Genomic DNA, 72089 nt, shown 5'->3' with positions numbered 1-72089 from the left:
GATGTGAGAGGGGGGATCTGCTGCTTGGGTCACAGTCTATCCTCCATATTAATCTATCCAGGCCGTGCTCTGGAGAGGATACTCCAGCATTATCTCCTTCCAGAGCATGATACCATAGTCTTTTGAGACTAAAGGATGCCAATGCCAAAACCACTTGTAAATTAAGAAGCAGTACATAAGTCTAAGTGCTACTGCTACTACTATTTGTTGCTTTTATAATAAATTACTATTTTTTTTTCTTTCATTGTACATTAAAGCTTATGTTAGGTTTTGTGTCATCTTTTAGTTTGGGGTAATTTTTTAAAATCTCATATAGTTTCTGTTTGCTAATGAATAACAGAATAACAGAGTTTAAAGGGACCTTGGAGATCATCTAGTCCAACCCCCTGTACAAGGAGGAGCCCTATTCCATTCTCGACAAATGGCTGTCCAATCCCCTATCATTAATCTTGAAGAAAACAACAACTGCCCACCAAAATAAGGACACTGAAGTATTGCCAGTTTGCCACTGAATTTATCTGAACCTAAACTGCCTTATGAGTATTTACAGACATGTATTTCTTCTGGCAAGTCTTCCACCACCAAATGTGACAAACAGAGGTGGGTACCTACTGGTTTTGCCTAGTTCGGCTGAGTAGGTAGTAACTTGGCTTGCCACGCCCCCGAACCAGTTTTATCAGTGGCAGCGCCATCTTGATTTTCAGTTCTGCGCATGCGCAGAACAAATTTCATTGCAAAAAATTATTTTTTGTCCTTTTCTAAAATTGTGCACATGCGCAGACCTTTTTAGCTGCAAATGCACATGCGCGCGGGGCGAAACTGCCGGTTCAGGACACAAATTTTTTGTGTGTGCTGAAACCAGCAGTAATGTTGGTAGCAACCCATATTCAACTAGCAATGACTTTTTTTTTTGGGCTCATTGGAGTTATTATTTTAAATAAAATCTGTGACAAAAATTAACTATAGAAGATGAATGTATGTATTTATTTCATTGTTTTATTACAGTGTCTCATTCTGGATGGACTCAGTATCTGTATTCATTATAATAAGCTATAGATTAAATCTTAGGGACTGAAAATCTTTATTATAAATTTATAATTTGTTCCTTGTAATTTGATATCTTGCATTCTATATTTCCCATATACATTTTTAAATTTGTACCCTCTCCTGTAACTATGAAGTGATGCTTAATGTCCTAAAATGATGACTTAATCATTAAGAGACACAACATTTTGAGATGTGTTGGTGGGATTGGAAGACAGAATGGATTTTGTGTTTCTAGGAAAACATTTTCAGTCTTAGGAACAGAAGGTCTCATTCCTATCCTTAATCTTGGAAAAAAGCAGCAATTACCCCCCAAACTTAGGTCACTGAAGTATTGAAAGTTTGCCACTGAATTTCCGTGACCCTAAACTGCCTATTCCTTCATCCTTCATCAAGAGAGGCACCTTGCCAGTTTTCTATTACTTTTATATTCCAATTTGGAACATTGCCATGAAATGATGTGTTACAAATTCTGAGAAGAAAGCCAATGCCCACCATGTATACATTATATATTTGCAAATTAAATACCCATATAGAAGTATACCATTATGGATTTAAAGGTAAACGTAAAGGTTGCCCTTGTACATATGTGCTAGTCATTCCAGACTCTAGGGACGGTGTTCATTCCATTTCAAAGCCGAAGAGCCAGCGCTTTCCGAAGATGTCTCTGTGGTCATATGGCTGGCATGACTCAACACTGAAGGCACTTGGAACGCTGTTACCTTCCCACCAAAGGTGTCCCTATTTTTCTACTTGCATTTTACTTGCTTTCAAACTGCTAGGTTGGCAGAAGCTGGGACAAGTAACGGGAGCTCACTCCATTATGCGGTGCTAGAGATTCGAACCGCTCTGATCGACAAGCTCAGCGTCTTAGCCATTGAGCCACCGTCTCCATCGTGTATGGGTTTACTTTGTAACAAGTTACACCAATCCATTCTAGGATATAGCATTTTTTTTTAAATTTAAACAAGAAATTAAAACTAACACAAACTAATATAAACTAAGGAAGAAAGAAATGAAAATGAAACAAAAATTGCGAGAAAAGAAAATAAGTTGAAGAAAAATAGAGAAGGAAGAAAAAATATATAAAGAAATGTCTTGAAATATTTAATCTCTCTCTCGAAAGTTACATCATTTTACTTTTCTTTATAATCTATCGTATCTAATCCTCAAAATCATAAATCACAAGTTCACTTTTTTTATTTTTATGCAAAAAGTCTCCATTGTAGGATGTCGCTGATCTGATAAGAGAAAATAATTATAATTTGAAGATGTTATGATGCCATTACCCTTGAAGATAATTTTCTTAATTTATATTTGCTACTGATCAGCCAAGGTCAGTGATGGCAAAACTTTTCTGGACTGAGTGCCCAAAACGAGGCCGAACCCCCCAAATGCAATGTGCATGCCCCCCCAAGTATGCATCCCATGCATGTGTGTGCTGCCCAGATGTGCCCCTCTCCCCTGTCCATGCACACAGCCCCTGTATGCACCTCATCCCCTCATGCATGCATGTCTGGAACATCGCACCTACCCCTTATTGGGAGTATACTCCTAGTGTTGGGTAGGATAAGAAGGAGTCAAGAGAGCTCACTCTCTCTCTCTCTGCTTGTCCTATGCTTGATGACTGGATGTGAACTGCGACTGTAAGCTATTGTTTGTTCTTTGAATTGTGTTTGGACTAATATCTACTATCTACTATCACTGCTTGAGAAGCAATTATCAGTAGTAAAGCTACTTGTTTTTACTAGCAGTGTCTGAAACTCTATTCATGTGTTTCTACTAGCAACATTCTTTCTCTCTATCTGCACATTCTGCTGCACTACTTTCTGTCTCCCAATGGAGATACCCCTAACACCCCTCCCCCCACACATGCATGTCAGAGACCCAAAGATCAACTGGCCTGTGGGAGGTACACACACATGTGCAGTGAAGCTGGACCGGGCCGATGGCTCACAAGCCCATAGAGAGGGCACTGCGTGCCACCTGTGGCACATGTGCCATAGGTGCGGCATCAGGGATCTAGGTTTTCACAGATAGAACAGGATAATAAAATGTCTTGTATTTTAATCCTGACAGAAGAAAACACGGCTATGTTGTTGCACTTGGATTCTGAATTGAATGTTTCTGGAGATTCTGATTTTATTTTTTCTCATTTTCCTTTCCTTTTCCAAATCTTCTATTTTCCAATTAATTACTTTTATTTTGTATTTTGCTATTGCTTTTTTTCATGAAGACTTCCTTAATTTCACCTTCCAGTTTTATTGGACTTCTGACTCTTAAGCATTTGGGTGTCTCTTTTAAAAGGCAACTGTTTTCATACTATACTGCCATCTGCAATAAATTGAATTAGTAAACTTAATAAAACATCATTTCCTCTACAAGTCCTGTTCCTTCATAAGACGTTATTGATTGAAGGAATTTCTTCACAGTGGGCTGCACTGCTTTATTGTTGGCTGAATGCATTGCAGCTACATTCCTCAGCTTCATATTTAAATGCAACCTACCTATTTTATGCTTCCCAAGCCAAAATGCATAGATATGCTGAAATAGGAGCTTTCCACAATTTTTTGGTGCAATTTGCCTCTCAAAAAAGGCAAGTAGAGATTAATATATGAGGAAGAATGCACAGAGAATGGGCACAGGCATAAATGTCACTGCATACAAAGTGAAAGCTGACCCAGATGAAGTTTGAAGCAGACTTTTCACAAATGAAAAAGAAAATAAAGAAAAGCGGAACAAGCTTTAGGTTGAAAAATGTAAGAAAGTTGCTTTGGCAATTGTGACTAACCCAGCTGTAAAACTATATTTGTAATTTGTCTTGATAAATTTTTTAATTAACATATAAAGGTAAAGGTTCCCACGCATATGCATGGTAGTCTACCCGACTCTAGGGGGCGGTGCTCATCTCCATTTCTAAGCCAAAGAGCCAGCACTGTCTGAAGACATCTCCGTGGTCATGTGGCCAGCATGACTCAATGCTGAAGGCACACAGAAAGCTGTTATCTTCCCACCAAAGGTGGTCCCCATTTTTCTACTTGCATTTTTACATGCTTTCAAACTGCTAGTTTGGCAGAAGCTGGGACAAGTGACGAAAGCTCACTCCATTATGCGGCGCTAGGGATTCAAACTGCTGAACTGCCAACCTTCTGATCAACAAGCTCAGTGTCTTAGCTACTGAGCCACCATGTCTCCCTCAATTAGCATATAAATAGAGATTAAAGAAAGCAGCATAGGGAATCTATCTATCTATCTATCTATCTATCTATCTATCTATCTATCTATCTATCTATCTATCATCTATCTATCTAAATGGCTGTGTGTGTGTGTGTGTGTGTGTGTGTGTGTGTGTGTGTGTGTTCCAGCATAACTCTGGAACGCCTTGAGCAATTTCAACCAACCTTAGTACATAGACGACTTACTCTCTGGAAACAAATACTGTGGGGGTAAGACGTCCCTAAAACCCCTCAGTGTGTTTGTTCTGTTAAGATACAGCCTTTTGTGCCATAATATGGATTCTACTATACAGCGCAGTGGAGTTGCAATAGTAACAGCTTCACAGTACTCCACAAGGGGGCTCCCTCTGGTAAGGGGGAAAATCCAACATTAGAAATCACTTTTGGTCAAGATATTTTCCCCCTATAAATAAATACCAGGGCAATGCCGGGTTATTGGCTAGTAATAATATAAAGTAGAGGTTGGCAATTCAAGTCCCTGCTCAGTCAATTATTGGGAGAGGATGGCACGCAGCATTTTCATGCTTTAAATTTATTTACAAAACCACAGCTTCTGAGATGCAAGCTGCCCTTTAACAGAATAAGATCTGTTTGTTCTTGTGCCTTGAATTTTCAGGATAAAAAGGAGCAATTGTTCTGCATCTACATTTCAGGCAAGTGTTTGTTGGTTCTGCCACACCAGGGGAAACTTTTGCTTCATTCCCCTAAAGAAAGGAATCCTAAAAGGGAAAGAAGAATTACATTTTATTATTCATAAAGCTTCCAAGAGATGAATATTACTTGGGCTGATACAGTCAACATCAGTGTTTTTAAGACCTAAATAAGTACTTAGGAACATATAAACATAGCTCAAGAAGAAAATGGATCAATTTTCTTCATTTTTATATTTAGTGATCTACTTGTGAAAGCAGGAGATAAAACAATGGGAGTGGTAGATGCTTTTTATTATAGACCTGTGAGGGTGAACATATGGCACATGTGCCCAAAGTGGCATGCAAAGCCATGTCACCTGGCATGCACACTGTTTGACTTCTGGGTTTCTGGCATGCAGGCAAGCACAACAATCAGCTGTTCTTCGCATGTGCAGCGGTGCCAAAAACCAGTGAGTGCATGCGAGCTGGTTGTTGTGTGTGCATGCGTGCCAGAACCGGGAAGTTCTGCTTTTATGAAGCTCGATCCCTTTGTGCGCGCAGCAGTGCCGAAAATTGGCCTGCACATGGATGCCAGTCAGCTGATTGTTGGGCATGTATGGACACTAGAACTCAGAAGTTTGGCTTTTCCAGAGGGTGGCTGTGACAAGCACACCCATGTGCAATGTTTCTGGGCAACCTTTTTGGCACTTGGTGCTGAAAAGCTTCACCATCACTGTTATAGACATACTTTTTTTCTTTTTAAAATTGTTCTATTAAATCTCATCTTCTGAATTCAATGCACTGTAAAGTTTATGCACCAGCAATAATATTGTGGTGTGTGCTTTTTTTAAAAAAAATCAATAACATTGATAAATGTTATTGAGTTTATCAAACTCCAATAACAATTAAAATATAATAATCATACACACCTTAAGATAAACAATATAGTGAAATATAAATTGTGTAACGTATCAAAAAAAGTAGGTAGAAATGAGAGGGAACAAAAGTTTACAAATGTTAAGAATTGTTAATATGGAAAATAAAGATGTATTAAATACAAATATAGTAAAGGAAAAATTGTAAATAGGCTAATGTAAATAGAAACTTAAAGCTTTCTTTTCTTTACTGTTTTTGGTCACACTACTATAATTCAATTTAAAGACCCTAAAGCTAATCGGGCAGGTTTGTCTGTAAGACAAATGACTGACACTACTATAATTACTGTTGCTGTTGCTGTTATAGTATTGTTATAGTCATTAGTTTGTGTGTTAATATTTATTAGTAACTTTTTGGGGGGCTTTGCTTTATTTGTAATTGTTATCATGACATGGCACTGTCTTTTCAATTAAAATTAAAAAATATATATATCAAACAAAACATATCCAAAATAATTAGTCATCACTTATTGAACTAATGAACTTAACAAAGTGCTCCCCAAGTGATTTCTCAACAAGCAAGGTCTTAATTGATTCTCTAATACCAATATAGTTATTCCTCAAGTTACGACCAGTCACTTAGTGACTGATTGAAGTTATGATGGATCTTAAAAAAATACTTATGATCTGGGTTTGACACAGTGGTAGGATTCTGCCGGTTTAGCAACCAGTTTGGTGAGTGCGTATTTGTACACGGTGCTTAAAGCGCTGCGCTGGTTACCTTCCAAGTCAGCCACGGTAAGTAGAACTGGCGGGGGGAGGGGAGGGTTGAATCGGCTGTGCCGTGTAATTGAGATAAGCTAAAAAGCAGGAAATAAAATTCAGGATAGGGCGGGGGTGGGTGGGCAGGACTAGCTGATCGTTTGAGCTACCGATTCTCCCGAACCAGTTCGAACCGACTAAATAACACCTCTGGTTTGAAGCCACCTGCCAATCACATAAATGAATTTTGGGTGTTCAGCAACTGGTTTGCATTTATGGCCATTTGCAGAATCCTGCAATCCTTGACTGTGACTTACAATGTTATTTGACAGAAACCAGTGTTTATTTCTGGTTTCCAGCAAAAATGTTTAAAAACACTCATCCAGACAGCAAGGAAAACTGGCAGGAGATCAGTCCCAAATCTCTTGTGGCTGCACAATGATTCAAGACTAATCTCCCACTTTCAGTTCTCCTTCCTTCTTGGCAGGCCGTTTCGCAACCAAAAAAAAGGCCTTTGCAAACAATGGATTTGCTTAACAACAAAAGCATTCCCTTAACCATCACAAAAAAGGTCATAAAATTGGGCATGGTTATGTGATGACCCACTTAGTGACCAGCGCAACTCATAACTTTAATTCTGGGCTCAATAATGGTTGTAAGTCAAGGGCTATCTGTAGTGTTGATGCTAACTTGATCTCTCTGTGTTGCAATTTCATAAAAGGGGGTCTGTAATGAAAATAAAATCCCATCTTTATGCCCTCCACCTCTCTCCCCACAGGGCTACCTTCTTTTAGAATAGGAATGCAAACTGCCTGTCATGGTTTCAAGTAATGCTCCAAATCAATTCAAGACTCTGAGTCCTTGGCTTCCTCAAAAATCCTGTTTATTGGGTACACCATATCAGCACAGACAATACTGTCCAATACTGAATACTTCCTGCGTTTTTTGTATAATTAAAGAATAGATACTATCCACCTTTCTTGTGTCACATTAGACTACCAAACAGGTGATGAACTTCTCAATCATTCTCTCCTGCTGTTGCTAGGGCACATTGATCTGGCCTTGGTTCCCAGGAACCTTACCATTGTTATGTCTGGCACATTGGAGGAAAACATTCTACATTCCATAAGAACCCCCACACACCCATAACTATGGCAACCAAGAAAAATATGGCTTCAGCTAGAGTCACTTCGAGAGTTGACACTGCCCTTCTTTTCAGATATTTATGTACATTGTTTATCCTGTGGCAACATTTTAAATGAAAATCTAAAACAGGGGTGGGATTCAGCCGATTCAGACCAGTTCAGGCAAACCTGATGTTAATTTTACATCTGGTTCATTGAACTGGTAGTTCCAAAGACTGACTGGCTCCTCCCACCCCACTCCGCCCCTCCCAGGAGTCTCCACGTGGCCCATTTTGTATGCCAGGTAAGTGCAAGACCCACGCGGAGGCTCCAGGAGAGCAAAAAACTGGCCAAGCAAGTACCTTCCTCCCGGAAGTTACGGAAATCTAGAAACAGGCCTGTTTCTGGCCTCCAGATGGCTTCCTGACCCAGAGGAGGCAGTTTTTGTCCTCCCGAAGGCTCAAGAAACACCTCTGGAGCCTGGGGAGAGTGAAAAACAGGCCTCCTGGAAGTTCTGCAAGTCCAGAAATGCATCTGTTTCCAGCCACCGGAGGGTCTCCGAAGCCTGGGGGAGGCCATTTTCACCCTCCCGGAGGCCCAAGAAAAGCCTCCGGAACCTGGAGAGGGCAAAAATGCCCCCTGTGGTGCAGAAGGCCGAGTAGGCCAGTCAGCTGCTGGAGATGATAGATCAGCAACCTCCTGAAGGCCTCAGGTGCCCCACTGACCATGACTCTAGGAAACAGCCATCTATGCTAAGCCATGAAACCTAGAAAGAAAGAAAAATCAGTAGCCTAGCACAAACCTTCTCAAATCATCTTTTTAATATAAATCAAATCATATTTTATTACAGTCATAGACCAGTATAGTTTTTAATACAGTATATGCAGTGTATGTTTCCTGGGAGAAATGCATGGATTTCATTTTGGTAGGATTAAGTTTGGATTAAGCTTTCTATTCCTTTCACTTAACCAAAACAGAAACTGTGACACAAAATGAAAGTAGAGACATATATTGAAACATTGTCCTGCTAGCTGTCATAGAGAGCAATAGCTCAAATGTACATCTTGAAGCACCTCTGATTTTCATTTCAGAAAAAAAGCAAAGGGCAAATTAGTTTTGAGCAATTTCACGACCTTAATTCAAGCAAGAATTTCACCAGTGGGTATCAGAGGTTGTTTGAATAATATCAGTATTCATCTGCTACAGAGGTGATATTCAGCCAGTTCTGACCGGTTCTGGAGAACCGGTAGTGGAAATTTTGAGTAGTTCCAAGAACTGGCAAATAGGCTGGCCCTGCCCCTGCTGTCTCCCAGTCTCCCAGCTAATCTTCTTTTGTTGCCCTGAACAGGAGAACAGAACTGGCAAGCAGGTTAATGGGGTGGGGAGGGAATGGGGATTTTGCAATAACCTTCCATGCCATGCTCACAAATCCACACCCACAGTACTGGTAGTAAAAAAAAAGAATCCCACCACTGATCTGCTACACAAAATCAATTTGCACTATTAAGTTTGGGCACAAAGCTTAGGTCTAACTAGATGTACCAATTTTAGCTTCCCCTTTTCTGTGTCTTAAGTCTGTTCCATAGCACTTGTGCCTATTTAAAAGTATTATTTTATATATCTTTTCACATTATTTTGTGACCTTTATAAAACAGACCATCTTTTTTGAGCACCTTTATCCTAACATAATAGGAAATATGAATATTGAATGGCATTGAAAAACAAGCATTTAGTAAATTCTCCCTGAAATATAACCCGATTATAAATATTTTCCACCCCTATGGAAGGCAAAAATTAGCCTCCAAAATGAAATGGTTGGAACTGCAGCACTATACATTAAATATGCAGTTGACTATAATGATGCAATGTTTCATAATAGCAATTCTTAGACAGTTTTTATAAGTGGATAAAAATAACACTATTTGTCACAGCCTGAAAATTGCTTATTTAGCAGTTTGTTTCCTGAACCTTATATATTTCAGCCTTAAAGGACAATTCCCTTGTCCTGAATATAATGACAAATATCCATGTTTGTGGGTCAAAATTCTCAAGGAATGCAGTTTTCTTAAAGTTTTGTAATAGGGTTTCCCCCCCTATATTGTTGTAACTCATTTCCTTGTCTCATTCTCACTGCTACCACATTTTGATAGATTTTTGTTTTGCAAAAATGATGAAATCCTAAATTCCCACCAATAGAACAAATGGATGGGATAAATCATCTGAATAAAAATCCTTAATTGTCTATGCTGATTGAGGAGGTGGACACTTAAATCCTGAAAGTAACTACCACACAAAAGAAATATTTTACAAAGCAGATAACTTTGACAATACCACGGCTACTCACAACGGTGGGTTTCATATTTTGTTACCACCTGTTCATGGGTGCACACACCCCTTCCATGCATGTGCCCAGCCTTTGCTTGTGCTTGTGTCTTCCGTGCATGCACATGACCTCAAAAACATATCTAAATAGGGCTTCCGGTTTGAGATTGCTTGCTGACGGGAGCTAATCGTTTCGGCTCCAGAATCTTGGACACGTTTAACTGTCAGATGAGCCATCCATCAGCCATCTGACAGCTTGTTTACCTTTTTCTTCAGGCCAGAAGATAAGGTGAGCTTTCTGCCGAGCATCGTGCCAACCAATTCTCGCAGATTGTTTCTGGGAGGGGGGGAGGTCAGCCGATGGCAGAATTGCCTCCATGCCAGGAATTCCTGCTGCATTAGCAGCACAAAGCAACACTCAAATCCTTAGAACAAAACTTGATTTATTGATTCCAAGATGAGCGGACCCTGTACATGTGAATTTTTAATTGTTTTTATCAATTCTTAGCCTCAGTTTTTGTTTTTACAAGAATTCCTTCTAATATCTTGCTTTCTAAAGAGATACTCAAAATGGCGCCGAGCAGCTTCGTAACACTGCTCGAGTTTTGAATTTCTATGGAGTTTAAAACCTCAAAGGGAAGGAGTGATTTAATACTAAATTAATCAGTAACAGCTGCACAACTGACTAGCACAGACTTATTAATTGGTTGAAGAAGATTAAGACTTGGAATGGCTTTTAAGCAACTCCCCCCCCCCCCCCGGCTTCAAAAGTTCATTTGTCCCTGGCACGAAACCACAGTCTTCACTTCCTTCCCCCCACAGGCGAGCTACTGACTAAAGAATTTTTTCAGAAGGAGCTGGTCGAGGCATTTAAAAATTTTGCAGCTACGATGGAAATAAAACTTAAGGAGGAGATATTGGTTGCACATAAAGATCTGTCTGATAAACTTGAGACTCGGGTTCAGAAGATCAGGGATGATATGCTGGGGGTTGTTAATTTGTTAACAGAATATGTCTCAGAAATTGAAGACAGATTAGAAAATCTTAATGATGCCAAGACTAATATGGTATCGAAAATAGACGTGGTGCAACAAAAAGTTGGAAATGCTGAAAAAGAAATTATTATGCTACAGTATAGACAAATGGAGTTTGCTTTAAGAATAAGAGGTTTGCGTCAAAACAGTCAGGAGAATTTGAAACAGATTCTCTCAGAAGCCTTTGATAATCTGTTGGGAAGGCCAGGGGGAAATTATGATTGGCAAATTGATAAGGTTTATCGTGCTAACTTCTGGCTGGCGAAACAGAAGCAGCTCCCAAGGGACATTGTGATTTACTTTACTACAAGAGACATGAGGAATATGATATTGCAAGAGTCCTATAAAACTAAGCTTCAAATTGGGGGTCAGGAAGTGATTGTTCTGAAAGAGATACCACCTCAAATGCTAAGATCCAGGAACGACTATGTTTTTTTAGTTGAAGAGCTTAAAAATCGTCAGCTACAGTTCAGATGGGAGGCACCAGTTGGGCTATCATTCATCTTTGAGGGGCAAAGATACCATCTTAATTCAGTAGGGGAAGCTCGAGACTTTTACCATAATATCTTGAAGGCCGGACATCCTGCCCCACCTGGACCTAGAGAAAGAGAACAAGAAGGACAAGATAGACAGCAAACTACACAACTATCAACAAGGATGGATCATCTCTCTTCCTCAGAAGTACAAGGCGCCAAGGAACAAAGTCAAAACCGTGTGATTACCAGACAAATGGATCAACAATTAAAAAAACAACAATCAACTAATTACCAATGATTTGTTTTCTAGGGTGAAGAAGATAAAGATATGTGCCAGAGTTTCATCAGTTCATAACCCAGTTTGGATGGAGTTGGGAGGGGTGACGCAATCAAGAAGGGGTTGGGAGATTGAATGAAAATTTATTTAGACATGAGAAATATACTAATGAATGTAAAAATTGTTAGCAGAATACTTTGTTTTTAATATGAATAAGGGTACATCTATGGACTGAATGTACAGCTGTAGAGCTTAATTTGACTTTGCACTTAATAACTTTAGTTAGATTGTCGGTGGCACAATAATGGAAGAAGGAAGACTTGCCTATAATTCAAGAAAGGACACTGAAAGTCACAAATTTAGCCAAGATGGCTAAAATACCTGCATATCTTAAGCACCAATTAAACAAGAGATATAAATGAGACTGGGCAAAATGGATTGATTATATACAAAATAAATATGGATAAACGAGATGGGGAAAAAGGGATTGATTATATTCAAAATAAATACGGGACTAAGAAATTCCAGATAGCTTATGATTAACACCAGGACTGATATAAATTGTTTTAAGTTAGTTTAGCAAGGAGGAGCTAAGCTCAATGTAAAGAAGTTATCAATTTTTTTACTCTTTTTTCCAATATATTTTAGACTGTTTTTGTTAAAGATTTATACTGTGTATGGGTTCTGGGAAGTCGGGAGAGGGAAGGCTGGGGGGGGGGGGGTTGGGGGGGAGGGTAGGAGGGAGGGAGGTTTGATGAGGGGTGTTAGATTTTAATGTAATATGATTGCACATGTATACTGTCTTCTCTTATTTTTTCTTTAAAACTATGATATGTTAAGTATATTGTTATGGAAGTATAAATATTATCAACACAGATTGGAGTTTGCTCAGAAGCGGAAATACACCAATGAGAGGAAGAGTGGGAAACAGAAGGGAGATGGGAAGAGAGGGAGAGGGTAAGGAGGGAAGATGAGGAGGATAAGGAGGAGTGGAATGTAGAGAGAAAGATGGGAAGAGAGGGATAGGAGGGAGGGTAAGGGGGGAAGATGAGGAGGATGAGGATAAGGAGGAGTGGAATGTAGAGAGAGGAGAAGCAGAAGGAGAAGGGAAGGGGAAGTAGAGTAGGAAAGGATGATGGAGGAAGATAGAAAGTACGAGAGAGGTAGAAGAAAGAGGTGTATGGAGAGCAGAAGAGCTAATAATGGGTTTTTATTTTGGGGGGCGTTGATGACAAGAGGAACTGATGTAATCATTATTTATTACTATATGATACTGGCTATGTATAGTATACATGTGATTGTATGTTATAAAATGGAAATAAAAAATATGTTTTAAAAAAATGTGCCTAAATAGGATGACATAGAGCAGGGGGCAGGTCCACCCACGATTTCCGCTACCGGTTCAGGAGAACTGGTCTGAATCAACTGAACATCACCTCTGACTACTCATATACGTGCAGAAAATATTGCAGAAATCATGCATGTTGAGCTTCAGCATCCTGCCCTAAGTTTCATTATGAGAGGAAAAAATAAAAGAAGGAAGCCTTGAGATTTGCTATTTGCCAGTTCTTTTTCCTGGGTCTTACTTAATCCTTACTTAATCTTCAGGATCCATGAGTGGGGAGCATAATGGAGAAGACTTATTAACCTGCCATCCTGCTTGACAATTTCTCAGGGACATTTTGTATGAGGTCTGTAGAATCTATAAATCTATAGAAGATCTATAGACTCCTTCCATCTCTCCTGGCTGTTTCTGAATCATAAGAGAACTTTCACAAGTTCTTGAACAGAATAATGGATTTGGAATTGTTCTTGGAGTTCTTCTAGTCCAACCCCCTGCTCAAGCAGAGACTTTATAACAGTGCTGAAATTCAGTTGTTTTTTTTACTACTGGTTCTGTGGATGTGGCTTGGTGGGTGAGGCAGGGGAAGGATATTACAAAATCTCCATTCCCTCCCCACTCCTGGGGAAGGATATTGCAAAATCTCCATTCCCTCCCCACTCCTGGAGAAGGATATTGCAAAATCTCCATTCCCTCCTCACTCCTGGAGAAGGATATTGCAAAATCTCCATTCCCTCCCCACTCCTGGGGAAGGATATTACAAAATCTCCATTCTCGCCCCACTCCTGGGGAAGGATATTGCAAAATCTCCATTCCCTCCTCACCCCAGGGGAATGATATTACAAAATCTCCATTCCCTGGTGTTGCGTCCTCCTGACGTAGCCGGCAGCCAAGCCATGCCTTGCAGAAAGCCGATTGGTCCTGGAGCGGCTGGCTGCCGGCGGGAGAATTGCGGTTCTCCCATTGGCCGCCTGCCTGACAGCTATTCGGGTCATTTGGCAAACAGCAAAGATCCGGTGTGGACTGGCCGGCCATCTCATATGCTCGAGCCTCATCGACGGCGATCTTCATCAACAGCTCCAAGCGTGACAGGATGCAGCGGTGGAGGTTCAAGTCTTGGAGGCCGTAGATAAATTGCTCCAAGAGCGCATTGTCCAAGTTGAGGAATTCACAGTCCATGGCGGTGGTGCGAAGAGCTGCCACATACTGAGCAATGGACTGGCCCTCCCGCTGGATACAGCGACGGAAATGTTGTCACCTGGCATAGTGGGAGGGAGCCGGTTCATAGTGAACCTTCAGGCGGGACAGAAGAACATCGAAGGGAATGACGTGTGACGGTGAAGGAGCTGAGAGGGCGTGGGCAGTGGCAAACATTTCCACCCTGCAATAGGGGAGGAAGACCCCTCTCTTTCGTCCCTCAGGAAGATCAGTGAGCCCGTGGGCTTGAAGGAAGATTTTGAATCTTTCCAGGAGGGCATCCCAACTCTCTGCCTCAGGACGGAAAGGTGAGAAAGAAGAAGCGGCAGCAATGGCCGGGACGTGCACTGGGTCGACGTCGCTCATCCTTGTCACCAGGTTTTTGATACGAGGAGGCGCTGAGGTAAATGACTGAACTTTATTAACAGAAGCAACTCAAAACAGACAGTTCAGAACACGCGCCCTGGACAGCGCTGCCTGACAGCTATTTATACTATTCCGGACTTTAGTCTTGTCCTCTAAGCAGATACTAGATCCAGCATGATGGTTATTATCAGAGCAACCTGCACACACAACCCTTGGTTATATACATCATGTATCATTACTGGTTGCATGATTAAGTGTTTGGGACACAAAACCTATTTTTTTTCCCTGAGTTCCACAGATCAAAGATGACTGGTACTAATGAGAAACTTTATCAAAGACAACTAAGCTAGTAATACTTACATACAAGAACGATAAAATGACCAAAAAAACCTATTTCCTTAGGTAACACAAGCTGTCATGGGGAGAGAGAAACAAATAATACAACTAGAATTTGTATTAATAAATTACCGCAAATGTTTTTAAATTCATTTTTCTTCAATAATTCATGTGCCATTATTTGATAATGTATCAACAAAGTCTACATATTTCTGGTACTTTAATCACATACTTAAAAAAAAAATCCTCCAAAATTCTAGCTTTATTTTGGAAGGAGATGAAAATCCTGATGTCAGGGTTCCCACCGATCCCCCAATTAAATCATGAGCCTCGAACCCTAGGCCTCATTATGAAGTCATTGAGTAGCAAGCATTTATAGGAATGATGTTCATCTTATATATTATTCCCTGTTCATCTAAATAAATAAAAAACTGGGGGGGGGGGTGTTTGTTGTAAGAAATGTCCATCTGGGTTCAGTTCCAAGTGGGGAGAAAGACACTGGAAACATGGAGGCTGCTTGGAAAGATGGTTTTAATGGTGGACAGGATCACATGGTTTGAGGTCCTGGGGAAAAAGCGGATCACATTCCTTGAAGATCTTGAAGAAAAAAAGGGGAAGAGATGCTGAGAGTTTTATGCCCTCTCTGGGCTATTAAATTTGAGTTTGTATTCTGATTGGTTGTCAGACTCCCCTGGGGCCATGCAGGGACAACTCTGTAGGTTGTCTTTTGAGTCCCAAGCTTGGTTGAGCTGTTGCTGGGTGATGATGTAATGAAAGGGCTTTGGGATTCCTATTATGGCTCTGCCTGAAGGAGATAGATCTTTGTTATGTAGAATAGACTGACTCAGGCCTTAATGGCCCATTGACAAAGCGGGGAGGGGGAGCTGAGTTTCTGCCTCCCTTTTAGGAGAAATATTCTGCTCTTTTAATATTTCCTAAAATATTTCATTTTCTTAGGAGAGGGGTGGGTTTTAACTTTCTACAGGGGGGAGTAGTATTTTTGTGTACTTTTAAAGTTTACACTTTTAGTACCCAGTAATATTTTAGAAGAGGTATTCTATCCTACAGTGTGTGGCTAAATTTGAGTAGATCTCTTAAATAGAATAGCAGCAGAGGTAGTAGCAGCCTCCAACTCTAAAAATATTTTTTTTCTATATTAGTATTCCAAGAAGATGTGAAGCTGCTGGTTATTTCAAAAGCTTAAGGCGGGGTGTCTGTGTGTGTTTAGTTTTGAGGAGAATGGCTACAATATGGGCTACTTTTGTGTATTCCACTGGTACCAGTTTGTTGCCATCATAATTAGCTGTTTTGTCTTTTGTCATTTTGATGTACTGTTTTTAATCCTCTTATTGGAAAGTGTTTTATAAATTGTCTTGAGGACTCTGTGGATTATGCCTATAATCCCTACTAAAGAAATAAATGTATATACTGTACATCTTTCAACAACCCTTTTCTCTAATGAAAAGATAGAGCTAAAGTAATTAGTTAGGAGTAGAGGTAATTATTGGTTGATACTTATGTGTAATAAATAAATAGAAGTGCTTGTGCCTGAAATTATTCACTCATTAGAAGCAATTAATTTCATTTCTTATATTAACATATCCATGTTAGTCTTTTCCAGTTAATTGGTGCTGAGGGATTATGCTTGACCCAAAATTGCTGGTAAGTGCTGGACTTGAATCAGGATCCACCTATTTTAAGCTTGTCAGAATATTCATGAACTGGAATAGGACATAGCAACAGGTCAGCCATTGGAGACTGCTGGAATAGGACATGGTAACAAGGACAACCGATGTATAGGCATGACAATACAGCCAATGTATAGGCATGGGTCAGCCAATGGGAACTATTTGGCAACTGAGAGCCATGCCAACAGGCTCAGAGCCTGGGCGTGGCTTACCTATGTAGCTCTGAGTCTGTGCAAGAGAACTAATCTAGTCTGCTCTCTGAATTGAAACTGAAAACCAATCTCTCCTCTGTCTGTGTTTGGCTGTAACTACTACCACGTTGGAGAATCCACTATTGGTATTGTACATTTACTCATATGTTAATAGGCACATAAAGAAATTAATAAATCATGCTGAATCAGTTATCTGCGTGTGCCTTCTGGATGTGATTTCTGCCACAAGCTCTGACAAAGCTCTAAAACATTTTTTCTCATTTGATTAACATATTACTTAATTAAACTATCCTAAGTGTCTATCATTATTACATTGAATAATCTTCTAGTTGGTGGGTCACACAGACAGTATGTTGGTTTGAAAGGTAATTGCCAGATTACAGATCCATGCCTGTGCAAGGGAGTCTAAGTATGCTTGGAATAAAATTGACCTTTTTTGCACTTGTAATGTACAAGCTAAAAGGTATCAGATTGATGAGAGGTATCTTTATTATTAGCAATGGACGCTGCATGTGCCACGAGATGACTAAGGTTGGTACCTGGTTTGCTTTTCTGTTCTTTTACTAAAAGAGTACATTAAGGCCTTAATTGATCAAAGCCATGGTGGGCTACAGAGGGTAATATTTATAGACCCATTTGCTGATGACCGCAGCATATGGAACATTGCACCTTGGAATGTAAGAGAAAGAAATAATAAACATCACAAATTAATGGCTGATTATTTAAAAGAAAGTCAAGAACATCTATTAATCGAAGTAAAGAACAAAAATCTACTGAAGGCCCAACAGACGAAACAAGAATACAGAAAAGATGTGATAAAATCAAGAATGGAGAGTTGGCAGAACAAAGCACTGCATGGCCAATTTCTGGAAAAAATAAAAGATAAAGTGGACAGTGAACAAACTTGGTTATGGTTAACAACAGGTACATTAAAGAAAGAAACAGAGTCACTAATCCTGGCTGCGCAAGAACAAGCTATCCGCACAAATGCCATTAAGGCCAAAATCAAAAAATCCTCTAATGATGCCAAATGCAGACTTTGCAAAGAAGCTGATGAAACTGTTGATCACATACTCAGCTGCTGTAAAAAAATCGCGCAGACTGATTATAAATTGCGGCACAATTCAGTAGCACAAATGATCCATTGGAATTTGTGCAAAATTTATAATATTAAAACAGCAACAAACTGGTGGGAACATCAGCCTGAAAAAGTCACCGAAAATCAGACGGTCAAGATCTTGTGGAATTTCCGTATACAAACAGACAAAATACTGGCGCATAATACACCAGACATCACACTGGTTGAGAAAAATAAGGTCACAATCATAGACATCGCAATACCAGGTGATAGCAGGGTCGCCGAGAAGGAACATGAAAAAATCGCAAATTACCAGGACTTAAAAATCGAAATTCAACGACTGTGGCACAAACCAGCAGTGGTAATTCCAGTGGTAATTGGCACACTAGGTGCTATTCCAAAAGCACTGGAGTTACATTTAAAACAGTTAAAAATTGACAAAATCACCATCAATCAAATGCAAAAAGCCGCACTGCTTGGATCTGCACGCATATTATGAAAATACGTTACGACGTCCTAGGCCCCTGGGTGGGGCCCGACTAGTAACCAATGCCAAATCCGGCGAAACAACTGGCCGCTGTGATACGATTGTATAATAATAATACCAATACTAGGTGATAGCAGGGTCGCCAAGAAGGAACATGAAAAAATAGCAAAATACCAGGACTTAAAAATCGAAATTCAACGACTATGGCACAAACCAGCAGTGGTAATTCCAGTGGTAATTGGCACACTGGGTGCTATTCCAAAAGCACTGGAATTACATTTAAAACAGTTAAAAATTGACAAAATCACCATCAGTCAAATGCAAAAAGCCGCACTGCTTGGATCTGCACGCATATTACGAAAATACGTTACAACGTCCTAGGGCCCTGGGTGGGGCCCGACTAGTAACCAATGCCAAATCCGGCAAAACAACTGGCCGCTGTGATACAATTGTATAATAATAATAGTAATAATTTATTGGAAAGGATCTGAATGAAGGGTGGGAATTTTGTAGAGTGGAATTAATAACTATATTTAGGAGACAATAGTTGTAAGTTTAATTATGAACAAAATGGCTATAAGGCAGATCAGACAGTATATATTTGTGTCATCTGGATTTTTATTAATTTTTTTCAGAGATATTTGTTTACCTTCTACTACAATGCTTTCCAACTGGATTATGCTAATTAAAACATAGTAGTTAAAACAACATAGTTTTAGAAGCACATAAAAACTAGAAATTCATATATCAATGATAGCTTAATACTGTGATATGCTTCACTGAATGATAATAATCAAGAAATCAGGGATGAGCTCTGGGAAAAAGTACATAACTTTCTGAATGAATGTGATCATGGGGTGAGGGATGAGATGTATTTCCTGTAGGGCAACGGGAATGGATAGATAGGAATAAAATTAAGACATTGCAGAATAAGAACTGCTGAACTATTTGGAAATCCAAGAATGAAAGAAAATGGTAACTGTTTGGTGTACATAACTGTTTGATGACCTTAGGAAAATTTCTGCTTGTTTTGAATATATGCTTAAACCGAAAGATTTATTCATACATGCACATAGAAGAGGAATGAAGCAAAAAAAGCATGTTGGATTTGACAGTTTATATTAACATTACAATTATGATGAACTAGCTGGATACCCATGCTTCATGATGAAACTGTGTGTTTGGGAAATGGAGGAGAAATTTGTTTCACAATCCGTTGGCTCAGTGGTGGTTGGTGATTGAAATACGTAAGAAAATATCGCTCCCACCACCTTGAATCCGGAAGCCGTTCCATAGGTGGAAAGCATAGATATTTTGGTGGGGTATCAACATTAGTACTAACCCAGGACACTCCTGAGTGAATGAGTGGAATGTCTGCCAGTTTAAGGCAGGTAATGAAAGGTAATGAGGTAATGAAATGTGAGGCCACCAGCAGTTGGAACAGACTTCTTTTCAGATGGGGAGGGGGAGTAGAACTCTTTAGCATCAGAGCGTGCTAATTACTGTATATGAAATATTAATGATCTGATGGTCATTTTGAAAAATCCTTTCTTAGCAAGCACCTAGAAGCCAAGAGGAACATACATGCCAAATTTCAAATTTGTAGACTTTACAGTTCTGGAGATTTTATGATGAGTGAGTTGGCATACACACACACGCACACACCCCTACACCTACATACATATATACATATACATATACATATACATATACACATACATACATACATACATACACACATACACACACACAGAGACACACACACACATATTAGTGAAGAACACATGGGGGGGATCAGAGGCTCTGAGCATTGGAGACACCAGTTTTTTGGTAGAGTAAAGAACTGATCTTGGGAAAAGGAGTCATGGAAAAGAAGGAAAGAAATGAATAAAAAAGAAGTAAAAATGGAATGACAAGTATAGGGTGTCATGAATGTTCCAGTATTGGATTATTCTGCTGGAAAGATGTTGGATGATTTCCAGAGTCACTTCCAACTCCTATGTTTTAAGATCTATAGCAATAATTATCCCCTCCAAGATCCTACTCATTTACTAATAGTTGCTGAAGAAACAATGATTTGAGCAAGAATTTTCCACTAAAACTTTTCAATTCAATTCAATTCAATTCAATTTATTACATTTATATGCCGTCCTTTTCCCCCGAAGGGGACTCAGGGCGGCTCACAACTCAAACCAGGGAAGGGGAATACAGACAAAAATGTAAAAAAAACAAAGCATAACAATACATAATTTAAAACACACAACAGTCATACCATTCAAGACAGGGGCAACAGCTCTTTAGCCCCAGGCCTGTCAGAACGGCCAGGTTTTAAGGGCTTTGCGGAAGGCCTGGAGGGTGGTGAGGGTCCAAATCTCCACGGGGAGTTCATTCCAGAGGGTTGGAGCAGCCACAGAGAAGGCTCTCCTCCGAGTGGTCACCAGTCGACACTGTCCGGCGGATGGAATTTGGAGGAGGCCTAATCTGTGGGATCTAATCGGTCTAGTGGAGGTAATTGGCAGCAGGCGGTCTCTCAAGTACCCAGGTCCAATACCATGAAGGGCTTTATAAGTGACGACTAGCGCCTTGAAGCGTATCCGGAGACCAATAGGCAGCCAGTGCAGCTCGCGGAGGATAGGTGTTACGTGGGTGAACCGAGGTACACCCACGATCGCTCGCGCGGCTGCATTCTGGACAAGCTGAAGTCTCCGAATACTCTTCAAGGGCTGCCCCATGTAGAGCACGTTGCAGTAGTCCAGTCTAGAGGTCACAAGGGCGTGAGTGACTGTTGTGAGGGCCTCCCGGTTCAGGTAGGGACGCAACTGGTGCACCAGACTATATCAAAGCAAAAGTTTTCTACCATTACATTTTCCGTTACTTATTGAAGCAAAGCAGACCTTTCTTGTAACTCCTAAAAATAGCTGGTCCAGGACAATTGCACTCGTTTGCAATGAGCTCACATTTTCTACTTAAGTCACTCTCTCTGTGTAATAATGTTCCACTTTCCCTGAAGTTTGGAACCCAGTGCACATTTGTTCAATAAATAAAGTTTCTTCATAGTCAGCCTTGAGCTTCATTCTTCTGCCAGAACAAGATTAATCTCCGAATGAATAAAAGTGGACATTAGGAAAGAAGTTACTGTTGTGGTCTGGTGGTGGCCTGTGGAGCTGGCAGCAGAATCAGACAGTGAGGAGGTTGGGGAGGAACATGGTCAATCCTGGAGTCTGGAAAGGCTTGGACAAGGGCTCTGCGTCAGAGGCAGAGAGGGGGCCAGGGCCATTTGGGAGTTATGTGCTGCCTCCTGAGCCTCCAGAGTCTAGCAAGACAGAGGAACAGGGGGAGCCTGTTTCCAGTGCGTGCATGCACAGAGCTGCCAGAAGGCAAGAACAGTTAAGGCAAAAGGGGCAACTTGGGAGTAAAGCTTGGAGACGATAGGCCCCCTTCCATAAGACATAAAAGAAGAGCAAACAGATGTGAGCCTTTGCAGGAAGCAATTTTGTTCGCTCTGGTCAGTTTAACTCTGAGAAACTCTGTTTGACTCTGTGCTCCATTTGGCCTTGCAAAACTAATTGGCAATTAGGTCTCTGGAAGCATTTCAAGGCAGATAAAGGTGGGTGCTTACCAGCCTTACCCTGAAAGACTGCGGCAGACTTCTGTTGGACTCTTCACAAACTGTTTGTGAATCATTACGGGCTGTGAATGAACATAATTCATGGCTGTTTAAATAAAAAGAGGGTTTGGGGACTAAAAACTGTCTCAGGAAGCCTAGGTCAGAACAGTTATGGAGCTGCCTGAACTGAATAAAATAATTATATAATAGAATTACAAAAATCATAGGGCTGGATGGGACTTCTGAGATCTTCTAGTCTAACCTCCTACTCAAGACAGGAACCTTACACTATCCTAGTCACATGGTTGTCCATTTTTGAAAACCTCCAGTGATGGAGTACCTACAACTCCAGGAAGCGAGCATTGCATTGATTAATGGCTCTCATTATCAGGAAGTTTCTCTGTAGTTCCAAATTGGATCTCTCTTTAACATTAATGTAGGGAGTTATTTGTAGCTCATGTATTGCTCTGATTTAATGCAGTAGCCGGTCCTCAGTTTGAGAAGCTAATTCCCCACATTACCTCCCAGCAGGGTCCCTTCACTCAGCCAATTAAGTATAATCATTCCTCTTGGTAACCTCTAACCAGTGGAGGTATCAAGTCCCAGCCCAGGGCTCGTCATACCTGGGGTGGGGGGAATGCTGTGGGAGCAATGAGCAAGGCGGCAACTCACCAATGGCAGCCCGACAATCTGACAACGCCAAATGGCTGAGGCGTTCCCCTCCGAATCCATGCCGCCCAGCTGATTAGTCCCAACAGCCTTCCACAGTGGCCATGCGCCACCCAATGGGCTGTTCCTAGTGGCAAGGAGACCCACTGCCACCAGATGGGTGTCGACCTAGGCAGCTACTACGATGGCCGGATATGCGCAGCCCCAACTTTGCCTATCACTGGATGGTGGTTACCGGTGGGCGTGGGCAGCTGAATGGACATGGGGTGGGGTCCAGAAACTTGAAAAGATACTGGAAGGCAGATGCTCCCAGCGCTGACTTTACAAGGGACTGTTTCAGTGGTGGGTTTCAAAAATTGTTCGAACCTACTCTGTGGGTGTGGCCTCCTTTGTGGGAGTGGCTTGCTGCCCATGTGACCGGATGGGAGTGGCTTGCCGCCCATGTGACCAGATATGAAGATGCCGACGACACTTGTCAGAACCACCTTAAATTACCTCACACACAGCACTGGCATGCATAAGAATATGATGTAAACTTGTTTTTTAAAAGGCATCTTTGGTTTGCGTTAAAACAACTTCAATACACGCAATGTTCTGATTGCACCACAAATGCAGTAGTCATCCTTACCTTTCGCAGAGGCACTGAGTTTTATAAATATGAGCATGACAGTGTAGAATAATCATATCCAAGGACCAGTGGTGGGTTTCAAAAATTTTTGGAACCTCTTCTGTAGGTGTGGCCTGCTTTCCGGGTCCACTGCTGGAACCTCTTCTAACCGGTTCAGTAGATTTGACGAACCGGTTCTACCGAATAGGTGCGAACTGGTAGGAACCCACCTCTGGACTGTTTCCTACTTGTCATATTCTGAGGCTCCAGCTTCTTTGTGGGGATTAAAGCTGAATTTTGCCGCGTTTGAGTGTGTGTCTTGGCTCCCTTTGTTTCTACCAGGTCTGGCCTAGACTGGCTGAGAGGAGGTGGGCAGTCTCTAAGGGTAGTTTCACTCTGCCCAAGTGTTAATATAAACAGAAGGGCTCCTGTGACAGATTGGAGATTTATGTGCCTAACAGACCTACCCAGTATACCTGTGATAATAACCTAAAGTTGAGAAAGAGAGGGGGGGAACCAGGTAAGTTTAGAGTTGAATTCAAAGTGCAAGAAGAAAACTGGCTAGTAAGAAATGATGGGATGAAGTAGAGGATGCTGAAAGGATATAGGACCAGGTGTTTAATAGCAAGAGCACTTAGACTTATATACTGCTTCATAGTGCTTTTACAGCCCTCTCTAAGTGGTTTACAGAGTCAGCCTCTTGCCCCCAACAATCTGGGAGCATATTTTACCAATCACGGAAAGATAGAAGGCTGAGTCAACCTTGAGCCTGGTAAGATTTGAACTGCTGAACTGCAGCTAGCAGTCAGCTGAAGTAGCCTGTAGTACTGCAGTCTAACTACCCTGCCACCTTGGCTCTTAAATCATCAAGGAGGATGATAATACAGTAAGAAGCCTATCTATCATTTTTTTACTACCGGTTCTATGGGTGTGGCTTGGTGGGCATGGTGTGGCTGGTGGGCGTGGTTTGGTGGGCAAGGCAGGGGAAGGATACTGCAAAATCTCCATTCCCACCCCACCCTGGGGCCAGCCAGAAGTGGCATTTGCAGGTTTTTTTTTTTTTTTTTTTTTTTTTTTTTAGGATTTTATTAAACATTTATATGCCGCCCTTTTCCCTGAGGGGACTCAGGGCGGCTTACAACAATGGAGGGAAGGGAGTGCAAGACAAGACTTAAAAAGAAAAAGAAACGTGAATAAAAGAAATTAACCATAAAAACACACCATTCACTCAACATTCGGGCGGGGTGAGAGTAATCCTATCCCCAGGCCTGACGGGATAGCCAGTTCTTGAGGGCTGTGCGGAAGGCCTGGACGGTGGTGAGGGTACGGATCTCCACGGGGAGGTTGTTCCATAGTGTCGGAGCTGCAACTGAGAAGGCTCTCCTCCGCGTAGTCGCCAGTCGGCACTGACTGGCGGATGGAATTCGGAGGAGGCCTACTCTGTGCGGTAGGTTCTCTGAACTACTCAAAATTTCCACTACTGGTTCTCCAGAACATGTCACAACCTGCTGGATTTAATAGACAGCCCCTGCTGTCTATTAAATACAAATTTATGTTGGGAAAAGAGGAACCAAAGACATTTAAAAAAAATCAAAATTGCACCAGCCACAAGGCATTGCCAGCAAAGTTTTAAATAAAAGTTTTTGATTAACTGGGGAATTCATTCATTTACTAGCTACGTATGCAACAGATCAGGACAGAGACAGTATCATATTAATAGAAACACTGCTGTTCAGGGCAGGGAGATACAGTAATTAACCTCAAAATAGTAAAGCAATCAGGTAATAAAGCAATTTGTTGCAATTCTTTGAAGCCAGCAGCCAAGAGGAATGGCAAGTTGAAGTTTTGTTTGTATGTATTCATTGAACCCAGGTCGCATCATTATCTGATTGAAATAGTCTATCTTGCCTTAATGTTGCCCTATTCTTGATATGCAACAAATATAAAAAGTTTATCTTGTTGACAAAAACATCCTTGACACTCTGTCTAATCTGATATCCTAAAACTTCATGACAGGCCCTCAAAAGGATGCTGTTGTGGCCCACCAGAGCTGGCAGCAGACTCAGACAGTGAGGAGGTTGGGGAGGAACATGGGCCAGTCCTGGAGTCTGGGGAAGGCTTGGACGAGGACGCTGCATCAGAGGCAGAGATGGGACCAAGGCCGTCTGGCAGTTCTCAGCTGCCTTCGGAGCTAGACAGCAGTGAGGCAGAGGAACAGCTGGAGCCTGTTTCCATTTGCATATGCACAGAGCTGCCAGAAAAAAAGAACAGCTAAGAAATCAGGGTTGGCTTGGGAGTAAAGTCACAGGTGGATGTTGAATGATCCCTCCCATAGGAAATAAAACAGGAGAGAAAAGGGAGTAGGCTTTTGCAGGAAACAGTTCATTCATTTCAGGAGTGTGAAGATCTGTCTGTGAATTTCAGAGACTCTGTGCCAAGTCTTTCCTTGCACTGCACTGCGTTTGGAAAATATTGACATGGCAGCTTTCCAAGCTAGATAAGGTCTGTGGTCATAACTTCACCTTTGAAAGGCTGTTTACCAGGCCTTTGCTGAATGTGAATGAGATGAATGCACATTCGTTTAATAAAAGGGGTTTTGTCGGGACCAGGAATCTGCTTCGCGCTTTTTTGGAAGCCTAGGTCAGAACAACTGTTATTTAGAGTCTGACACTAGAAACAGAGGCTAGAGTCTTTTTGTGTCACCTCAAAACTATGAAATCCAAATTCTTCAAGATTATGATGAACACCCATCTATTGATCTATGTCTGTCTGCCTGTCATAAAAAAGCTGCTTTTCTTCATTTTAGCTATGTAAAATAATCTGATGTGGCCTTTTGTTTAATTGTTCATTGTTTTATTTTACACGTTTAGGTAAAAGTTAGTATAAAAATACTAATAGATGATGATAAACCAGCCATGAAGGAAAGGCTGTGTCAGGTGCGCCTCCCTCAGTAACCAAGAAAGAAACCTCTCAGCTCCATTGTTTGTGGAATTAAAAGTACTTTTACTGGTTATGAATAGATAGCAGCGAAGTAAAGCAAGGTCTGAGGCAGAAAAGCGCGAAATCATACATATCAAATATTTGCCCGACCCCCTCCCTCCAACAACCCTCACCCCATTGCCCAATCTGCAACTCCCCTAGGTGTCATCAGGGTTGCATCTCCAAGAAGCATCATCAGGTTGGTATGCAGGACGGTTGGTCTTGACCAGGTCCAAACATCGGCCATCAGCATGCGCAGAAGATGGTGAGAACAAAACTCCCTTTTTGACTAATCCTCCTGTACCAATTATTCACATCCCAAATACCATGCCCTCCCCCCATTTCCATGGCAGCCAAAAACAAGTAAGCGAAGCAGAGGCTGACATCCTGTGTCAGAGTTCCAAATATCCTCCATAATTAATTCAGAGTTCAAGGCAGAACTTTTCTCAAACTTCCAATTTATTAAGAGAGACATGTTGGCACATCAGTGGAAACCCGAACCTGAAAGCTTCCTGGGGTTCCCACCCAGTTGAAAGTTCATGATCTTGCCCCCACACCCACAAGTCCATCACATGGTCCAATCCTCCACTGCCACGCTGGCATTTCCACCCATCTAGTTCCTGTCAGGTGCAGAGGTGCGGAGACAAAGGATGACCTTGGGCTTCTAGAAAGGAATGTTTTATTTTGACAACAGCACATTCTACTCCTTACTATTCCCCCTCCCAATTCCCCACTAATGAAATAGCATAGGAAAATAACAGAGTGTGTGGCAGGCCAGAGATCCTAAAAGGAATCAGCTGCAGGTCTAAAAGGCTGCAGCTACCAGCTAAGACACAGAGTAACTGCAACCATGATGAATTTCTGGCTCCAATGACTATTGAGACCAGAGCACAGGAGAGATTGATATATCACTGTGATGGCGAACCTATGGCACACATTGCCAGAGGTGGCACACAGAACCCTTTCTGTGGGTACCTGTGCCACCGCCAGCTGCTCTTCTGATTCCCAGCCACCTGCTCTGCAAATGGCCCCAAAAACTTTCAAAAAACAGGCATGTGCACGCTGGCCAATTGGTCTTCAGGTTTCAGGTGCTCTGGCATGTGCAAAGACCAGCTGGCCGGCACGCATGCACTCCGGTGCACATCCATGCATGCGCTTTCCCGTTTGGGCACTCAGTGCTGAAAAGGTTCACCATCACTGATATATTATATATCTTGGCTGTTCTGCCAAGTTTTATCTTATCGAGTGAAGAAAATTCACTTAATAAGATAAAATGTTAAGATTTCCAGGATTTTATTTATTTATTTATTTCCACCAGAAATCTTTCAGTGGAATCTAAAAGAATAGTTGAATATTCCGCCACACGATTGTGCTGTGCGAATCAGCTGAGCTAAAAAGAAACAAAGGAATATAGGACAGGGAATGACAGGGGCAGGAGGGTGGGGCCAACCAGAGGTGGTATTTGCCGGTTCTCCGAACTACTCAAAATTTCCACTACCGGTTCTCCAGAACCTGTCAGAACCGGGTGAATACCACCTCTGCTGCACTCGTAGCTATGCGGAGAGACTACACCATAGTGTAGAAGTAATTATTGTGAAGGACAAGTGTAGGAGTAATTATTGTGAAGGACAAGTGTAGAAGTAATTATTGTGAAGGACAAGTATAGAAGTAATTATTGTGAAGGACAAGTGTAGGAGTAATTATTGTGAAGGACAAGTGTAGGAGTAATTATTGTGAAGGACAAGTTTGGGCAGATTGAGCTTGAAGGAGAACATTCTGGAGAGCCATCAGTGTCATCACAACATTTATCTGCAGCTAGCACTTTAAATCCCAATTATTCTAGTTAAACTATTGGCATAACAGGGTAGCATCGAATCTAAATTTTGCTGGGCCGTGACCAACATAAAGAATTGCTATCGCTATTACAGCATTTATCAATGCATAAGCAGACTGAGGATCCGGATCTCAAAGCAGTCAGAGAGAGAAATTTATTCCAACCTTCTTTCTACTTGTTAACTGAAACTCTGTTTTAAAATGCAGGTCTTATCACCAAAGGATTTGCTCTTCCTAATGACACTAGAAGCTTGCTTGATTTAATTGTGGAAGGGCTGATTGTTGTAGATAGCTGCTTCATTTACAGTAAAGCGTCAGTCCTCTCTCAGACTGAATTTCCACTCCAGTGTATGTGAATTTGCTTCTTCTGCTAATCCCCCTTGGAATCCAGTAATTGCCTTACTATTTAAGTCCTAGATATGGAGTCTCAAGAGAGTTATTATCTTTTCCTAACTTGTCACTGAGCTATTGAAAGTAGAGCTGTTCAGTCGTCAAAAGGCTAAAGGTAGGTCCTATTTCCCAGTCCCTCTGCGGCAGCTTTTAGCAGAGAATAGAAAGAAATTGGTCGAGTCATGAGGCATGGGCTTCCCTCAGGGAATGCAGAGAGTTTCAATGCTCTTCAGCTTTGTGGTCCTCAACGCTTAGTGTGCATGAGTTGAAAAGAAATAAAGAGAAAGAGAGCAAGAAAAGCTACTTTCTCTTATTGTTATAAGTAAATTGCAAAAGGAAGAACTATCAGCTCTCTTGAAAGCCACTTTTTTTTTTACTCAGCATAGAGCACTTATTTATTTTTGCATCAATTGGAGTGGGAAAGTATCCAAATCAACAAAAACTCATCCAGGTTTATAATATCCAATAGAGTGACAAAGTTTTGAAGCTAGCCAAGGAACTTCAAGAACTGAATTTTCTCGTGGCTTGACCATTTGAGCAGGTCAGATCTTGCATGTCATTTCATTTGACAAGAATTGGATGACATGTAGAGGCCAAATCCTTCTCTGCAATACCGTACATTTATATTCTATCCAATCATTGGTACAATTCTTGAATAACTACTTTTACTAAAGAACCAATTTGATATAGTGGTTAGAAGCACAGGCAGGCAGGTTAAAAACTGGGAGACCGGGAGTTCCACTTCTACCTTAGGCACTGTTGGAAGAAATGTCTCGGTTCAGTTCCAACTGGGGAAAAAGACACTGGAAACATGGAGGCTGTTTGGAAAGATGGTTTAATGGTGGACAGGATCACATGGCTTGAGCTCCTGAACAGAAAGGGGGGATCACATGCTTCCAGATGTTGGGTGAAGAAGAAAAAAGACAGAGATGTTGAAAGTCCCTGGTTTTATGCCCTCTTTGGCCTTTGATCTTGATCTTGTATTCTGATTGGTTGTCAGACTCCCATGGGGCCATGCAGGAGCAACTCTCTAGGCTGTTTTGAGTCCACGTTTGGTTGAGCATTGCTTCTTCCAGGTGGCCCTGTGGTGAGATGGGTAAAGGGCTAATACTATCATGCCTTAATACCATCACCCTGGAGCTGAAAGGGGGAGATCTTTGTTATGTAGAATAGACTGGCTCAGGCCTTTTAATGGACCATTGACAAAGATGTGAGCTATTAAGAGTGAGTCTGTTTCCTACCTAAGAACATATTTCCCCATTTCTTATTCAGGGAGATATAATATTCTGCCTTTTCAATGTTTCCCAGGATATTTCATTTTTCTAGGAGAGGGGTGGGTGCTGACTTCTTACAGCACAAAGCCAGCTGGGTGAACTTTGACCAGTCACCCTTCCTCAGCCCCGAGAAGCAGGCAATGGCAATCCACTTCTGAAATCTTGCCAAGAAAAGGCTAATCCAGGCAGTTGCCAGGAATCAAAGAATGATTCAAACACCCCCCCCCCCAAAAAAAACCTCCAAACTCAAATCACTTTTACTAAGGCAATATAAGGAAGCACTTTTAATATGTTGTTAATATATACCATGCATTTGGCGTATATGGAAGTAGCAGGTAACAAAAGCATATTCAGAATTTTTATACCTTTTTTTAAAATATCCTTGGGAACACTCAAGTATTAGTGAGGATAACTTCCAGCATTCCATATCACAAATTGAGAGTATCAGGCAGACAAACTTCCATGTATTAGTATTACAGAAGCAAACATTTCTAGTTTTAAAATGTTTATTTTACATAAGCCCATAAAGTCGCAGACAATGATATGATGACAGAAGAGAAAAATGATTTCCTTAGCCCCACACCACACAGGGATTAGTGGGTTAATCAACCAGACTGAGATTGACAAACTGTCAAAGTGGGAATGCAGAGCAGGCAGAATAGAATAGAATTCTTTATTGGCCAATTGTGATTGGATGCACAAGGAATTTGTCTTTGGGGCATATGCTCTCGGTGTACATAGAGAACAAATAAAATATATTCATCAAGAATCATAAGATACAACACTCAGTGATAGTCGTAGGATACTAATAAGCGATCAAATCATACGAGGAAACAAATAAAACAATATAAATTGTAAAGATACAAGCCACATGGTTATAGTCATAAGTGGAAAGAGATAGGTACTAGGAAGGATGAGAAGAATAATAGTAATTCAGTCTTAGTAGATAATTGGACAGTGTTGTGGGAATTAGTTGTTAAGCAGAGTAATGGCATTCGGGGAAACACTGTTATTGTGTCTAGTTGTCTTGGTGTGCAGTGCTCTATAGCGTAGTTTTGAGGGTAGGAGTTGAAACAATTTATATCCAGGATGTGAGGGGTCTGTAGATATTTTCTCAGCCTTCTTTGTGACTCGTGCAGTGTACAGGTCCTCAATGGAAGGCAGGTTGGTAGCAATTGTTTTTTCCTGCAGTTCTAATGATCCATTGAAGTCTGTGTCTGTCTTGCTTGGTTGCAGAGCCAAACCAGACAGTGATGGAGGTGCAGATGACAGACTCAATAATAGAACACAATAATAAATAAATAAATAAATAAATAAATAAATAAATAAATAAATAAATAAATAAATAAATAAATAAATAAATAACAAAACAGAAAGATGTGCAGGGAGGGATTGAAAGAAGTCAGGATGGTGACCGCAACACTGTCATCAATGCCCAGCTCCTTTTTTTTTTTTTGAGTCAGGATGCTTGTTAAAAAGGATGGGCCTCAATATACTGAGCCGAGGTGGGGCAGTGGGTAGAGTGCAGTACTGCAGGCCACTTCAGCTGACTGCTAGTTCAGCAGTTCAGTGGTTCAAATCTCACCGGCTCAGGGTTGACTCAGCCTTCCATCCTTCCGAGGTGGGTAAAATGAGGACCCAGATTGTGGGGGCGATATGCTGACTCTGTAAACCGCTTAGAGAGGGCTGAAAGCCCTATGAAGCGGTATATGTCTAACTGCTATTGCTATTGCTATTAATTGCATGAGTGGGACTGTGAACTTGACTTTTGTAAATCCTTCCCTGCAGATGTCAGGGCATTGGTCAGGGCATCGGACTGCCATCTTGACTTTTTTGACCTCCTCAGGAAATGCATGTTGCTAGTGACCCTCTTTATCATTCATTCTAAACCCCAAACTTTGAAAAAAAAATACTGAATTTTATGAATGAACTATTCTTCCAAATGCTGCTCTTCTAGGAGGACAGGTGGCTTATGTTTGCTTTGATAAACATTAAAATAATGCATCATGGATTTCTTGCTATGGCATTTCTGCTTCCGGGCAGTTACAAATGGGGAATTACTACTTTTTTGTTTAAAAAAAAAACTGGTGCAGTGGTGAGACTAACACAGATTCTAATTTAATATAGCATGCTGTATTTTTTTTACTGTTCAGGGCAGAGGTGGTATTCAGACGGTTCAGATCGGTTCTGGAGAACTGGTAGTGGAAACTTTGAGAACCAGCAAATACCATCTCTGGCTGGCCCCACTGCCAAGGTGGCGCAGTGGTTAAATGCAGCACTGCAGGCTACTGCTAGATCAGCAGGTCAGCGGTTCAAATCTCACCGGCTCAGGGTTGACTCAGCCTTCCATCCTTCCGAGGTGGGTAAAATGAGGACCCAGATTGTTGGGGGCAATATGCTGACTTTCTGTAAACCGCTTAGAGAGGGCTGAAAGCCCTATGAAGCGGTATATAAGTCTACTGCTATTGCTATTGCTATTTGCTGCCTCCCGAGTCCCAGCTGATAGGCTGGATTTTCTTTTGTTGCCCTGCACAGGAGAACAGAGCTGGAAAGCAGGTTGGTGGGGCGGAGAGGGAATGGGGATTTTTCAGTAACCTTCCCCTGGAGTGGGGAGGGAATGGGGATTTGGCAGTATCCTTCCCCCAGAGTGGGGAGGGAATGGGGATTGGCAGTATCCTTCCACTGGTGTGGGGAGGCAATGATGATTTTACAGTATCCTTCCCCCCAGGAGTGGGGGGGTGGTTTATCCTCTGATCCATCCAACATCATAATAAAGTTTGCAGACGACACAGCAGTGCTGGGTCTCATAACTGGAGGGAATGAATCAACATACAGGGAAGAAGTCCAGAAGGTATCCGCATGGTACTCAAGAAACAACTTACATCTAAAATAATAGTAAGACAAAGGAGATGGTGCTAGATTTCCGGAAGCATAGAGAGGAACCTGCCCTACTGGGGTGGCTGTGTGGAGAGATTTTCCTCTTTTAAATTCTTGGGAGTGCTTATTAGTTAAGATCACACCTGGAAAAACAACACATCTCTGGTGATTGGAAAGGCCCAACAGAGACTTCATTTCCTTATACTCCTGCGAAAAAATCAGGTGGAACAATGGCTGATGACATCTTTCTATCGATCCACTATAGAAAATGTCCTCACATACTGCTTTACAGTATGGTATACTGGTTTAACAGTTGCAGACAGGAAGGCACTATAGAGAGTGATCAATTCGGCACAAGAAACCATTGGTTGCCCTCTGACACCAAATCTAAGGAAGATACTCAGAGATGATTCACACCCTGGTCAGTGTCTCTTTGCACTTCTACCATCAGGCAGAAGACATCAAAGTATAGCCAGCTGAACAAACAGGTTTAAAGATAGTTTCTATCCTTGGGCTGTGAGACTTTTAAATACAACCACAATCATTCCATGCACACGCTAGTTTTTTTATCTTTTTTTTTCTTTTTACATTTCTGTTATAATTTTGCACCAGTGAGGTTAAAACCCATTTTGTTGTATTTAAGAACAATGACAATAAAGATTATACTTATACTTATAAAACTTTCAGTTTGATTAATTGCAATTGCTTACCTGCCATCCCTATTTCAAACTCCATTCTTTTCACCAATTCTATGAAATAATAGCCTGAGGTCAGATTACAGGCACTTCAATCTACCAGCCTACTTTATTTATTCACAGGGAACCATGCTCCAGCTGCTTTTCCCCTCCCAACAAAACATTTTTATCAATAGCTTTTTAAAAACACTTTTTATGATTGTATGTATTGTGGATTTTATTTCAAATGTCAAACACCATCTTTTTAATACATAGCGAGATTACACTGATGTCATTATCCTGTAACACTAGGCGTGTGAAATCATTTTATATTCAACCATGGATCTCTACGTAAGTCACTCTTAACAGATTACAACATATTATAGAAGTAGGTTAAAGCAAGTTACAAAACTACATAATAATTTTAAAAGGGCTCTTTTATGTGAAATAAAAAATAATAATCTTTTCTTACGTCTGAGATTTTAAAGCAGTCGGTTTGCATTCATTAAGGAGCTTAAATAAATTCTGTCTTTAATGAGCCAAGATAAGCCAGTTTGGTTTTTTCTTTTATTGTTAAGAAAAAAAGCAAATCAAAAATAGTACAATTTTGGCTGGTGGGATTAAGAACAAGATAAAAATGGAGGGCTTCCTCTTTAATAAGTAAAGCTGGGATTGTTCATGTGAAATTTAAAAGAGTGTTGACTATCTCCCCTGATCCATTACGTTCCATTCATTTTGCATGTTAATCTGTTCCCCTTCCCCCACGCCGCCACCGCATCCCCAAACTGGATTATGGCCCTACAAACCAGTAGCGGAAATTTTGAGTAGTTCGAAGAATTGGCAAATACCACCTCTGGCTGGCCCCACCCCCATCTATTTGCTGCCTCCCGAGTCCCAACTGATCAGCTGGGTTTTCTTTTGTTGCCCTGCACATGAGAATGGAGCTGGAAAGCAGGTTGGTTGGCTGGGGGGGGGGATGGGAATTTTGCAGTATCCTTCCCCCAGGAGTGGGGAAGGTATGGGGATTTTGCAGTATTCTTCCCCTGGAATGGGGTGGAAATAGAGATTTTATTGTGTCCTTCCCCCAGGAGTGGGGAGGTTATGGGGATTTTGCAGTTGTTCATGTTAAAGTTAAAAGAGTGTGTCTGTCTCCCCTGATCCATTATGTTTCATTCATTTTGCAGAAGTTAATCTGTTTCCCTTCCCCCACCCTTCCACTTTACCCCCAAACTGGATTATGGCCCTGCGACATCCAAATTATATTATCAGATTCACATGTATAAAATTCTTGACAGGCAGCTTTCAACCCGCAATTATATGCCATATCTTATCACAGAAAGACTGACCTGGAGTGGATTGAATGATCCAGAAAAGATTGAATTGTATTATTGCTGTATTATTGTTTGGTCAAGTGGCACTCAACTCATCGGCTTGGTTCCCTGGTCTTCTAACCTTCCAGTTCATTCATCTAAATGACTGCAATCATTGGAGTTCTTCTTCTCAAAAGATTCATTGTCATGTTTTGCCAGCTATGGCACAAACCCGATCTGCTAATCATTTTTAGAGGACACGTTTTCATGATGTAGCTCTGCCTTATACCTCGGCCAATGCAGACACATTTATCTTTATTTCCAGTTCACTATGTCCTTTCTCATTTTCTTGCAATGCAAGTCTTCTTGTACAATCTATGACACCTTAGTGATTGTTGTGGCCTGCCAGCGGCCAGCGGAGCTAATGGCAGACTTAGACAGTGAGGAGGTTGGGGAGGAACATAGGCCAGCCCTGGAGTCTGGGGAAGGATGAGTGCTCTGCATCGGAGGCAGAGATGGGACCAGAGCCGTCTGACAGCTATCAGCTGCCTTCGGAGTTGGATATTAGTGGGGCAGAAGAACAGCTGGAGCCTGTTCCCAATGTGTGCATGTGCAGAGCTGCCAGGAGAAGGAAACAGCTAAAGAACAAGGGTTGACTGAGGAGTAAAGCCACATGTGGATGGTGAATGGCCCCTCCCTAGGGAATAAAGAGGAGCTAAAAGAGAGGAGAGTTTGCAGGAGACACTTAGTTCAATTCATTAGGGTGAAGATCTGTTCCTGACTTCTTGCCAATAATTGCTGCTACAGCGTGGCATTTGGAAGATATCAGCCTAGTAACCCTCCAAGCTTGACAAAGGTCTGTAGTTGTGAAATCTCACGAAAGATTATTTGCAGGGACTTTGCTGTAGAGAAATTCCCTTTAACCTAAATAAAGAGGTTTTATCGGGACGAGGAGTCTGTTTTATGATCTTAGCAAGCCTAGGTCAGAACAGTGATGATATTAAGATGAAGCAATCAGAGGGAGATTCTTCTTCTTTTGGCCACTTTCCCCTATGGTAGGCATGGCCCCCTCCCTCTAGTTTGGCTAATATACTTATTTGGCATGTTTTTAATGTCATTTCAGTTTTTACAACACTAGAGTTTTGGGAGTGACCGGGTGATGGCTTCTGCGGAAGCCTTCATATGTGTGATTTCTGGCATGAAATGGGCTTTGTATATAGGTAGATCTAATGTTTACATGGAAGATTCTGAGTGGGTCGGTGCATACATTTGCAAATGCCTTTGAGGCAGTGGTAAGTCCTTGAAATTGCAGGACTTTCAATTGCAGAAAATGCCACTTCAGCAATAGAGTGGTCAATGCCTGGAATGCACTACCTGATTCTGTTGTTACATCCTCAAACCATAGGTGGGTTCCTACTGGTTTGGACTGGTTCAGGCAAACCGATAGTGGTTTGATGGGCTGGGTCACTGGAACCTGCAGCGACCCAGGCCTGCCACGCCCCCAAACTAGTTCTCCTCTGGGGCCGCCATCTTGATTTTTGGTAATGCGTGTATGCACGGAATGAAGCGAGTGTGCACGGGCAAAATTTTTGTGCGCAATGAACCAGCAGTAATGTCGGGAATAACCCACCCCTGCCTCAAACCTCCATAACTTTAACTTTAAACTGTCTACTATTGACCTCACCCCATTCCTCAGTAGGGGCATGCATAAGCGCACCAGCATGCCTAAAGTTCCTGTCCTACTGCCCCCATTTATTTATACCCATTTTCTGTGTTCTTATTGATGTATATTCTTATTCCTGTTATCATATACATGATTGACAAGCAAACTAACTAACTAACTAACTAACTGGATAAATAAAATAAATAAAATAAATAAAATAAATAAAATAAATAAAATAAATAAAATAAATAAAATAAATAAAATAAATAATAAAATAAATAAAATAAATAAAATAAATAAAATAAATAAAATAAATAAAATAAATAAAATAAATAATAAATAAAATAAATAAAATAAATAAAATAAATAAAATAAATAAAATAAATAAAATAAATAATAAATAAAATAAATAAATAAAATAAATAAAATAAATAAAATAAATAAAATAAATAAAATAAATAAAATAAATAAAATAAATAAAATAAATAAAATAAATAAAATAATAATAAAATAATAAAATAATAAAATAAATAAATAAATAAATAAAAATAAATAGCTTGGACAAGTTCTTGCTGTTTTGCTGCAAGATTTCAGGACTTGGCCATGGGCTCCATTCATTTTGATAAAGGCCAGGTGCAAGCTCCAATGGGAGGGAGCTCTGCCCACCTCACTCTTAGCTCACGTGTCAAGCCTGCAAGTCATCTTTTATTTTTTGGACTTCAGGCCTGCCAATGTTTTCTAGTATTCTACTATGCATTTTCTATTGTGGGAAAATGTGTGGGGGGATTATATAGAGTTGGGTGATATGTAGCCATAACAAAATACTTTCTAGAAAGCCAAGGTCATCCTTTGTCTCTGCACCTGGCTGGAACTGAATGGGTGGAAGCTACCAGCTTGGCAGTGGAAGATTGCATCATGGGATGGACTTGTGGGTGTGGGGGCAGGATCATGAACTTTTAACTGGGTGGGAACCCCAGGAAGCTTTCAGATTCGGGATTCCACTGATGTGCCAACATGTCTCTCTTAATAAATTGGAAGTCTGAGGAAAGTTCTGCCTTGAACTCTGTTTTAATTTTTGATGCTATTTGGAACCCTTCACTCCTTTCTCTGCCAGTTGTCCTACCAGTTGAGCTATTTTCCAGAGAAGAGTCTATAATCTTTCAGAAGGCAGGTAGTTCAGAATAGTCCAAGTGGCAAGTTACTTGCACACAACCTCTCCATGTCAATAACCCATCACAGGTTTCTCTATCACAATTATGTAATACTACTAACCATTCCTGGAAGGCAGAAAAGGGCAACATAGATTTCATCTTTTCCCACCATTTTGCAAATGTGATCATTTTGCTCTGTTCCAAGTTGAAAGTAGTGTTTTTTTTCCAGCTTGTGCCAGCAGAAATGTTTCTGCCTGATTTGCCAACTACACGACTTCCTTCTAGTCTACCATCATTTTACCTGGGCACTGTCCAAAGGCAGGGATGTTTCTTAGCTGGGTCACAGGTTGCCATCCTGCAGCTTTCTAATATCTTTTCATAGTGTTTCAATAGTGGATAGCATAATATAATAGCTGACAAACATTGATTCTACAGCTTATAATTTTGATAAGAGCACATTAAGGGTGCAATGCATATAGAAAGTGAAATATCCCTCATAATTCTCCATAGATTAGATTAGATTAGATTAGATTAACAGAATTGGAAGGGACCTTCCGCGCTGCCCTTAAAATCTGGCTGTCCCAGCAGGCCTGGGGCTAATGACTCTAACCCTACCCGAATGGTATGACTGTTGTGCTTTTTTTTTTAATAATGTACTGTCTTCATGTTTGTAACTTGTTTGTCTTCCCCTCCCCTTGAATTGTGAGCCGCCCTGAGTCCCCTCAGGGAAAAGGGCGGCATACAAATAAAGTATAAACTAAACTAAACTAAAACCTTGTAGGTCATGTAGTCCAATCCCTCCCCCAAGCAGGAGACCCTACACCATTTTTGACAAATGGCAGCCTAGTCTCTTCTTGAAAGCCTCCAGTGATGAAGCTCTGACAACTTCCGAAGGCAACTTCTGCTCCATAGGTTGATTGTTCTCCCTGTCAGAAAATTTCTCCTTGTTTCTAGGTTGAATCTCTCCTTGGTCAGTTTCCATCCATTATTCCTTGTCTGGCCTTCGGGGGCTTTGGAAAATAGCTTGATGCCTTCCTCTCGATGGCAGCCCCTCAAATATTGGAACACTGCTATCATGTCTCCCCCAGTCCTTCTCTTCACTAGACTAGTCCTGTAAGATATCCATAATGGATTTTATTTCCATGATATCCATCATACCTCCAGTATCGCCTTCCTGCTCATTATTAAATTTCCATCACAAAATAGAGAAAGTTATATTTTTACGTGTCTATGGACTATGATTTATTTTTACTAACCCTTCACTTCGGCTCTCAATTGTTTTCTCACGGGACTCACCATCTAGATTTTGATATGTTCTCCACTGTTGAATTTTCCAAATAGCATTCTCTATTGCTTACTTAAAAAATCCAGGGCTGATCTCAAGCTTTATTTCTGTTACTCATAACAAAACTCATTTCCCCTGCCTTCATCCCTAAATGGCTTCAGGGAACACTCATATCTGGAGCAAAGCATTTTAAAAGTTCAGACTAATGATATAGGAGTCTGTGGGTGAATGTCAAATTAGATTAGCTCTCCAATGTTTCACTTGTGAAGGCCTGTCAAGCAGACATTTTATTTCTAGTCCAATTTCAGCATGAGGGACCGCTGTGAGGTACAAGATGACTTTTAAAACTGGACTAGTGCAGGTTCGTGTATGTAAAAGTAATCAGGTCTGAGACCAAATTATTAAAAGCTGAACTGCTTCTTACTTCAATAAATCAAGGTAAAAGTAAAGGTTCCCCTCGTATATATGTGTTAGTTGTTCCTGACTCTAGGGGGCAGTGCTCATCTCCATTTCAAAGCCGAAGAGCCAGCGCTGTCTGAAGATTTCTCTGTGGTCATTTGCCCAGTATGACTAAATGCTGAAGGTGCACAGAATGCTGTTGCCATCCCACCAAAGGTGTTTCCTATTTTTCTATTTGCATTTTTTATGTGCTTTCAAACTGCTAGGTTGGCAGAATCTGGGACAAGTAATGGGACCTCACTCCATTATACAGCACTAAGGATCTGAATTACCAAACTGCCAACATTTCTGATTGACAAGCTCAGCGTCTTAGCCACTGAGCCACCACGTCCCCTTTATACACCATACTTAATGTTTAAGGATTTATTGTATTTCAAAAAAAGGTCTCCTTGGTTTCACAATTCTATGAAATGGAAATGGTGCTTACTTATGTCTTTGTGAAATTGAAACACTAACTCAATGTTATATGCAGCTCAGTTAATCTACCCATGAAACAAAATACCCTAGAGAGAATAAAAAGCAAGTTTTGAAAGGTTCTTATTGCCACACCCCTGTGCATCCTCAATATACAACTCAGGCTCTGGGATGCCCAGAAATGAACACAGGGTATTGAGAGAGGTGTCAAACTCAATTTCATTGAGGGATGCATAAAGTTTTGCTTAATCTCAGGGCAGTCGTGTGTGTGTGTGTGTGTGCAGCCAAGATGTTACAGGATTCGAACCGCCAAACTTTCTGATCAACAAGCTCAGAGTCTTAGCCACTGAGCCACCATGTCCCTAATAAATAAAACACTTCCTTTTATTGGTACTATATTTTTTTTAAAAATTGCCTTTTTATCTTTGATAATAATCCCACTCCTTTTCAAGCACATGCACAAGACTATATCATGGCAATCACACTGCATGATGTGGAATCAGGTGCAAACAACTGAAATGGTAACGTCCAAAGTTCAGAAATGGAAGTGTTACTCCACACAACTTTATTTTCTAGCAGCTGCAAATAATAAAGTAGTGTTCTCAGTTTGCAAATTGCATTTGCTTTATCAACCTCAGCAAGTTCTGCAGGGGAGCCAAAAAAACCCGCATCAAGATGACCTGCTGGCCCAGGACCATCATCTTGGGGTTTTCAACTTTTCCAAAAAATGCCCATGGTTGACCTCTGAATGTCAAAATACAGATCAGATTGTTCTCTAAGGGGTATAGTGGCTTATTACACTGGCTATTACAAGTAGTATAAATGATTGCACATGTGTGGTGTGGTGGCCTAGAGCTCCTGCCTCCCAATCAGGAAGCTGTGAGTTTGATCCTAGGTAAAGGCAGATATTTCTCTCTCTGGGCACAATGAAAATATATCTGCTGAACAAAGCTCCACATTGACGTCAGGGAAGGGCATCCGGCCATTAAACACTCTGCTAGCTCCATTCAGTTGCATCAGAGGCAGAGAGGGAGTTAGACAGCAGTGAGGCAGAAGAACAGCTGAAGCCTGTTCTCAGTGTGCGCATGCGCAGAGCTGCCAGAAGACAAGAACAACTAAGAAAGCAGGGTCAACTTAAGAGTAAAGCCACCCCTTGGAGGTGATTGTCCCTTCCATAGGAAACAAAAGAAGAACGAAAGGGGAGTGGGCTTTTACAGGAAACAATTTGTTCATTCGGTTGGTTTGAGAGTGGAAAGTTCTGTTTGTGAATATACAAGACTCTGTGCCAAGTTTGCCTTGCTCTGTGTTTGGAAACTATTGATCTGGCAGTGCTCCAAATGAGATAAAGTGCATGTGGATAGACATTCCTCTGAAAGACTGTTGACCATGTCTTGCTGACTGAGAATGAAAGGAATTCACAGTTGTATAAATAAAAGAAGTTTTGCAGGGACCAAGACTTTACTTCTTGCTTTCTAAGGAAGCCTGGGTCAGAACAGTGCTTTACCCCCCTCCTACTTCTACCCTATTTCCTCAAAAATAAGACCTCCCCAGATAATAAGCCTAATCAGCTTTTGAGTGCATGCTCTAAAATAAGCCCTCCCCCCAAATAAGCCCTCCCCGAAAATATTGCAATGGATCAGCAGCCATGAGCTGACCATGCTTGCCACCTCCTGCACCTCAAAAATAATTAGACCTGCCCAAAAATATTGCAATGCAGTGGTAGCCATGAGGTAACCACACTTGCCACCTCCTGCACCTCAAAAATAATAAGACCTCCCCGAAAATAAGGCAAAATTCTTATTTCGGGGGTCAAAATAAAATAAGACCCCTGTCTTATTTTCAGGGAAACACAGTACTTCTCAAAGCTGTTATGAAGATAACATGAAAAGGCTATGTACATTTCAGCAATATTTCATAAAGGAAAGAAGTGCTGTAATATGCTAACATTTAAGAAAATGGCCATAAAAATAACACTTTGGGTGATGGTGTTTTATTCCAACAGGACATTCCTCCAATGTGACACTAGCCAGAACTGGCTCCGATTAGTCAAGGCAAACTGATTTGATTCATCTTGCAAACACAAACAAGCTCAGGTTTCAAAGGGAGTCAGTATATAATATATGTAAGAATTGTCCCCCTAACTCTGCCAATGACAAGACAGTAGTCCTGGGAAAGAGATCTAATTTATGCACACATGCAATGGAAAAAATGAAGCTTTTCTTTTAAAACCCTTGGGTGAAGCTGGAACGAGAACGGTAGTGCAAAGACTAACTTTTCAACTGCAGGGCAAAACCGCACATTGAACCGAAACAGGAAGCATTTTAAGAGTCAGAAGAAGATTAACATGAAAAAGGATTGGAGGAGGAATTGCTGCACATCACTCCAATTTAGCAAGCGCCTCCAAGTTACATGCTTGTTGCAAGGGTGAGCACCCTTTCCAAAGTGATTAATGAGACACGTTGGAAACCAGAGCAAGAAAGGCACAGTATTAAGCAGATTTTTTTCTCCAAAAAGACAAGCCTTTCTATAACAACTCCAAGACTTTCTAAAAGGTAAGAAAAGATGAACTTAGGTACAGTACAATAAATGTCCGAAATTGGGAATACTAATATTTGCAGAGAATAACGAAACTCCCTTGTCTCACTTTGCAATCAGCATAATGATTATTAAAAATCTACTTCAAGTTCATAGGAAGCAGGACCATCCTTGTTTGGAAACGACTTTCCTGCACTAGAACAGGGGTCTGCAACCTTAAACACTCAAAGAGCCATTTCCCAAAGGAAAAAAAAACACCAGGAGCCACAAAACCTGGGTGGGTGTGGCCAGCTCGACATCACTCACTCCCACCCAGTCACATGACCCACTCAGTCACATGACCCCCCCAGCCACGCCTACCCAGGTTTTATGGCTCCTGATGTTTCTGTGAGAAATGGGTATCTCTCTCTCTCTCTCTCTCTCTCTCTCTCTCTCTCTCTCCCTCCCTCCCTCCCTCCCTCCCTCCCTCCCTCCCTCCCTCCCTCTCTCTCTCTCTCTCTCTCTCTCTCTCTCTCTCTCTCATCTCAGACCAGGCGAAAAGTGACTGGAAGGGGAGGGGCAGGGGCAGGGCTAGCCAGTGGTGGGTTCATCTGACAGGGAGCTACAGAAGGGGGATGAAAGAACCACATGTGGTTCCAGAACCACGGGTTGCCAACACCCGCCCTACAACATCCGGATATCTGGAACAATCAGAGTTGCATTTCCTATGATCCTTGCCCAGCCCTTGCCTATGGTCTACTTAGTTGGCTCAACAGATCTGTTGGAAACCTAATAAGCATTAATATTAATATGGTATTGCAACAGCTTGTCAAATTGGTATTCTTCATCCATGGATTTTTAGTCTGATAGATTGTTGATGGATGTTTGTGGGTCTGTGTGTCTCTTGCTATAATTGGAATGCATCTTTGAAGTCTTGATGAATATGGAAGAAAGCCATAACTTCTATACAGGTCAGGTCCAGACTATCTCATCAACTGGTTGAATCCTAAGACAACAAGGTTGTGTGTTTGTGTGTGTGTGTGTGTGTGTGTGTGAAGTGTGGTTAAAGTCTTGTACAATTGACTCTTCACCCCTTTTTTGTATTCATGTCACAGGGACTTTGACCTAATGGTCCTTTTTTTTGACCCCGCCCTGTAAATCCCTCTGCTTCAATGCTTTGTGTTAATCATTCCCTTCACACCTGCCAAGTAGTTTAATGAATTAAATGCTAATGTCTTTATACTTTTCAAACTCCTCTGAGCGCAGGGCGAATTAGACAAGTGGAACGATTAAAAAGGTGCTTCTGATGACTCAGGCTTGAATGTCAATTAAAGTAGAGAACATTGTAAAACCTGGAGATAAAACATAATATTGTGTTTTTGATTTAAAACCATAGAGAAATTGCTGTAATAATTTGCAGTATGCTGCTGTACACTACTGATAAATTACGTGAAATGTGTAGGAAGAATTGAATTCTGTATCAGAAGCATTAAAAACCTGCAATGAAAAATGAGGTTGCATTGGACCAAGGCAATGGTCCCCAACCTCTCTGGCACCAAGAAACAGTTTTGTGGAAACAATTTTTCTATGGACTGGGGAAGAGATAGGTTTGAGTGCAACCTAGATCCCGCACATGTGCAGATCAGAGGTGGGGTCCTACCAGTATGAACCAGTTTGGCCGAACAGGTAGTAACTCGGCTGAACATGTGACTGTACCAATTTTATCCTGGGTGCCGCCATCTTTATTTTCTCTTCTGCACATGCTCAGAACAATCATTGAAAAAATGTAATCCCCCCCCTTTTTAATGGTATGAACATGCAGAGATCTTTTTAAGTGCAAATGCGCATGCGTGCGGAGCACGGAACCGGTAGTAATGCCAGCAGGAACCAACCCCTGGTGCAGATGAAGCTTCACTCACTTGCCCAACCCTTGCACAGCCCAGTTCTTAACAGGCCACACTGTATCAGTACTGGTCCATGGCCTGGGGTTTGGAGATCCCTGCTCTAAGGGATTTTCTGCAGAGCTGCAACTGGGAGGAATTATGGGGGTGAGCAGGAGAGAAATGGAAAAGAATCTTTTTTTAAGATTTTTTTAAACAAACATATCAATGCATGAACAATGTGGCACTTGGGTGTCATACATTCTAATACAAATAAAACTAATAGCATTAGTCATAGTTATTACTTTCAACCAACATACATTTCTTACAGTAATACATATTTATTGTTGCAATCTGTCATTATTCAATTATTCCACGTTTTCTCTTATTATTGCTCTTATTTTATTATATAAAAGTGTATACACTAATATTCCTCTTTTGTCTTATTTCTATCTCTTATTCTAACTTTTAATCATGTCACCCTTTATTAAAAAACATTTTCTTTCTATCTTACCTAACTCCTAGTTATGTCACTTACCTACAAAAAAAAGAAAGGATTGAGGAAGGGAGGGAGGGAGGGAGAGAGAGGGAAAGAAGAAAAGAATCAAATCAAAACAACAACAAAAAAGGGAAATCATCTATCCATCATCTCTTACCCACGTCAGTACTTAATTGTTAGACTTTTTTTCTTTTTGACTAACTTTCCCTATTCCTCTCTAGGATCTTTATCTCTTTCCCTTTCTATATCTACTTCTTGGCTGGAAATGTAGAAGAATCTTAAATGGCCACCCATTTAAGTTATAACATTTCCTCCCTCCCCCGCCAGTTGGGCACTTGGCAAACAGTCTTCATTTATACACATTTACAATGTCCTGTAGTCACTTAACTGTGATTACATCATATATTTTTTTCCTGGAAACTGGCATTCACTTCCAGTTTCCAGAGGAAAAACACCCCCCATGGTGAACTATGGGCTCACTTGACAACCATGCTGTTGCTTAAGAACAACCTTGTTTGTTTAACAACCATCACAAAAAAACTCTCAAAAATCATATCCTATCAAGGGATGACCTGCTTTATGACCATCATGTCTTATGAATGTAATTGACAGGCTCCATCATGGTCATAAAGACTACTTGTGCTATATTTATTGTATTAGAAGTCCCAGCTATGAAGCTATTCCTGAAGCTTTTTGATCAGTGATGGGATTCAAATTTTTTACTACCAGTTCTGTGGGTGTGGCATGCCTTGGTGGGCATGGCAGGGGAAGGATACTGTAAAATCTCCATTTCCATCCCACTCCAGGGGAAGGAAACTGTAAAATCCCCATTCCCTCCCCACCTCACTAACCAGGGGAAGAAGAAGAAGACCCAGCCGATCAGCTGGTTCTCTGATCAGCTGGGACTCAGGAAGCAATGAATACATGGGGATGAGTCAGCCAGAGGTGGTATTTGCTGGTTCCCCGAACTACTCAACATTTCCACTACTGGTTCGCCAGAAGCGGTCAGAACTGGCTGAATACCACCTCTGTTTCTGATGTAACCGAGGCTAGGTAGGTTGTAAAAAGCTGGGATAAGAAAGAGCATCATCTAAAACCCACGACTATAAGCAACTTGCAAGGATAACTAAAGGAATATTCAGGATGATACCGGAATCTCCTTTCTTGTGCAAGAGGGCAACTCTGCCAAGAATCATTTATCCAAATAGCAGTAGAGAACAGCCCATCATTTCCCCAAATGTTCTCATAGATGCCATTTGGTTCTCGGAGTGATTTGAAACCATTCCCATTTTGGAAAAATGAGTCAGGCAAAACCGTGGGAGACAAATGCCTTGCAGGCAGAATTTGGCTGGAAGGCAAATGGTTCAGGCTCGGTTTCCATAAAGCTTCCCCAAATTGCAGAACTTCAACGGCTCTCGGTGGAGCATTTTGTTGGTTTGTTTTCCTGCTTTACAAATTTGTATTTCTGCCTAGCTATGAAAATAGCCCACTCATTTTCTTGGGACAAAGTGTGGTTCCACATTGCATTTCACTTACAATCCTCACCAAATACCAAGGGAATCCTATAGAATCAACAAACTGTTTTCAAAATTACTCCATAACACAGACAATTGCTCTGCTCACAAAATCCTACCACAGGTTTCTATGGATTTTATTGTTATGTTTTTAGACTTCCTCTACTGTATCTGCTTTCCTTGAAAACTCAAAACAAATGTTCTCCCTCCATTCACTCTTTTGTTCGCTTGACTAAATCTATGTGTAAATAAAAGCCAAATACCACTCACTCATCACGAAATCTCCAGAACCGTAAAGCCTACAAAATGAAATTTGGCATGTATGTTCCTCTTGACTTCCAGGTGCTCGCTAAGAAAGGATTTTTCGAAATGACCATCAGATTATTAGAATTTCTTATACAGTAATTAACATGCTCCGATGCTAACAAGTTCTACTCTCCCTCCCCATCTGAAAAGAACTCTGTTCCAACTGCCAGTTGCCTCACATTCCATTACCTCAGTTCAAACTGGCAGAGGTTCCATTCCTTCACTCAGGAGTGGTCTGGAGCTCCTTAAAGTACTTAACATCAATACCTCACCAAAATGTCTACGCCTTCCACCTGCTTCCAGACTCAAGGCGGCAGGAGCAATATTACCTTATGTGTTTCAATCACTGACCACCATGGAGCCAACGGATTGTGAAGCAAATTTCTCCTGCATAGTCCGATCACATAGTTTCGTTGTGAAGCATGGGTATCCAGTTAGTACAATAACTATACTATAAGAATGCCTAAAGGAATCTATGTTTGGTAAGCTTCCTCTTCTTTCCCTTCTCCGCCTCCTTCCTCTTCCACTTCTCCTTGGGAATGGCTTGGTGTCATCACTTTCAAATTAATTTAATAGCTGTACTAGCTCACTTCTAAACCTAAACTTTATCTTCATTTTCTTTCTTTGCCAGCCATCCAGAAGACTTGAGTCAGCAATGGTCATGGCTGAGCAACTCATGTTGATAGAGCAGATCTTACTCAACTCAAAAAATATAGTTGTCAAAAATGTCACAGTCTGATATTTGAAAAAGTTCTGCCATTCCATACAGGTGGTTCTCTTTTAGCAATTGCCTCACTAAATGACCACCCATAGTTACAGCGGTAATGAAAAAGTAACCTTTTGACCAATGCTTGCATTTATGACTTTTGTGGGTTAGAAAAGCAAATGAGAGCTGAATTAAGATGGTAAACACAGTTGTGATTTCACTTAGTGACAACTTTACTCAATGACCAAGTTGGCAGGCCCAATAGTGGTCACTAAAATAGAATGTCAGCCTAGTCATCCATGATGTCTGAGGCTGCCACATGGGTACGCTGGGTCCCTACCATCATCTGGCTAATCTTCATTGCCCCTGTTGGAACCCCTGGACTGCTGGAGCCTGGAGGTGTGTTAAACTGCCGAAATGAAACTTATCTTTAATGGATGGAGGACTGGACAAGCGGGGAGGGGGTTGCTTGGGAAGTCTTTGACTTTATGCATTCCAATAGGGCACTGGTGATAGGCTCAGGGGGAGGGAAAGTGGAAATGTGGGAGGGATTGGCCACTGGATGCTGGGTGAGGCTCAAGGGATTGGTTTATAAGGTGGAGAGGAGAACGGAGCAGCAGCTCCAACAATTATTCCATTTTTCCAAGAATTTGGTGGTCAGTTAATACCAGTGTGATAAAGAAGCATTTAAACCAGTGGGTTTTTTTTGTTTCATCAGAACCTTGACATAGAATTAAATTAGTGTGATCATACAGTGTTGTATGAGTAAAATGTCCATGCTTCCTTTTCCAGATGGTGAAGATTTGGCAAGACAGAAAGAATTCCCCAGTAAAGACCTGCACTCCTCTTGGAATCATGATTAAGTCAGTTGAGATCTGCATCTGATGAATAAGTGAATGAATGGATAAACAAATGGGCAATTTTACTGAAACTTACATACCAGGTGAGTACTCCACACTTGGTGGCACACATGTTTAATGGGGAAACGAAATAAGGAGAAACTGTTTCACTTGAGTTGATCCTCAGGCCAGAAGATTACAAGAAGATGCCGCTCCACATGAAGGACATGTTCGGCAGACAAAAGGCCCTGGTTCTCTTCCTGTACTAGAAAATTGCTTTAACTTAGGAACTACTGCTATCTATATCTGTATTTGTATTGATTAGTTAGTCAAATGTGTAAAAGATAGCAGGTATAAGTATAAGCATAGATATGAATGAAAGAAATGAATACAAATAAATGGGGACAGTAGGACAGGGACAGTAGGCACACTGATGCGCTTATGCACACCCCCTTTACGGACCTCTTAGGAATGGGGTGAGGTCCACGGTAGACAGTTTGAGGTTGAAGCTGCGGGGTTTAGAGGATGTAATAACAGAGTCAGGTAGAGCATTCCAGGCATTGACCCCTCTGTTGCTGAAGTCGTATTTTCTGCAATCGAGTTTGGAGCAGTTGACCTTGAGTTTGTATCACTAGTTTGCCCATGTATTATTGTGGTTGAAGTTGAAGAAGTCGTTGACAGGTAGGACATTGTAGCAGATCATTTCTCAAGCTTAGCTAGATAGACCAACAGTGCTGATATCATGTATTTATTTACTGTGGGGAACTTTACACAGTCCACAGATTTATGGAAGCTATATCTTCAAAGGAACCCTCTGAGGAAAGCGAGGAAGCTCAAGGTGACTTCCCTAGTGAACTATATCAAGGAATGGAAATTAATAACTATCGGAACTCCTGCTTCCCAAGCCTTAGGATGATATTTAACTCCACATGGGCCCAGAATTAGGTGTACTATTTTTGTTAACTTTTGTTCCAATATAATGGAGTTTTATCAATTATTTGTATCACCTAATACATACATTCACCCAAACATAAAGGTAAATGCGTGCTAGTCGTTTCCTGCTCCAGAGAGCAGTGCTTATCTCCATTTCTAAGCTGAAGAGCCAGCACTGTCCAATGACGTCTCCATTGTCATGTGGCTGGCATGTTTAAATGCCAAAGGCGCATGGAGCCCTGTTACCTTCCCACCAAAGTGCTCCATATTTGTCTACTTGCATTTTTATGTGCTTTCGAACTGTTCGAACCTGACTCACCATCTTATACTGTAGCCTTTAACCCTTGGCGCTCTCCCTCTCCCTCTTAAGAAGAGAACTGATGTTCATGTTTACATTCTTTGGAGAGGTAGAGATTACAAGAGAGTAAGGAGGCACACAATGGGGAACACACATTGAAAGGAATGCACTGGTGCCAGCTATCTGCAAAGTTAGGAAGCAATCAAAAGCTTTTAGTGTGACCTTGGTTAGGGTCTTGTCAATTTCAGGCAGCAGCTTCACACTGGCCAAACTAATTTAAGATCACAGCTGAGCTTATTAACTTGAAATTAGCACATTTTCGGGGTGTGCTGTGCTGTGGAGAAAAGACACTACTTGTTGAGACAATATTTGCATTCTGTTGGAGATAGGAAAGGGGAAAAATGGCTCCGGCATAGGACAACTGATTGTAATGTTGAACAGATGACTGAGACAGACTTGCAAAGATTGTAAATGTAGGGATTGGTTGCAAAGTTGCTTCCTTTTGTTGAAAGAAATAGCCTTCTGGATTCAGTTCCAAATGGGGAAAAAGATACTGGAAACATGGAGGCTGCTTGGAAAGATGGTTTATTGACGAACAGGATCACATGGCTTGAGATGCCAGGCAAAAAAGGGAAGAGATGCTGAGAGTGCCTGGGTTTTATGCCCTCTCTGGGCTTTGAATTTGAGCGTTTATTCTGATTGGTTGTCAGACTCCCATGAGGCCATGCAGGGGCAACTCTGTAGGCTGTCCTGAGTCCCAAGCTTGGTTGACTCTTGCTGGGTGATGATGGGTTGACTCTTGCTGAGTGAAAAGGGTTTGGGATTCGTATTATGGCTCTGCCTGAAGGAGGTAGATCTTTGTTATGTAGAATAGCCCAGGCCCAGGCCTTAATGGCCCATTCACAAAGGTGGGGGGATGAGTTTCTGCCTCCCTTTTAGGGGAAATATTCTGCCCTTTTTAATATTTCAAAATTAAATATTTTAAAATTAAATATTTTAAAATTAAATATTTTAAAATTAAATATTTTAATATTTAATATTTTATAAAATATTTCATTTTTCTAGGAGAGGGATGAGTGCCAAGTTCCTACATTTTTATAACTGTCATAACTAGTCTCTGTCTGAGATAATCACTATCTGAGGACTACCTGTATACACTTCATTCTGTATCAGGTTAATTGTTTTTCCTTATTCATTCTTGTTTACATCCTTTGAAAAAAGATCTATACTTTTACAAAGGATAACACTGATTTTACAAATTTCCAAGTTCCAGTGTTGGGATTCAAATAATTTAACAGCTGGTTCACTGCCCTAATGATTTCTTCCAACAACCAGTTCACCAAACTGCTCAGAAAGTTAACAATTGGTTCTCCTGAAGTGGTGCGAACTGGCTGAATCCCACCATCGCCAAATCCCACTGACAAAAACGTAATGTGAATACAAGTTTTTCTTGGGGTTAATAGCAATAGCAGTTAGACTTATATACCGCTTCATAGGGCTTTCAGCCCTCTCTAAGCGGTTTACAGAGTCAGCATATTGCCCCCACAGTCTGGGTCCTCATTTTACCCACCTTGGAAGGATGGAAGGCTGAGTCAACCTTGAGCCGGTGAGATTTGAACCGCCGAACTGCAGCTAGCAGTCAGCTAAAGTGGCCTGCAGTACTGCACTGCGCCACCTTGGCTCCTTAATCTTTTTTGTTTTTTGATTGTTGTAATATAGGAGATGGAGGAAGGTTACTTGAATGCCACATCTCGTATGTTTCTGTGTTTTAATGCAAATTCATTCACACCTTTTTTTAAATCCCCAAATAAATCTTTGTACCTTAACATTAAATTAACATTGCAAATACCCCCAAATACAACAAGAAATTAAGGGAGCTTTTTCAAATAAGAAATGTAAATACTTTCAAAGTATAAGAACACTTCTTTTTATCAAGACTATGTCAAATACCTAATGGGCATTTAAGGACTACAGTTTATTCTTTGAAACATTGCCTAATTTAGTATTATATAATGTGCAGTTAAGCACTCCTTTGGTAATTCTACCTCATTAACCATAAACTCTTATGCCAAATAGTTCAGATACTACTATAAATATTTGTAATAGTTTGATAAAAGGTAAAGATTCCCCTCGCACATATGTGCTACTCGTTCCCGACTATAGGGGCCAGTACTCATCTCTGTTTCAAAGCCAAAGAGCCAGTGCTGTCCAAAGATGTCTCCGTGTCATGTGACTGGCATAACTAAATGCTGAAGGAGCACGGAATGCTTTTACCTTCCCACCAAAGGTGGTTCCTGTTTTTTTACTTGCATTTTTACGTACTTTCAACCTGCTAGGTTGGCAGAAGCTGGGACAAGTAAAGGGAGCTCACTCTGTTATGCGGTGCTAGGGATTCAAACCGCCGAACTGCTGACCTTTCTGATTGACAAGCTCAGCATCTTAGCCATTGAGCCACCACGTCCCTAATGGTTTGATGCTACACATCAAAACAAAATACAGAAGTTTGTTATGCATGGATATTATTTTCAACTGCAAAATGACTCTTATTCCCCTTCACTTGGAAATACCACACTTAGTTGAAGAATAAGGGGTGAAATGTTATGCCCTAACATTTCTTGTAGACAATTATGCTTTTACATCTTTCACTTTTCTGTTCTGTTCCATAAAATGTCTTGCTTATGGGTGTGATATTGGAGAACTGTTGCATACACTGAGCTCAATCCAGGAAGCCCAGCATCAGTAGAGCATCCTATTCTAAGGGAATGTGAGGAGTTTTGGACATATTACTATCTGCAATTAGCTCAAGTGGACATGTAAATAGAGGTCTCTGCAAAGGGGGTTTAAAAAGCAAGCCATCACACCACTATCAAAAGGTAACCTATTATTGATCATTTATTTCTGTTAGCAGTTAAAAACATAACCAAAAATACAGAAAAAAGAATAAGAAAAGAATAAAATCATAAGAACATTACAGGCTATATAAAAATAAAAAGAAATTTTAAAATAACAGTGGATTTGTATGATATATTTTGTGTATGACTAAGGGTTTTGAAATTCTTATTTCAAGGAATTGGTAAAGAAAAAATTGATATAGCGAAGCTTTGTGTTAAGAAAAGCTCAAAGTTTAGATGCACTACTAATCAATAAGTAGAGTTATAACCCGTGAAAAGTTTGCAAGTTGAATTAAGGTTTGCATTAGACTTGTTTTTCAAACCTGAAATTATTTTTGTCACTGATAAATACTCTCCCAGCTTAGTTTATCATTCTTCTGAGGAGGAAGTTGTCTGATTGTCAATAAAAGATATGAACTGTTCTTGCAGCTGTTATATAAAGCTACCCCAGTATACTTTGTAGGGTTATAAAGTTCAGTAATGTTTGAAATAAAAACAGCTGACAGGGGAAAAAAAGAATTAAATCTTTAAAATTTGTTTCATTCTGTAATAAATCATCTTCCAGAATTGTTGGGCTCTAAGACATTGCAACCAAATACATAATAATGATCTGACCTTACTGTATTTACAACAGTTTTTAGACAATGAATAGTTTAAGTGTTAATATTCCAAGAATATTTAATATTTGCCTTTCATCAATATGATGGGTGTCAAACTTGCGGTGTCACATTGCCGTCCCCTGATGTATCATGACATTTTTCCCCTTTGCAGATCTGGGGTGGGCATGGCCGATGTGACACATCTGACTCCTGGGTTGCCAGATTGATACCCCAATCTATATTCTCACTGTTGAACATCAATTGACCTGTTTAAAATCTGCACCCATTTAATAATACAATCTTTAATTTATTTGGCTTCTGGGTTGTAATTCAATAACAGCATGAAATAAGTTTTGGCAAATTTTTATTTTTGTTTCTTATGTTTTTCAAACTCGGTCAAACCTATAAGTATTCTGGTTGGTTTGTGCAATTCTTTTAAAAAATATTCTGATCTAAAATCTGATTAGGTGATTTGTAACTGTACTAAATAATCTGAATGTGAAAAGATTGCATCTTTATTAAGTCTTCTAATTTGTGTAATTAAGATGGTTAAGGGCCTGGAGACAAAACATATGAAGAATGGTTGCAGGAATTGGGTGTCACCAGTCTAGAGAAAACAAGGACTAGGGATGACATGATAGCAGTATTCCAGTATTTGAGGGGCTGCCACAAAGAAGAGGGGGTTGACTTATTTTCCAAAGCACTAGAGCTTAGGACAAGAAACAATGGATGGAAACTAATCAAGAAGAGAAGCAACCTGGAATGAAGGAGAAACTTCCTAACAGTGATGAAAATTGATCAGTGGAATAGCTTGGCTTCAGAAGTTGTAGGTGCTGTAACTATCTGAAATGCTATATGGCAGCGATGGCGAACCTTTTTTGGCTCACGTGAGTAAGTGGGGGGAGCACAGGGGGGTCGTATGTGGGTGTGCCACACCCATAATGCAATGCACGACTCCTCCCAGCGCGCATATGCATACTACAGCCCCCCCATTTTTTGCATGCTTTTTTTGCCCTCCCCAAGCTCCAGAGGCTGTATGGGAGCCTGGAGAGGGCGAAAATAGCTTCCCCTGCTCCGCCGGATGCCCTCTGGAGGCTTTAGGGACCTTCAGGAGGCTTCCCTGAAGCCTCCGGAGCAGTCAAAATAGCCCTCAGAGCAAACTGGAAGTCACTTCTGGTTTGCTTGGAGGGTTGTTTTAAGCGCTCCGAAGGCTTCAGGGACCTGCAGGAGGCTTCCTTGAAGCCTCTGGAGCAGTCAAAACGACCCTCCGGACAAACCAGAAGTCCGTTCCTGAACTTCCGGTTTGCCCGTAGGGCCAGTTTTTTTGCACTCTGGAGGCTTCACGGAGGGCCTCCAGTGGGGACGAGGGAGGCTCTTTTCACCCTCCCCAGGCTCCTATAAAGCCTCTGGAGTCTGGGGAGGGTGAAAAATGGCTTTAAAAAAGGGTGAACTTAGCTGGCCAGCGCACACATGCGGGCTGGCCAGCTGACAGGGTAGAGCCTCACATGCCCTGACAAATGGCACTGCGTGCCACATGCACACATGCACACATGCACACACAGACACATACACATATACACACATACATACATACACACATACACACATACACACATACACACACACATACATACATACATATTTAACACTGAAGCAAAAATGGTTAAATCTGAACTGATAGTTTTCCTGTGTTTATTTTTACATTTTTAATTTACTGCTTATGTTTGAATAATCAGTTAGTATATTTTTATTTGTGCATGCACCACATGTACGGAAAGAGCAGGACCTCAATTATATGGCCAAAGACATTATATTGACTTAGCTGCATGGTTTTTGATCCCACCTCCGGTGCTCTTAGTGACTGTAACTAGTGACTGGCTTAGATGTCTCAGTCTCATTTTGAGTAGAGATGAGCAAATAATCCTAGAAAAGCAGAGTGCATGTTAGAAGATGAGAGCAAGAACCTTATGTCTGAGAATTACAAGGAAACTGGAAAAAAGAAACTGGAAGACAAACTGCAGATGGGTAAAAATATTGAAGACATTTGATTGACTTGAAACTACCAACGGTGTGCTAATTTTAAACTGCTCTGAGAATAGCACACACCTGTTGCACCTTGTGACATCTTGATCAGTAGCACACAAGCAGAATTTCTGATGTGCCAGTATTGGTTTACATATCAAAAACATACTGGTATTTGCCAGATATGGCACACATCAGAGGTGAGCTTCAGATAATTTAACAACCTGCCTAGGGCAGAACCGCAAATGTGAACTTGTGCGTGGCTTCAAACACATAGCGATTTCCTGCACACAGCTTCCAGCACACGTCTCAGGCAGAGTAAGGCACAGAAATCAGCTGGGCTGTGTGGGCGGGGCGAGTGAGCCAGAGAGTGAGATATATAAGATGGGATAGTGCCAGGGTGGGTGGGCGGGCGCAGTTGATGGTTGAAATTACCGGTTCGCCTGAACTGGTCTGAACCAGCAGCAGCCCACCTCTGGCACAGATGCAATAAAATTACCATATTTTTCAGAGTATAAGACGCACCGGAGTATAAGATGCACCAAGATTTTGAAGAAGTAAATTTTTAAAAAAGCTTTTGTGAAAAACAGGGCATGCAGAGAGTTTGTGAGGCCTGCAAAGTGCTCCTGGGGGCTGGGGGGGGGCGCAAAAACAAGCAAAAAGGGCCTGGTTTTTTTTAATAAAAATGGGCCTATTTTTCATGAAAATTGGTCCTTTTTTTGACAGAAAAAGAGCATGCATAGCCTTTAGGAGGCCTGTAGAGTGCTCCTGGGGGCTTGGGGGGGGGGCAAAACCAAGTAAAAAATGGCCCATTTTTTTACCCAGGAGCATTTTGCAGGCCTCCCAAACTTTCTGCACGCCCATTTTTGTGAAGAGGGAGGGGTTTGGGGAGGCCAAAAATGCTGTATTCACTCTATAAGACACACCCAGATTTTCACCCTCTTTTTGGGGGGCAAAAGGTGCATCTTATACTCCGAAAAATACGATAGGTCAATGAATAGAAATGGGCACCACCTTTGAAATTAAACATGGAAAATATTATATACCTACATCCAGGGCTTTTAAACTGTAAATTCTTCAAGTTAACTCTATTAGGGTTGAGTCAAATAAGACAGACTACCTGCTAGCATTTCTGAAATTAAACCCTGAACTGTATTAATCTTTCCAGAGCAAGGTTAACAGCCCAGTTACATCACCAATGAAACAAAGAAATCAAAATTTCTTATGCAATATGCAGGACTTCCTTCCTTCCTTCCCTCCCTCCTTACATATATTCTCCAAATAGGCAGCTCTTCATACAAAAATATCAAGGGTGAACTATATTGCTGATTGGTTCCTTTTGATTGATCAGAATGCTTTTTCTGGTACTTTGCCTTGCTGGAATAGACAGTATCAATTCCATCAATCAATAAAGCACATCAAAATGCAGGAATTTCATCTTACAACTAGGCTGTCAGCTATGTGTATCAAAGTCTAGGAGAAAAATGGCCAATTGCACAAGTCAGATCAAACTCATATAAATGACTTTTTGGAATCTTTACTGCTCTGTTCATGGATGCTTTAGGAATATGAGAAGACTTTGCAGGGGACCTGGAGAGAAAATGCACACTGATTGCCTACATCACATTTGCATTGAATAGTAAGGAAGTCATTATATTCTAGCAGAATCCAGTATTACCATAAAGAGCACCCAATCGTATTTTTTTCTGAAATCAGATGCAGAATTTTCTTAAAAGAAAAACAGAAGCAGGGCTTCAAGTCCCTAAAAGTTCAAGCTTTTAATACTTATACTTTTTATGCATAAATGGTGGCAATTTTAAAAATTAGCTTCATATATCCTAATATTCTCAAATGTCAAAATAACTTTAATGCTATTAGGGGATAATTAAAAAAAACTATTGTTGGGGTTACAGAATGTGACACTTGTACGACGTAGAAATATCCTTTGGTTTTTGAGGATATAATATATTGTCTAATGGTTTCCATATGTAATGGTGAGATCTGCCAAAATGGAAGATCTCATGGACCATGAATGCTAACATACTTGTGAAGAAGGCACTGAAAAGGCTGTACTTCCTGAGAATTCTAAGATAAATCTATTCAGCATCTACTTCTGTCCTACTATCGCAACACTATTGAGAGTGTCCTGACATACGGCATTCTTGCATGGTATGGGAGCAGCTCTGCAGTGGACAAAAAGGCTCTACAGAGAATCATTAAAACTGCCCAGAATATCACTGGGCTCCAGCTACCAGCCCTGGATGTCATCTTCGCATCTCGCTGTTTGAGGAAGTTGCCTAACATTCCCAGAGACTCTTCCCATCCTGCTTACAATCTTTTTAGACTGTTGCCTTCTGGCAGAAGATGCAGAACAATTAAAACCAGGACCAAACGTCTTCTGAATAACTTTTATCCCAGAGCTATAATTGCACTTAACAATGAACTAAAGTGAGCTTTTGGACAGCACTACTTGGTCTGTTGTGTGGATGTGTGGGTGGTTTGGGGCAGGGAATTTTTTGGTGGGTGGGGTTGTGTTTGGGGATTGTTATGTGTGTTGGGCCTGGTCTCTGGGTGGCATGTGAATTTTGTTGTATATGTAAACTGTGTACATACATACAATGACAATAAAGTGGAAGCCTCCATTTTTGTTGAAGGCTGTTGCGAAGGAGGTCAGGTGACAGCATCAGAAGATCCTGAAAGTATTAACATTGTCTATACCAGGGGTGTGAAACTCGATTTAATTGAGGGCCACATCAGGATTGTGTTTGACCTTGGGGAGGCCAGGGAAGGCGTGGCCAGGGGGCATGGCCAGCTGGATGTCACTTGTGTTGGGGGCATCTTTGGTGGCCTGAGAGCTCTGCTAGCGAAAACAGGGTCCTGAGCTTTGTTTTTGGCTGTGATGGCTTCCTCCAATCCTCTGCCTGCAGAAATGGAGCTCAGGAGGACCTCCTACAGCCCTCACAAGCTCTGTTTTCAGCCTTTTAAGTCTGGTTTCAGGGTGGATCCTAGTATTAACATGGCCTTACTGTTGTACTGTTGTACTTGTTGATCACTTGGACAGGGATCTATTTGATCTTTTGGAAGGTTTCAATACTATTATCCACGATAACTTTCTGGACCAGCTATAGCAATTGGGAGTGGGGGGCACTATGTTCCAGTGGTTCTCCTTTCTCTCTGGATGCTCTTTTTCTGCTTGACAAAGGGAAGAGAGATCAAACAAGGCACCCCTTCTTACATGGGTGCTTCAGGATTCAATGCTCTCACCCCTCCACTTTAACATCAACAGGTAGTCCTGTAGATGTGAGCAGCAGCAATAGGGATCAGAATTTCTCCATGTCTTTGCTCATAAAGTTCAACATCATGTGATTGTGCTGCTTAGCGATGGTAGCTTTGGCACTTCCAGTTGCCATCATGGAGTGAATCTGTGCTGTCATTGAGCACAATTTCACATAATTTCAGTCACTATTTGCAACCTCTTGCCAGCTTCCCCATTGACTTTGCTTGTCAGAAGTCATCAGTGAAAGTCACAAATGATGATCATATTGATTATTGGACACTGAGACATAATAATTATGAGCTGGTTGCTAAGTGTTCAGATTGTGATCAGGTAACTGTAGGAATACTGCAGTGGTTCCCAAACTTGGCAACTTTAAGACTTGTGGACTTCAACTCCCAGAATTCTCCAGCCAGCTCTGCTGATCCTATTTTGACTAGATAAGGTAAAAGTAAAGATTCCCAACTCTCGGGGGCGGTGCTCATCTCCATTTCAAAGCTGAAGAGCCACCGCTGTCTGAAGACATCTCCGTGGTCATGTGGCTGGCATGACTAAATGGGGAAAATGCTTGGAACGCTGTTACCTTCCCACCAAAGGTAGTCCCTATTTTTCTACTTGCATTTTTACCTGCTTTTGAACTGCTAGGTTGGCAGAAGCCGGGACAAGTAAAGGGAGCTCACTCAGTTACGCGGCACTAGGGATTTGAACTGCCGAACTGCCAACCTTTTTGATCGATAAGCTCAATGCCTTAGCCACTGAGCCACCACGTCCCTTTGACTAGATAGGATATTCCTATTACTTTAGGTAAGCTGATTAATCTGATTTCCTTAACATTAATAAATCCTAACAGCATCACATATTTCATAGCAAACGCAAAAGCATGGATTATTTTCCTCCTTTATTTTACCTCCAAAAGACCAACAGGTATCTTGGAATATCAAAGGCGCCAGATGAATGGGGAAGCAGAGTAATTTGAGCCATAATTTCGAAAGAATGGCCAGCATCTTTACTTCAGTCATTTACAACCGTGCTTCTAATTGTACAGCTCATTTGAAAAATAGGTGTCTTTTCTTTAGTTTAATCCTCTCAGATAGGAAGTTCACAGAGATATGCAACTCTCCATTTAATTCCACATTAATGCTAGTACAGAAAATAACACATATCTAGGAAACTGTCTTGGTATTTACAACTTTTTAGCTGTGATTTGTTGCTCAATGTGGCATTGCTAAAATAATTGCTGCAGCAATTAGCATTAGGATATTATTGTCGGATGTGTTGTGAAAAGTATATTTCCACACAGTTATGTTCCCAAGATGGTAGCCATTTTCATTTTTCTTACTGGCAATTTGAATGGATCTCTGCAGTCAAAGAAATCAAAGCAAAAAATTGCTGGCTACACATACCCAGGGATATTACTGTGAACCGTTTATAAAATGTGTCAAGCAGCTTTTCTAGCATAAACAATGATGGGCCCTCAAGTCAGCCGCTGAGCTCAATCGAACACACCAGTCCTGTGTATAACGACTGTGGAAAAAGCAAAATTTTGGTAGACATTGGCATGGGTAGAAAAAAGATCAGGAATTAATATTATAATTACCCAAATATTTGAAAATTATTTGGCAAAATATCCATACTTATAAGGAGGGGTGGGATTCAAAAATTTTAGCAACTGGTTCTTTGCACGGTTGCTGGTGGGTGTGGCCATGGTGGACATGGCCTACTCGACCTTCTGCACCAGGGTGGGGGAAGGGCCATATTTACCATCCCCAGACTCCAGAGGCTTTCCTTGAGCTTCCAGAAGGGCGAAAACAGCCTCCCCCGGGGTTCCATAGGCCTTCTGGAGGCCAGAAAGGCTCCATTTCTGGACTTCCAGAACTTCTGGGAGACCCGGTTTTCATCCCCCCAGAGCCTTTGTGCAGGCCCTGCACTTATCTGGCATCCAAAATGGACTATGTGTAAGGTGACCAGATTTCTGGTCCATTTCTGGACTTCCAGAAGTTCTGGGAGGCCCGTGATTTGCCCTCCCCAGGCTCCAGAGGCTTTTCTTGAGGCTCTGGGAGGGCAAAAACAGCTTCCCCCAGACTCTGGAGGCCAGAAATGGACCCATTTCTGGACTTCCAGAACTTCTGGGAGACCCGGTTTTCATCCCCCCAGAGCCTTTGTGTAGGCCCTGCACTTATCTGGCATCCAAAATGGACTATGTGTAAGGTGACCAGATTTTCAGATTGGTAAAGAGGGACACCTTTGACCCCGGGGGGGGGGGGATTTGATTAAAAATTTTATACAGAGCAACAAAAAAATCCATACAACGCAAAAATAGTATTGTAATATTTTTTTATTTCAACATAACTACAATTTACAAATATAAATTGTAACTGTTGCCAAACATCAAAATTTTGATCACGTGACCATGAAGATGCTGCAACGGTCGCTAAGTGTGAAAATGGTCGCTAAGTGTGAAAATGGTCATCAGTCACTTTTTTCAATGCCATTGTAACTTTGGTCACTAATCCCATTATACCACCTTTCTTGCCACAGTTCTTAAGTGAATAACTGCAGCTGGTATTTTGTATTTTGGATAGAATCTTTTTTTAAATAGTCTAAGACAATTTAAAAAAAGAATCCACACAGAATAAATTGAAGTAAAACATTTCAAACTATTCCACACAGAATAAATTGAAGTAAAACTATTTTTAAAAATTCTATGCACAATACATTTCAAAGTATTGTGCATAGAATTTTTAAAAATGGTTTATTTCAATTTATTTTGGATAGAATCTTTTTTTAAATAGTCTAAGATAATTTAAAAAAAGAATCCACACAGAATAAAACTATTTTAAAAACTCCTATGGACAATAAGTCCCCTTCGGGGAAAAGGGCGGCATAGAAATATAATAAATTCAATTCAATTCAATTCAATAAAATATTATTTTAAAATACATTAAAAAAATAAAAGAAAAAAACCCGGCTCACTTACCAGCAGGCAGGCACACTAAGTCAATCCAGAATGATGTAGATGTTAATACAAAGAACTGAGCAAATTAAAATGGTGAAATTAGTTCTAGGGAAATATTTTTCAAAGAAACCTTGCCACCATTTTCCCCACACAAGCCGACCTCCAACCTCCGTGCCCTACCCCTCCAGGAAATCCAGGAAGGAATCGTCGCTACTTCTCTAGCCAAACTATTTCCTGGAGCTCTATGGTACTGGGTCATCTTTTCTTATAAAAGGAAGTAAAAGGGGTGGGGTGGGGTTCTGTTTTCTTGCTTTAACATTTTAATATCTTCAATGAAAGTACTGAGACATAGAGAGGGGTTAGAGTTAGACAGAGTGTCTTTTGTCTTGCCCCAGTTAGGATTTCTTAAGCAAATCCACTGGGCTTTCAACATGAAGCCAGAAAATCGGGATTTTTTTAAAACGCTGCGGGATGCAGAACAAATTGTTAGAAATTGTGACTGTCCTGCCGAAAGCGGGACGTCTGGTCACCTTAACTATGCAACTACTGGTTCGGGGAACCAGATGTAAAATTAGCATAAGGTTCGCCCAAACCAGTCTGAACCAGCTGAATCCCATCCCTGCTTACAATGCTTTTGCTATTCTGTCCACATAATGTAAAGAAAAGGGAGACTGAAAATTTCAAAGGGCCCAAACAGTTAGGAAAAGTTAAGAGGAGGGATTGGACAAAGGACAAGAAACAGAATGGCATGATAGTAGAATAGAAAGCTGAAAAAAGGGATAGGGGGAAGATTCCCCCCTCCCTCGTTTTCTTCAATTTTCCTTCATAACAGAACCATATAGAAGCCTTGAAAACCCTGACTTGCTAATTCTAAATATGCAAAGGATTGTATTTAAACAGTAGCTTCCTCATAGTTCAAGCTAGCTTAGTTAAAAAACCTTGCTGTTGCTTGAACATGTGAAGTAACAAGGTATAAAGTTTCGAAAAAGCAGGCAGTACCTTCATTTCTAAGTGCATAGCAACTGTGAAAGAGCGGAAATTCCTGGTTCTTATGACAGTTTGGTTTGAAGGAAGCTTTTAGAGAATCTTAGCAACTTGGGCTTAAGATATTCTCTAAGTGCAAAGATAAAACTGACATTCGAAGGAATCCTGTTCATGCTCTTTGATGTCTCTGGAATGAACAACTTCCTGAACTCAAAGCATTATAATTGTATAAAGGCAGAGAGGCATTTGGGCAGTGGGCAATCAGGTCTGTTTACTTGTAGAATAAAAAAGAAAAAGAAACTGAAGAATATGAACACTATGTTCTAAACCAATGGTGGCGCACATGCCACCTATGGAACACATGCCAGAAGTGGCACACAGAGCCCTGTGGGCATGCATGCTGCTGCCCCAGCTCTGTTTTGGGTCTCTTCCGTGCATGCGTACATGCCTCCCACCGGCCAGCTGGTCTTTTGGTCTCTGCCTCACATGCATGGGGCATGCACGGGGGGGGCATGCACGGGGGTGGAGGGCATGCACGGGGGTGGGGGCATGCACATCTAGGCATGGGGTGCATATGCACCTGCACCTTGCAATTTGGGCAGGGCACATGCATGGGTTGATCACGCATGCCTGGAGTGTGCACGCACTTTGTTCACACCTTGCATTTTGGGTGCCCAAGGCCACCTTGGGCACTGGGTGCCTAAAAGTTTCACCATCATTGTTCTAAACTAAGGGTATCCAATTTGGTGGATTAAAAAATGAAGATGGCAGCTATATGTAATTAAAGTCTCTTTCTCTTTTTATCTATGTCTTTCATAAAATGTATAAAAAGGAGTTTTTGATGCCACCTTCTTGGGGTTTTTTTAAACAGTTTGTTTATATATTTTTATTTAATATAGGTTGTTCCTGACTCTAGGGGGAGGTGCTCATCTTCCTTTCAAAGCCGAAGAGCCAGCGCTGTCCAAAGACGTCTCCGTGGTCATATGGCCAGCATGACTAAATGCCGAAGGCTCACTGAACACTATTACTTTCCCACCACAGCTGGTTCCTATTTTTCTACTTGCAATTCTACATGCTTTCAAACTGCTAGGTTGGCAGAAGCTGGGACAAGTAACAGAAGCTCACTCCATTATGCGGTGCTAGGGATTCGAACTGCCAAACTGCCAACCTTTCTGATTGACAAGCTCAGTGTCTTAGTGACTGAGCTACTAGATCCCTATAGTTCAGTGATGGCAAACCTATGGCACGTGTGCCAAAGTTGACACACGGAGCCATTTGTTAGGACTGTTGGACTGTTTTTCGCCCTCTGGAGGCTTCAAGGAAGCCTCCTGAAGCCTCCAGAGGGCCTCTGTGGGGGGGCTGTTTTCGTCCTCCCCAGGCTCCTAGAAAATTTCTAGATGCCAAAAGCAGGGGGAGGGTGGGAGTCACATGTGCATGCACGTGTGTGTGTGTCACAAACTCATGCGGGTGTCGTGTGCATAGAATTATGGGTGTGGGCATGCCTGTGCATGACCTCCCTGTGCTCCCCCCACTTTTGACATGCGATGGCAAAAAGGTTAGCCATCACTGCTATAGTGGCTTACTTATGCAATGGCTAAACACAGTACAAGCTGTATGCAATCGAATGATACCTAAGCATGGCAGCAGCTTCAGATCCAACACTTGCACATCTAACAGATCGTACTTCAAATGTGGCAGTCGAAAATTGCTCCCATTTGTCAGATCAATGGTGCATGCCCAGTCTAATCTGGCAACTCATTGTTTCTTCAAAAGCACTTGCACTTAAACTTCATGCCAGGAAAAGTTAAGTTAAGGCACCTGGTAGGGTTCACATCTGGCATATTGATGCAGCCGAAAAGCTAGAAAGTACAGAAATCAGAAAGAAAGATGGGGCTGCTTTGACGATTATAATTTTTCCACAGAACTCTTGGACAACAGAGCTCTCTTCAAAAGCTTGGCAACACACTCATTAGCCTTAGTTGTTGCTAGGGCAATAGCTGAAAGAAAAATTATCTCCTCTGAAGCTTCTTAGAAGTTGCTGCTCTGAGCAATACTTTGTTAGAAACTCAAGAGGTGTCGAAAGAAGCAGAATTCTTCCTGGCTTTTTAAAGTTTAAATTCTTTTGAATGTGGACCTCATTTTTTTTCTGACAAAGAAATCAGAGGATTTCCATGGTGATTTGACCCTTTAAAGTAGGAGTGTCCAAACTTGGCAACTTTAAGACTCGTGAACTGTAAGCTGGCTGGGGAATTCTGGGAGTTGAAGTCCACCAGTCTTAAAGTTGCTGAGGTTGAACATCCAGGGATGGGCTGCTACAGGTTCACCCTGGTTCAGGAGAACCCATAGCTAATGTTATGCTGGTAAGGAGAACCTCCAAATCCCACCCCTCCCAGGATAAGGTGACCAGATTTTCAGATTGGTAAAGAGGGACACCTTTGACATGGGGGGGGGGGAGGGGGCTTGATTAAAAATTTTATACAGAGCAACAAAAATTTCCATACAACGCAAAAATAGTATTGTAATATTTTTTTATTTCAACATAACTACAATTTACAAATATAAATTGTAACTGTTGCCAAACATCAAAATTTGATCATGTGACCATGAGGATGCTGCAACGGTCGCTAAGTGTGAAAAATGGTCATCAGTCACTTTTTTCAATGCTATTGTAACTTTGGTCACTATACCACCTTTCTTGCCACAGTTCTTAAGTGAATAACTGCAGCTGGTATTTTGTATTTTGGATAGAATCTTTTTTAAAATAGTCTAAGACAATTGTGAGATGTACACATTTGAACAATAAATGTATTTATTTTCATATTTAAGGAAAGGCATCATTTATAAACTAAGCAAAGGTGTAGCTTCCAAGATGTGCCCTTGGGATCTTGAAGTTGGTGGGAGTCTACTCAGAGATTAATTGAGGAAAGCTTAATAACAGGGAGTTCTTAACTTAAATCCACACAGAATAAAACTATTTTAATAAATCCTATGCACAATAAATAAAATATTATTTTAAAATACATTAAAAAATAAATAAAAAAACCCACTTACCAGCAGGCTGGCACTCCAAGTAAACCCAGAATGATGTAGATGTTAATACAAAGAAGTGAGCAAATTGAAATGGTGAAATTAGTCAGGGAAAAATGCCACCATTTTTCGGAGCAGACCTCCAACCTCCGTGTCCCTCACCTCTGGAAAATCCAGGAAGTAACCTCTCTAGCCATTTCCTGCAGATCTATGGTACTAGATCATTTTTTTCTTATAAAATGAGGTAAAAAGCGGCGCAGGGGGGGGGGAGGTCTGTTTTGTTGCTTTAACGTTTTAATATCTTCAATGAAAGTACTGAGACAGAGAGAGAGAGAGGTTAGACAGGGTGTCTTTTGTCTTGCCCCGGTTAGGATTTCTTAAGCAAATCCACTGGGCTTTCAACATGAAGCCAGAAAATCGGGACTTTTTTAAAACGCAGCGGGAAATGGGAAAAATTGTTATAAAGCATGATTGTCACGCTGAAATTGGGAAGTCTGGTCACCTTATCCCAGGAGTTTCCACATTTTGGATGCAAGGTAAGTGCAAGGCCCACATGAAGGCTCAGGGAGGGGAAAAATGGGCCTCCTAGAAATTTCGGAAGGCCAGAAATGGGGCTATTTCCAGCCTCGGAGTGCCTCCAGAGCCTGGAGAAGGTGAAAATGTGTCCCCACCATGGTGCAAGAAGCTGACTAGACCACACCCACCATTGCCACTCCCACCCAGCAACCAGGCAGAGAATGCGTTGCTGAAATTTTTGAACCCCACCCCGGTGAATATCTCTACTTTTAATTGTTCATATTCTCTGCCACACATATATAGAAATTATTAACAGAATAGCATCTTTCTGTTCTCCCATTCAACTCTTTATTTTGTATCTGTGTCCAGGAAGAGAGGTTCAGAAAGTTTTATCTCAGTTGACTATACAGAGTATTACTGGTCAATCTTTCCATGACTTCGATAAACAACCAATTCATATGCAGAGAGTGACTATTTCTGAATCATAGAATCTATCTATTTAAATATATTTTATTATTTATGACATTATTTAGCATTACATCTAAATTACGATTTTATCTATTTATCTGTTAATGAATCATGGAATCTATTTATTTATTTTTATTGTATGAAGTGTAGTGAAAAAGATGATTCCTTTATGATAGAAAAACAACCTCATTCCAGATTTACATCTTTGAATTTGATAAATATCCATAGAATCATAGAATCACCTCATACATTAAATGCGTAATTTTTCACAAATTTAAAAATGGGGGAATATATTTGAAATTACATTCACATGTTTAAATCATTTTTCTTCCCCAGAACAAGATAAACAGATATTTATTTTATGTATTTGGTTTGTCAAACATGTACAAAATAACAGGAATAAGTATAAACATGGACATGAACAAAGGAAATGAGTACAAATAAATGGGGACAATAGGACAGGGATGGTAGGCATGCTGGTGCACTTATGCATGCCCCCTTACAGACCTCTTAGGAGTGGGTTGAGGCCCACGCTAGACAGTTTAAGGTTGAAGCTGTGAGGGTTTGAGGATGTAACAATGGAGTGAGGTAGAACATTCCAACATTGATCACTCTATTGCTGAAGTCGTATTTTGTGCAATTGAGTTTGGAGTGGTTTAACCTTGAGTTTGTATCTGTTGTATTATTGAGGTTGAAGCCGAAGTAGTTGTTGACAGGTAGGACTTTATAGCAGACAATTTTGTATACTATACTTATGTCAGACTGTAGGCGGCGTAGTTCCAGATTATAAAAGCTCGAAATTTCGAGTCCGGTGGCATAAGGGATTCTATTGTGAGCAGAGGAGTGGAGTGCTCTTCTTGTGAAATACCTCTGGACTCATTCAATTGTATTAACATCCGATATATAGTGTGGATTCCAGGCAGTTGAGCTGTATTCAAGAATTGGTCTGGCAAAGCAGGGATTATCCTAAACTGTAACTTTAGCAAACAAATGTCTATGGAGATTCTTAGTCATCCAGGTCATGGTTATCCCAAAGGTGCTTTTTCAAGAGGCAACTGGACTTTCTGGTTTTATTTTGACAAAATTTAGTAGGCAAGTAAGGTTTAGAATTTTAGCCTTTAATACTGAGAAGATAATACGATAGGACTTTGAATAAAACAAAAAAGAGCCAAGCACTGTCCCAAAAGTGCTATTTCAGGAGGTAACTGGACTTTCTTGTTGTTTTGAAGACATTTCTCATCCAAGAAGCAAAATATCTTAAAAAAACAAAACACCCCCCCCCCCCACGAAAGTCCAGTTGCCTCCTGAAAAAGCACTTTGGGACAACCATGACCTGGATGAGTAAGAATCTCTACAGACTTTTAGCCAAACGCCGCCTTAATAACAAAGAATGCCACATTATGTTTTTAATTGCATCTATACCAGGTGTTTTGGATGTTATCAGATGAATTTACAAGGAATGGAAATTATAATTCCGGTAATAAAATTAGAACCACCACTGTAAGTAAACCATACATTGTATAAAGAAAATCCTTCCATAACTGGATCACTTAATACTATGAGGAGGCAAGTTGCAAACAAATTTAAAATGGATCCTACCCACATACAACTCTGCCAGGATTAGAAGAGCTGTCCGTGATGTGCCAGTTCTAAACTAACCCAGGCATTTGATCCAAATGCTGGGATCATCCTACTAGACTCTATGCTTGAAACAAAGACTTTTGTGGTAGATCGCATCAGCTCCTGGTCATTAACAAAGGTGACCCAGCTATATCAAAGTGCTCTTGCCTAACTCTCATCTTCTAAGTTCAAGGTTTCATGTGCTTCTCTCTCTGGGACAGTAAGGAAGATGACCATGAGAGAAATATGTAAGAACCATTCTCTAGGAAAATGAAGCTGAAACAAGTTCATATTTAGAAACAGTTTGGACACATGCCCCTCTGATTCACCACCACATAAGAAGGAAGTACTGCAGCCTATAGGGGAAATTTATATAAAATATTTTACCGCTGGCATTTACCCCCAGTGAGATTGGCTAAAATGTTTCCAAATCGCTCACTTGAATGTTGGAGAAGAGTGGATATAAACAAGGAACCTTCTGCCATATGTGGTGGACCTCTGCCAAAGCCAGAGAATATTAGCTTAAAATAAAGAAATGGCTAGAACAGATGATAGAACAAAAGATTGAATGGAAACCCAAACTATTTCTATTGGGCATATACTAGGTGATAAAATGTGTAAAAAATCTCAGTATTTAACACTACATATATTACCTGCAACAAGAATAGTATTTGCTCAAAATTGGAAGCAGAACAATGTCCCTCCAGATGCAATGATCATAAGAAAAATACTTGAGTGTGCAGAGATGGATAGGTTGACCATGGAACTGAAGGACAGAGAAGAATTGGAGTACTATAAAGATGGTATAAATGGTTGGCCGATGGACGTGAGATATTGTAATAAGAACTAAGTATTATTTGTGACAAATATGATAACACTGTATAAATCTGTAAATATTAATATATTGTAAGTGATTATATGAGATATTATGCAATATGGAATATATTAGAGAATATAGAAATAGATCTTATGTAAATACCAATATCAATATGGATTAATATGGACTTGCTGTAATGAGTGGAAATTTGTGTTTTGTTTTTTAATGTTTTAAAAAAAGCTTAATAGTTTTAAATAAAGAAGGAAGTACAGTGCAATCAATTGCAACCATGCAATTATTATAGCCAACATACATGGAGTCATTGGTTAAGGATGGCAGTTGGGACCAGAATTGTCATTGCTAGGTGATGCAGTAATAAAGTATGACATCACATGACCATGCCACTTAACAACAGTAGTCAGGCCTAACATTTAATGCTCTTTTTAAACCACTATAATGAAGACCCTGGTACAAAAACTGAGAAGCACTTTGGTATTTACAGAGGGGAAAGCTTCTGAAGAGACTAGGTATACAGTCCTCTTGCAGCTTAAGCCAAAATGGCAACAGTTTCCAGAGATCAAAAACAAAAGGATCTACTTTGAAGAAGTCTGAACCAACAGATGAGGCGACAGACTTCTGAGGTAAGGTGAACAGCGTTTATTTAAACAGAACACAAGCAACAGGCAACTATGTACAATTCAGCACCCTGCTCTGCTTGACAGCTATTTATATGGGAGATGTCAAGCAGAGCAGCCAATAGGGGAGAGATGATAGCAGTGTTCCAATATCTCAGGGGTTGCCACAAAGAAAAGGGAGTCAAACTATTTTCCAAGGTATCTGAGGGTAGAACAAGAAGCAATGGGTAGAAACTAATCAAGAAGAGAAGCAACTTAGAACTGAGGAGAAATTTCCTGACAGTTAGAACCAGGGGTGGGTTTCTCGCCCCGTTCCAACCGGTTCGGTTGGAATGGGGCCGGCGGTGTCCACGTGCATGCGCGCAGTGCACGCATGCGTACTAGCGTCTGTGTGATGCTCCAGCTGCTCCTGGAGGATCGCGCAGGCGCTGTATGCATCCTGCGCATGTGTGGAAGCGCAGAACTCGTCAAAACCGGGTAAGAAACACGGGCGGGCGGGTGGACTCTTAGGCGTTCCCGGAAGTTACTTACTTCCGGGTTCGCCGACCAACCGGTTCGCAGGGACCGCCGCGAACCGCCTGAAACCCACCCCTGGTTAGAACAATTAATCAGTGGAACAGCTGGCCTCCAGAAGTTGTGAATGCCCCAACACTGGAAGTCTTTAAGAAGATGTTGGATAGCCCTTTGTCTGAAATGGTATAGGGTTTCCTGCCTAGGCAGGGGGTTGGACTAGAAGACCTCCAAGGTCCCTTCCAACTCTGCTATTGTATTGTATAGAGCAAAAAGCCCACTTCCAACCCAGCACGACTTAGCCAATAGGCGTGAGCATTTGGTTGTCGGGCTATCAGTTGTATGTCGAGGACTTAAGACCGGTCATAAGTCGAGGATATTACATATCTACAGTCACTAAAATGGACCAGTAGGAAATCGGAGGATCCCTTAGTCATCAACTATAGTATCCACGACCAAAATTTTGTTCAAAGAAGAGGAAGAACACTATTTTAACTTTGGAATACATAAGAATAACCTCATTTCTGAGTTACAGTAGATAGATGAAGTGAAGGCAACATTGTGAGGGCATGGTATAAATAGTTTTTGGAGCACACCTGTGTTGTGATTTGTGTGTGTATGTGAGAGCATGGGCCTTAGCCTCTGAAATCCATTTATAGCTTTGGAGGGCATTTCTCACAGCCTCCTTATGTACTGATAAATCCCATGCATACTACAAGAAGAAAATTGTGCAGTTAGAGATTTTGATATCTAAGCAAACTGAAATTAATCACATGCTATTGGATTCTATAGCCATTTTTAATTTCATAAGTATTCCAGTCTATGCTGTATTGACTATACTTATCGATGAAGTGTTTTGGTTATTTCTCTTCACAATACCACAAACACATCAATTCTGTTTTAAAAATAAAATAAAATAAATAAAATAAAATAATAAAATGAGATCCTTGAGCATTGCTGAAAGCTAAGCAGTATGCTCTGAATAATGCACTCTGTATTAATCTAATCTTTGGCTGGAGACCTGAAATTGTTCTCATTTCTTCGGGAGAAGGCAAAAGTTCTGGAAAATTCCTGGTCTGCCCCATAAATGAGACTGAGATTGCTCTGAGAACCAGGTGGGTAGGAACGGAGACCAAGCAGGTTGTGAAGTAAAAACAACCTTTATTTTTGCTAACAGATAACAGATAACAAGTGACACAACTCAGTAACTGGCAACAGCAAACTTTCCATCTGACTGCTCTTTATATAGCAGCTGTTAGATGGGTGGACCAATGGCTAGGCTGTGTTTTCCCGCCAAGCGGCTGTCAGTGTTCAGCCAATAGGAGGCGCCTCCTGTAAGGCACACTCCTGGATCATCGACGTAACCTTGAGGACTTTACAGAGATGACAGTTTCTCTGTCATACTTTTTCACTTCTCATGCATTCTACCCCTCTTGGGCCAACAATGAATTCTGCTCTAGCCTTTTCTCTCCTGATTCTTGGGTTCACTGCCTGGAACAGATCCTCTCACAAACTAATCAATAATCTTTTCACCCAACCAGATCTGAAGATCTGAATCAGGGGTCTCCAACCTTGGAAACTTTAAGACTTGTGGACGCCAACTTCCAGAGTTGCTGGCTGAGGAATTCTGGGAGTTGAAGTCCACAAGTCTTAAAATTGCCAAGGTTGGAGACCCCTGATCTAGATGATCTGCCTCAACTAAGAACCTCCTGAATTAACATGCCACTCAATGCTCCAGCACCTAGAACAAGAATGAATAAAAGGAATACAGAATAACACAGCTGGAAGGGACCTTGGAGGTCTTCTAGTCCAAACCCTTGCTCAAGCAGGAGATCCTATACCATTCTGGACAAATGGCTGTTCAATCTCTTCTTGAAAACCTCCAGTGATGGAGCACCCACATTTGTAAACAGATGGCTTACCTAAACTAGCAAACATAAGAATAATTTATTACCCGAGGCCTAATGCAGCTGAATGAATTTTTTAAGCTTGCTAATCCCAAGCTGGCACTCATCATCTTTGATGAGGGCTTCCGGGTGATTGGAGGGAAAAGAGGGATGTCCTTTGTAGACTGCTGCATCCATCGACCTCCTAAAAAGGGAGTCTTTTTTCTCTGAATCCCTCTCAACCTTTTTTGCCTCAGGGTTGAGGAAGAGCAAGTCTTCTTTCAAGAGCAATCAGAAGAGACAAATGATTCTGAAGTTAGCCACTGGGGTTGTATGACTAATTTGTTCAAGTGCTACTGACAGTAGAATTTAAGTGAACATACAATTTGGCACCAGACAAAAAAGCTGATATGCATGACTCTATTTTCTATGTCTATTTTCATCCTTTCCTCATATTGGTTCTACTATGCTAAAAATAAAATAAAATTAAAAGTTAACTTTGAGTTCAACTTAACTTCTGGTGGCTTCTTGGACACCCCAAGGCCATACAGGTAGATGCTGCCATCTGCTGAAGCATGAATACATTAGCAAACAATATTACTAATAAAATAAAATTCTCAGTCAAATCCTTTGGTTTTGTCCATTCCTGTTCCTTCATCCGAAAGATTAATGAATGGAGGAGGAGGCTTTTGAGAACTATAAAATTATCAAATCA

This window comes from Thamnophis elegans, chromosome 15 (genome assembly GCF_009769535.1).
Source record: "Thamnophis elegans isolate rThaEle1 chromosome 15, rThaEle1.pri, whole genome shotgun sequence".
NCBI lineage: Eukaryota > Metazoa > Chordata > Lepidosauria > Squamata > Colubridae > Thamnophis > Thamnophis elegans.
This window is presented reverse-complemented; position numbering follows the sequence as displayed.